Here is a 72089-nt window from a genome sequence, read left to right as displayed (position 1 = left end):
AAGGAAGAAAGAAAGGGTTCATGACAAGTATTAAAACATTTATGAAAGACAGTGATTATCTCTAGTATGGCAGATATTCCAGAAGAAAAGTCATATATAATGAAAGTCATTTCAGGTTTCAATTGGGGTTATTTACTTATGTCAGGAGAATATATGGTGCACCTTGATTTGAGCAACATATGTGACTAGAACTCATATTTTATTCTTGTGAGAAGAAGGAGTTGGACTGAGTGCAGGTCCTACCAAATGGATTTGTCACTGGCAAAACAAGCAAATTAAAATAATTTTGATGATTAGATCATTGATCCCTGGAAAGAGGTTTGTAGTAGCATGTGAAGTAGCATGTGGAGTTTGGTTTTGGTTTTGAGTTCATCATTATTTTAAATCAATTTGTCATTAAGAATAGCAATAATAGTATTTTAAATGTTGAGAGTTTACTATAAACTTTTCATGCATTAACTCATTCAATACTTAGAAGAGCCCTTTGAATTAGATATTATTATCATCCCCATTTTATAGAGGAGGAACTGGGTTGCAATGTGCCTAATGACATGCTGATTAAATCTTGAGATTACATAAAGATGAAATAAGGAGTTATCTATTGGATCATAAAAGCAGGCTCTCAACAGAGCTCAGTAGACTGGAATAATAGATGAAAAATGCAATTACTATGGTAAGAGGAGTCTTTGACAGAAGTCTGTTTGTAAAAAAAAAAAAAAGAGCTTTATTAAAGGCTTACAAAAGATTGCAAATAATGGTGTTTTTCAACAGTAGGGAAATTTTCATAAGCTTATTTATTGACTCTTCTTAAGTCCCTATCACTGCCAGTAAGAGCCAGGTAAATTTTCAATATCACTCCCTCTTGGAGATGGAACTCAATAATTTGACACCAGATGCATCAGAAATTTCTGCACACAGAATTACTGAAGCCAATCCAAGTATTATTACAACATTTCATTACCATATTCCAGGATAACCTGCCAATTTCACCTCTTGTCCTTCAACTTTGTCATTTATCATCCTTAATGATGCAGTTTCCCAGTCTTGGAAAGAGCAGCTGGTAGGTACCTATAGGACACCCTCCTCAGTTAATTCTTCTCAGGTGGTGTCTCCTCACTCAAAGTGTTAGGGAACTGAGGCAATTTACAGATATCCAGGTTCAATACCACTTCAGTGTCATCATTTAGATCATTTAGACAGGAGTATTTGGAACTTTTAGGCACATTTTGTATGGAAAATTGTAGCAATTCTCTAATTCATTTCTCATGAGTAGAAACAGTCTATAAAATAAGCAATTTAGAATAAACTGTACATGTATAACCAGTTATTTCTTAGAATGTGATCCTTTTCACATATCCCTCCATAACATTGACTGAAGCCTCCAGTCTTATAACAACAAAAAAAAGAAGTAAATTTATAACTCACAACTAATTTAGGGATTAGGTACGTCTTAAAGTAATGCTCTTGAGGTAGGGGTCTCAAGGGTAAGTGGTCAAACAGGAAAAACATAAAATAGCTCTCTTGGAACTACTCTTCAAGTCTATTTGAAGAAATATGATAAAATGATAAATTTTTGCTTTGGTTGTAAAATTATTTTACATTTAATAATTTAATAAAAAATTAAAAATTATTTATTATTTATAAAATATGTCTGTGATATTTTTTAATGCAAGTCATTGTTATATTTCTAAATTTAAAAGATTGACTAAGTCTTTAAATTATTTTAGAAATAGTACTCCATATTTTTAAAAATCTTCTCAACTGATTAAGGCTATAGTAAAATTGCTCCACTAAGAATTAAATGAAACATCCAACTAAATGAACAATATTGTTCTCTTTCCATCCCCTGCCCCAATATTTATCAATAGGGATTCAAATATCTGTTGTAAGCTGTAACATATCAATTATAATATCAAAATAATATTTAATTTAGATATTAGAATAGCCATAATATCTAAAGGAAATACATCTATATAGATTCATATTTATAGATATAAATATACCTAAAGGATTTTTGTTTTTGTATTTTTTTCATAAGTTGTGATTTTCAAGGAATTTATCCATTTTGTCTAAGTTGATTAATTTATTAGCATGAAGTTATTCATAATACCTCAATATAAAAATTTCACATCTGTAAAGATAGTACTTCTAGAATGAGTCTGTGAGGAGTTTGACCAACCTTTTTCCTCAGTGAAACAATTTAATTGGTGAAAATTTTATTTTTTTAAATATACAAAGTGTCTGGAAATTGACCTAAGAACATACAGCAAACAGAAACATTATTCAAGAAAATCTGCTATAGCTCAGTAAAAACAAGAGTCTAGAGCATTTGAGTCATGAACTGCTTTTACCCTCCTGTCACCCAGCTCTCTTTTGGAAGCTTTCCTTAGCTTTCAGCTTATATGGCTTTGGTTTCACCCTGAGAGGAGCAGAGCATCAGTGTTTCTCATCCCTTGCACATACCTTACAGCTCTGTGTTGCAAAAACTCTATTCTGAGTGGGCATAGTGCAGAGCTCTGGGGTCCCTCTCCTCATCTAGCTCTTAGGACAGAGTCTCCATGCTAGCTTCAGCATGCTAGTCAGTTACTGGGACCTTATTGCCTCCTACCCCATATTCCCTATCCCAGCATGCTTGTAGGCCAGAGAGTCCATGCTGAGAAGGGCAAGCCTAGAAGACTGGAAGCTAACATTCCCCTCCCCTAAAGAGGTTCTCTCCAGGAGAAGTAGGCAATTTTCCCACCCCTAGCTGTGGTGTAGTGACCCTGGTTCTGCTCAGGAAGGAGAGGTAGACTGGCAAGCTCCAGAGCTCCATCTTGAAGGGACTGACTTTATTTGGAAATAAAATGTCAAAAACTCCATGCCTAAGGGCATTGTCAAAGACAATGGAGATCTTGGTGGAGACTAATTAAGAAGAGTCTGCTAACTCAATGAAATAAGCAAAATCAAAGTGCAGACAGAAATTTAGAAGAGAAATAATGAAAAATAATCCTCCAGGGATCACAGTCAACTCTGTGCTCTGGAAACCTATGCACATGTTCTAGGCTATACCCATATAAGACCAATGAGAGAAGCACATGGGACAGGCTTGAAAGCATTCCCTAAAGCACACATGAATTCATTAACAAAGGGCAAAAGCTTACAGACTCAAGAGACTTTCATCTCTTGACTGAACAATAAGCTACTCTAACCCAGGAACATTAGAAACTCAGGCTTAAAAATAAAGCACACTCATCCCTAGTGGTCTGAAAAATTGTATGCATGCCTAAGGCTGTACTCTCTCAGCAGTGACCAGAGAGAGCACCTCTGAGCTATTAGTTTCTGGATGAACTCAGAGCACAATCATGAACTCCCTGAATTGTCAAAGTAGTCTGCTAGACACACACATCCAATGGCTAAAGACAAAAATATAACTGGCTAAGGGGACAAAAGCATAAACTTTGACTAATAATGACTTATGCTGACCTGAGGTGTCTCCTAGAATATGAAAAAATAAAACAAAGGGAAAAAAATCTGAGTAAAGACATCATAGGAACTGTACACTGTAGGGAAAATAGACTTCACACAAGTAGTCCAACCATCACTAAACAAATAAACAGAGTCAAGCAAACAATAATCAGCCCCAGAAAGATAGAATCAGTATCTAGAATTGCTACAATATATTATATAAAATGTTCATTTTCAACAAAAAAACTGTGAGACATGCAAAGAAACAGGAAAGTATGATTCACAACAACATTGGTTTAATGATTGTAACAAATGTACCTTACAAATGTTATGTAAGTAATAAAGGAAATTCACTGCACTGTCTTTGCAATTTTTCTGTAAATCTTAAACTGTTCTAAAATAAAGTTTATTTAAAAACAAATATAAACAGAATCATGGAGCTGAAAAGTACCATAACCTAAAGAAAACATTCACTGGAGGGGCTCAACAGATTTGAGTTGGTAGAAAAAAGGATCAATGAGCTTGTAGACAAATAGTGACTATACATCTGAAATAGAAACAAAAAAGGTAGAGAGAAATGAATAGAGCCTCACTAGGAATTGTCATATACCATTAAGTGCACAAATACATACATAACAGAAGTACCAGAAGAAGGGAGGAAAAAAAGAGACTTAAAAAACATCTAAAAAAATAATGGTTGAAAACTTCCCAAATTTGATGAAACAACTAATCTACATGTTCAAGAAGCTTATCAAACTCTAAGTAGGATAAACTCAAAAAGAAAAAAAAAATCCACATGTGGATACCTCATAGCCAACGTGTTGAAAGACAAAGACAGAGAGACAATCTTAAAAGCAGCAAGGGAAAAGTGACTTATCAAAGAAACTGCAGTAAGATTAACAACTGACTTCTCATCAGAAACAATAGCAGCCAAAAGGGAGTGAGACAACACATTTAATGTGTTGAAAGGAAAGAAAAACCTGTCAACCTAGAATACTATATCCAGCAAAACTATCTTTCAAAAGGTGAAATAAAGACACGCCCAGAAAATAAAAACTGAAAGGATTCATTGATAGGATAGGTGCCATAAAAGAAATACTGAAGGAAGTTCTTCAGGCTGAAAGGAAGTGACACCAGACAGTAATGCAAATCCACATGAAAAAGGAACAACAACAAAGAATGCTGATAAGGATAGTCATGTGGGTAATGAGAACAGTATAATTGCATATTTACTCTTTTTCGTCACTTAACTTATTGTACATATATACTTGAGATTTCCTTTATTCTCCTAGCATGTTTAAAAGATAGAAAAATCATATAAAACAAAAATGATAACAATATATTGTTGGGTGTATAGCATATATTTATTATATAAATATATATACAGCACATGTATGCAATTGTATAACATATATATTAATATATTAATAACATATATATTACACACATACATATGCAATGCATTTAAAAATAATAAACAAACAAACAAAAAGAAAGTGGTTTCTCTTTCATTCCCAATAATGGCAATTCATGTTCTATTTTCTGTTTACTTGAACACTCTGGCTAGAGGTTTATTAATTTTTTTAAATAATCAACTTCTTACTGTTGATTTTCTCATCTTCAATTTTATTGATCTGCATTCTTATCTTTATTATTTTCTTTTTTCTACTTACTTTGGGTTTGAATTGAACTTCTTTTCCTAGCTTTTTCAAGTAGCAGCTAAGATAGCTGATTTTATAACTTTTCTCAGATCTAATAGAAGCACTTCAAAGTAATACATTTCCACTAAGCGTTTCTTAAGCTGTTACCATAAATTTTGATATGTTGTGGTTTTATTTTTGTTCAGTAAGATATTTTTTAATTTCTCTTGTGATTTCTTCTTTGTTCTGTTGGTTATTTAGAACTGCTGTGTGTTAATTTTTGGTGACAGGATTACCATGGTTAAAAGCTACTTCACATTATGTGAACCTGAAACTTTTACAGTTCTCTTAAAATTTATTATTTTTTTTATTCTTATGTTAATCCCCATACATTACATCATTAGTTTTAGATGAAGTGTTCCATGATTCATTGTTTGTGCACAACACCCAGTGCTCCATGCAGAATGTGCCCTCCTCAATACCCACCACCAGGCTAACCCATCCTCCCACCCCCCTCCCCTCTAGAACCCTCAGTTTGTTTTCAGAGTCCATCGTCTCTCATGGTTCATCTACCCCTCCGATTTCCCCCGCTTCATTCTTCCCCTCCCGCTACCTTCTTCTTCTTCTTCTTCTTCTTCTTCTTCTTTTTTTTTTTCTTAACATATATTGCATTATTTGTTTCAGAGGTACAGATCTGAGAGTCAACAGTCTTGCACAATTTCTCTTAAAATTTATTTTAAACAGCAAAATTGTAAAACATTTTGCGATTTCATATGTGAAACCAGGATTGAGTCTTATGACATTATTAAATTGACCTAAAAAGGATACTTCATATTGAACATAGCCTCTAAAGGGGCTCAACTAAAACTTGTAAACCAGGAATAGGTCATGGCAGCCTCTTGATTGAGTGAATTTGGTCAAAGTGAATGAATTTTGAAGTGATATAGACCTAGACTGAAATTGTAACTCTAAAACTCACTAGCTGTGCAAACTTGAATAAGTTCACATTTCATAGCATCTATGTCCTAACCTGCAAAATGGAGATAATACTTACCCAATAGAAGCATACAAAATAAGTTCACGAATGTATGCAAAGTTGCTATTACAGTTATCTGATACGTGGTGTTAGTGCCCTTCCCCACCAACCAATATGGTGAGCAACAACAACAACAAACTCCTCAGAAAAAGAAGCTTCAAAGAGCTTTCATACAATTTAATTGTTAAAGACCATAGAATGCTAACCCTAAGGTTAGAAGTCATCTATTTCAACTTTCATGTTTCACTGGTGAGAAAACGGATACATAAATGCACTCTTTAAATGACTAGAAACCTTAACATAGGAATGTTCCCAAGTTCCCAAAGCCAAGTACAGTGGATCATAGGATGTTCTGGATAAGCATTTATTAAATAGCAGAATGAATGAGTGTGTGCATGTATGAATGGCCATGGATCACATTTACCATGTTTAAATGGCTCTAAAATGTCATGTATTGTAAGACATACCATTATTTTATGCATCTCTGATAAAGAAGAAACACCATCAATTAAACTATATATGCCACAGATTGCCAGATGCATCCTGATTTCACAGATATTAAAATTTGACCAAATATATATTTTAGAGTCTATGAAATAAAGGGTACATCAGTGATAGACAGAAACCCAGGTCTCCTGATTCCCAGTCTATTTTTTTAATAATAGAACACTATCTCATTCATTCAATAAAGATATTTCAAAAATCGTTCCCTTAGGCATTCGTATAAGTACAGATTTCTCTATTCAAATGAAAATACTCTTAACTTTAAACCCCTGATGAGATCACATCTAGAGAATAATTTTTTCAAATGATTTCCAGACCAAAAAGAACATAAACAAATGCAAAAATTTTGTGGATATGGAATGCAAGATAAGCACTTATAAAAACAAGAGGAATTGGAAGGATACAGTCTGGAGGTGGGTGGTGACATCAGGTAAAGGGAAATTGGGAAGCTACAAGGAAAATTATCTGCCAGCTTGATTTTTCTCCTGGTTGCTCTTGGTTACTCTAACTTTTGCTTATTGCAAATTCTAAATGTATGGGAAAATATTCTTCTCTTTTTTTTCTTTTAGTTTTTATTATGGAAAATTTCAAACATACAAAAATGAAAGTAATAATATAATAAACTCCTATGTACACATGACTCTACTTCAGTGATTATCAACTCATGGCCCACCAAGATTCACTTACAGCCTGCTCTACCCCTTTGTTCCTTTGAGACATATCTCAGACATTACATCATTTCATCTGTAAATATGTCAGTATGTACCTCTTGGGGAAAACTTTCTTGATGAAAATTATTCAGTAGACAAGAGAAATTTGTTCTGAAATTAGAATTCCTTCTTTTCTTGTTATTGATTATTATATGCCATCCATTTTCTTAACTATGGTCCTAAAATATACCCACAGTTTTACGGATGCATAAAGGAGTGTTTACAACAGCAATCATTACAAAAGGATGCCAACTAACATGAAAATATTGCCTAAATGGTAAGCCAAGAAATCAAAGTAATGTAAAAAAATATTTGAGAGGGAAAAATCTTAAGTGTACATAAGCAAATTGAATTAGGTTTATTCATTCAATCTGAAATCAACTTTTATGAAAAACTCAAAAGTGTCAGGAACAACACCAGGTAGTAGACAATTAAATGTAATTAAAACCCAGTCATTGCCTGAGAAGCTCATTCCATTAGGGGAACCAGACACGTGGACAAAGGACACATGTTCTAGGACGCATATTCCCAGAACACGAAGAGTAGACTTTGCCCCCAAAATGTTATTGAAGCAGAGAGGGAACAATTAATTCTTCATTCCTAAGAACTGGGGTGAGGATTGATAAATTCAAGGAAAGCTACAGTCAGGAGGTGATATTCTAGATGCCCCTTGGAAGATGACTAAGCATTGGTCAAATGGTCTGGTTTTCAGTCTAAAGTCTGCAACTAGAAACATGGAAAGTAGCTCATCTGTTTTGTAATACATACTTGACAATTTTTCCTTCGTTTTTACTCTCTTGCTATTTGTAGGATTCCTTCCTCTTCCTAGAAAATGTTAAAGTGCTTTGTAAAAGCTCCTTGCTCTTCTACTAAGTGCTCAGAGTGTAACTATTTTTCTGTACTTCATCTGGGTCTTTGGACTCACTGACCTTCTATAAAATAAGACTGCCAAGACATTCTAATATCTACTGTCATCATCACACGGCTCCTCTTGCTTGTATCTCAGTCTCTAGAATCTTGTCTCATATGAACCATTAACTCGATCTGCACCTGAAGTGTTCAAGGACATACTGTTGACACAGTGACGTCTAGAAGCACGATAGACGGCTTCAGGCCAGAGAGCTGCTGTGGAAAACTGTCCACATCTACCTAAATGAGAACTGACAACCAGCCCTGGATTTATGACATACGATTCTTCAGTTTGGAACATCAGAACCTAGCTGGAAAAAGCAACAGCACAAACTGAGTTTTTCTGTTTCTTTGTTTTGCTTTGGGGCACCTCCTTTATAAAAATGTCTCTTTATTTTAAAGGAAAATATCTCTGATGTTCAAATGATTAATCAAAAGTCGTTATTCCATTGCAATGTCCAAAGTGACCTGAATGTAGCCCATGGTTAGTGTTTGTGCTGAAGAAATAGAAGGGTGCGAAGACTCTTGAAATATGTTACCCTCCCACTGATACCATGTGTGGCTTCTGCTATAGAGAAGTTATGTTGTGGAAAAAGTTGGCTATTGCTAATATGTAGGACACATTTTTGAATCTTATCTCTTAGTTGATGCTAATGGTTGGCTATTTTAGCAATAGCTACTGACAGAACTGTAATCAGTCCCCAAAATAGGGTACCTGCATCCAAAGGGTTTGTGAGAATCCCTTAGATGTGGCAAATAACAGTAATACAAGTTTTATTTATATATATTTTATGTACAAATTTTAGAAAGGCAATGAAGCTCTACTGATCTTTAAGATAAGGATAGACACTGCTCACACCTTGGGTCCTTATGTGACATATAAAACCTGAGGTAGCCTGAGACAGAGGGGAAGAGCTATAAAATGGAAGAGTTGATGGTGTAGCCCCTATATCTCCACTTACCAGCTACAGAATGTTGCAGTTTACATGCTATAGGATATTATCAATTGTGGTTAATTTTATAAAAATCAGCCCTCTTAATAACAAAAAATAAAATTAAATGCTGTATTTGTACGTTTTATATTGTACAAAATCCAAAACACTTAGGAGCATAAAGTATGAAATGTCATCCTGCCACTCATGAGTCTAACCTTCAGTACTTGTCTTAGAGCTGATCAGAGGTACCAACCTGTTATGGACCCTTCCAGACACACACATATATATATATATATATATATATATATATATATATATATATGCATCAAGCTGGTGTAACTCCATCACCATCACCCCTTCTACAGAAGTGGTGTCAGCCCACATATATTTTAAACCTTAATTTTTTTTCACTGGCTATGTCATGGAGACAGGTCCATATCAGTACATAGAGTTTTCAGGTTCTTTTTTATGGCTGCACAGTATTTCCTTTTATAGCTATACCATAATTGATTTATCAGTCCATAAATAATAGATATTTATGCTGTATCAGTCTTTTGCTATTGCAAATAAAGCTGCACTGCATAACTTTGTTGGTGTGCCATTTTAAACGCCATGATAGTATAGCTGTTAGATAAATTCTGAAGAGGTTGAATATCTGGATCAAAAAGTATGTGCATTTGCAATTTTGAAAGATACTGCCAAATTAACTTCATAAATGTTGTACCAATTTACACTCCCACCAGCAATATACGAGCGTGTCTGTTCCCCATAGTCTTGCCAACAATAAATATCTTTGCATAATTGGAGTTTGGGATTGAAAAATGAGTATCATGATTTAGTAAGATGAGCCAAGAATGAACTTCTTCCATTTGGATCTATCTTTCTTTGTAAGGTACCCCTTTTCCAGCAATGACATTCCTTAAAACTCTGGGCTAAAATAAAGACCTTAAAAACACACTTTCAAATACCACAGTACAAAGTATTAAACAAAAAATTTTAAAACTAATGAAGCATATTCAACCACAGTTTATATTATACTGTACTTTTTATGGCATGAATAAATAAAATAAAATTATATTTAAATATTGTTGATTTCATCTTTATCTTAACCCTTGTAAAATTCTATTTTATGTAGGTTTTATATGCACACACACACATACACTATACATATGTTTTATGATAAACATACTATTAGCATATTAGAGTATTATATAATTTTTGAGTAAAAATTTTTATGTATATATTTTTGCTGATGGAGTCCAGGATGAAAACATTTTAAAGACCACTGGTCTATATCATGTAAATTATCTGGTGCTCATAAAAATAAAGGATGTTTATTTAAAACATGTAACATTTTCCTCTGTTTAACTTCTTTCCATGGGCAACACAATTCTGTCTGGGAATCCGGTCACCAGTCTATTGCTTCTGATCTGTAAGGCTCCACCCCGAGTGAGCTTCAAGTATCACCAGATTGCCAGAAGAAAAATATTTTTTGTCCTTCCTCAGAGAGGATTATAATGAAAAGTCTACAGTCTTCACACTTCCCTAAGAAGACAAGTCGAGTAGAGGAAAGAAGGCTGACCCTTTTCATTTGCATGATACCATTCATGAAGAGGATGGGGGACAGGGTTGGTGATCTCTCTGCTTTAAGACTTCATGCATTGCTCCCACCGCAGGCATTTCCCTGAAATGATAAGGAAGTCTTCCAACAGCTGCTCCTGGAGTCTGGCTCTGGCCGGGGCTTCCTTCCCCAGCAGCAAATACTACCCCACTTGGCAGAAGTTCCTGACCACAGCTCCTACCAGAAACTAGTCTTTCTTCTCCTTGAACAGCTTATGGATTCCTCAGTTCCTGGACTCTTGCTGAGGAGCATCTCTGCGAACGGACTGCTAAAAGCAACTCTTTGGGGTCATAGCAATTCTAAAAGATTTTTCCTGATTTTTTTAAACTTGGAAAAGACAGAAAATGATTTTAAAAAATTAAATTAACCACAATAAAACATTTTAAATTAAGTATAACATTACAATTCAGAGATAACTTCTATTAACCTTTTACCACAACTCCTTCCTGTCTTTTCTCAGTATAAAACATAGCATTTTGGGCGCCTGAGTGGCTCAGTTGGTTAAGCGACTGCCTTCGGCTCAGGTCATGATCCCAGGGTCCTGGGATCGAGTCCGCATCGGGCTCCCTGCTCTGCGGGGAGCCTGCTTCTCCCTCTCCCACCCCCCCTGCTTGTGTTCCCTCTCTCGCTGTGTCTCTCTCTGTCAAATAAATAAATAAAATCTTTAAAAAAAAAATAAAATAAAATAAAACATAGCATTTTGTATAGAGGGATTGTAGAGCACATATAGTTTCGAATTCTAATTTTTGCTCTTTGTGGAACGCCATGAAAATTTCCTGTGCCATTAAAAGCACTTTCAGGGGTGCCTGGGTGGCTCACTCGTTAAACGTCTGCCTTCGGCTCAGGTCCATGATCCCAGGGTCCTGGGATAGAGCCCCACATTGGGCTCCCTGCTCGGCGGAGAGCCTGCTTCTCTCTCTCCCACTCCCCCTGCTTATGTTCCCTCTCTTGCTGTGTCTCTCTCTGTCAAAATAAAATAAAATAAAATCTTTAAAAAAATAAAAAAATTAAAAAAATAATAAAAGCACTTTCAAAGTACCTTTAAAATAACTATTTAATAGATCATTTTATGGTTGAATCCCATTTAACTGTCCCACCACTGTTGGAAGTTTGGGTGGTTTTCAGTCTTGTACTCTAATTGTATCTATTGAACAACTTGGTATAATGAATCTTTACTAACAATCCTAAATTCAAACTTCAGATTCTGTCCTTCAAATGAATTCCTGAAAGTAACCATACTCTATGGATATCTCTTGAACCACGGTCAATCTCCAAGTTTCCACCAAGAGTTCTGTCCCACCATACCACATACCCACTGCAGAGTCACGGCTATTTTAATAGGGAAAAAATGGCAAGTTGATGCTGCTATAATTTGTATTTCTTTAATCACTAGTTAGATTAAAAAGCTTTTGTATATTTTTCCTAAATAATTTTTGTCTAATAGAAGCAGCACAAACTCACCATAGGACATTTGCAAAACAGAAGAGTCTAAATAAAAATCATTGTAATTGCACAACTGAGAGAGATCTTACTCAGTATTTTGCTTTTTATTAAAATATTCCACTAAGAATATAAATTTATATGTATTTACATAATTGGATCAAATAGTATATATAATTTAGGACCCTGTTTTGTATTTACAACATTTTTCCTGTTCTTTTTTTTTTTAAAGATTTTATTTATTTATTTGAGACAGAGAGAATGAGAGAGAGAGCACATGAGAGGGGGGAGGGTCAGAGGGAGAAGCAGACTCCCTGCAGAGCAGGGAGCCCGATGCAGGACTCGATCCCAGGACTCCAGGATCATGACCTGAGCCGAAGGCAGTCGCTTAACCAACTGAGCCACCCAGGCGCCCCATTTTTCCTGTTCTTAAAAATAATTCGAAAATATAACTTTAAAGGTTTTATTTATTTATTTGAGAGAGAGCACAAGAGAAAGCAGGCAAGCATGGGGTGAGGAGGGAAGGGCAAAGGGAGAAAGAGAAGCAGACTCCCTGCTGAGCAGGGAGCCTGAGGAGGGGCTGGATCCCAGGACCCCCGGATCATGACCTGAGCCGAAGGCAGTCGCTTAACCAACTGAGCCACCCAGGCACCCCTGTAAAAGCTTTTTAGATTTTAAAAGTATTAACCCCTTCCCAGTTCTATTTATAAAGAATAGTTTTCCCGGGCACCTGGGTGGCTCAGTTGGTTGGGCGACTGCCTTCAGCTCAGGTCATGATCCTGGAGTCCCAGGATCGAGTCCCGCATCGGGCTCCCTGCTCAGCAGGGAGTCTGCTTCTCCCTCTGACCCTCCCCCCTCTCATGTGCTCTCTCTCTCTCTCAAATAAATAAATAAAATCTTAAAAAAAAAAATGAATAGTTTTCCCACTGGTTGTTTGACTTTTATTTCCATTTATTTGACATGGAAAAGCTTTAAATTTTTATTCAAATTCATCCATGCTTCCTTTTGAAGCTTTGTCTATTGCTTTTATGCATTAAACATATATAATATTTATATATAACATATATAATTATATACAATTATATATATAATCTAACCCAGGCTCAGTTAAATATTCAACTGAATATTCAATATATATTCAAAATATATATTCAAATATATATTTATATTTTTATATATATGTAATCTAATCCAAAATTAGTTAAATATTCAACTGTGTCCTTCAATTCATTTGCTTTTTCATTGAGCTATTTAATTTATATAGAACTTGCTTGGGAATATGGTAACTATTTTTTAAGTAACCAAATTTCAACATTTTTCTTTAGTTTGAGAACTTCTTTCTTTCATAGAGGGAAGTCATTATATAGGTGAGGCTTATATATAGTCAAAATTACCCTTGAAAAATCCTTTAGATGGCACCCAAAATACTATATGCAGATATATAATCTCCCTAGAAGTTCAACACAGCTACTGTCTTCTTAAGTGTTAGTATAATTGATATTTTTAAATATATGGCACAAGACAAAGAAGTTAGTTTGAGTCAGTGTTCTTTAGGTTCTAGAATAGCATGCAGTATGAGAAATTCTCATACTGTGGGAGGCTCAAAGGAACTAAGACTGAAGAAACAAAAGGTCCCTAGGCCTCTTTTAAACTCACTCACTCTGAAGGACTTGGTCAAAGAGTAGAAGGGAAGACATGTGGAGAATCACCTGTTCTACTTAAATTCTCCAGTTCAGTCTGTGTCTTTCTGTTTCTCCCCTCCTTTAATACAAGCTAAAGACGTGAATGATGTGATGCTACTGTATCTTCTCAGAAACTTGTTCAGACCCCTTTAACTGTGAGCAGGCTAACCCTTCATGATATCACACTTTTCTGCCCTCTTTTGCTCTTCCTGAGCTTCATCTCACTCTCCCCTTTCTCAAAAGTAAAAGCTCATGGTCTCTACAATTATCTTCCAAGCCACAGAGTTCCCTCCTAGAATCTATTACTTCCTGAGTGTCATTTTCAATTATCTAGAGAAGCACTAGCCAATAGAAATATCATACAAGCCATATAGTCAATTTTAAATTTCCTACTAGGCATCTTTTAAAAGTAAAAAGAAACAGGTTAGATTAATACTAATAATATATCTTATTTAATCCAATAAATCAATCATGTCAACATGTACTCATCATCAAAATTATTGAGGTATTTTACAACCTTTTTAAAACACTAAGTCTTCAAAATCTGATGTGTACTTGACAACGTGCAGCATATCTTAATTTGGACTATCAAAATTCAAGTGTTCAAAAGCTACATATGGGTAATGGCTACTGTATTAAATGGTGCAGATCTAGGGGGCTTACTAACAATCCTAAATTCATCATGAAACTCATGTGCGGCTATATTTTCATGTAAGTACTCTGGTTATCCTGGATTCCAATCCAGATTGAAAAACTATCTCCTCAGTGACCCCATGCTACACCATTTAAAAAGCAAATCAGTAAGTTTTAGTAAGAATTAGATGCTGCTTTTTTTTTTTTTCTCATCTCCTCTTCTGTGCAAGCATTTTTTTTCTCTGCATCTAAATCTTTTAAATTCCATGTTTCCATATGCTATTACTTTGTATTGGTAACTGGCAGTCCTGGGTCAGGGGAAGTGAATTAGTCACTGAGACTCAAGGAAGAGAACCCTCGGTGAAAAACATGGGACAGAAACAAAACATTTTCCTTCCTTGGGGGCTTAAAACCTACTTCCCCCCAATATGTACCCTTTTTTGCAATTCCAAAAGTATAACAGATATAATATTTTTTTAACTGATATTTGTGGAAAACCCTACAGTTTCTGGTTGGTATTTATTTTAGGGTTTTAAGCATTAGTAAACACAGAATATATATACCTCCCATATAGCTAAGGTTATATGCATTTGAAAAGGAGCATGCAAATGTGGCTTTTGCTGGCATTGTTTTAAAATGAATAGAAAGCTCTTAGTAAACTTTTACATTACTCTGCAACATGTTTTGTTAGAAAAGCCTGTGGTAGTATCTAAAATTGTGTAAATCATCAGTTTTTAATCTGGCAGGAAGTAGATAGTGGCCCATTAAACTTTCGTAATTAAATTTTCCCTGTACTCCCCCATAGAACCATTATCTGAGTTTTCTAATTAACACAAGAGGAGGGAGTCAATTCAGATTGATGGGATCTAGAGCCATCCCCTTTCATTTTAATGACCTTTAATAAACTTTTATTACTATTGATATTGATAATTATAATACACCCTTTAATTCTGCAATGTGATTCTAAGGACCTTTTCAAAAATTGCAAAATTCACCTTTAAAGCTAGAGTAGACAGAATTATTATATTCCCACATGCTGTGCATTTAAGGCAGTGACTTTAAATGAGCTGAAGGGTAGATAGGCATCACATAAATGTCTTTTCCTTTCCTTGATCCACAGTACAGGACCTTAGTCCTGACATAGCCTCCTAATTTCAGAACAGAGCTCCCCTCCAAGAATGGCAATCAGGCAGAATTGGAAGTTATTTCATGATAAATAATCCACAGGGAATGAGGAGGAGTTTGCTAAATTTGTTTTATTTTCAACTGGAAAAGCATTGAGCCCAAGAAGTCAGAGGCCCAAGAGGATCGGTCATTAGGCAAGCTAGGCTGGTTTCCCAGAATGTTTTCAAGATGTTTTGCCAGAATTTTACATAATTCTACATCCTCTTAGAACTGCCATTCCTGTCATTGAAACTGGCCCTTCCACGTGAGAAAATGAATTAGCCGACATGAACATAAAAGCACTGAGAAGAACACTTCCATTATTACTTATCATTTGCTTCGGAAGCTAGAGGACTGAAAGGATAAGCTCCTGGGGTCATATGTATAGTACATGATGGAGGTAGGATTAGGTAATGCTGTCATTCATCCAGCTTTGCTGTCCACAAAATCACAGCGGGTGAGCCATGTTGGACTCCCAGTGCCTTGTTTAATGAAACCAGAAGTTGTAAAGTTGAGATCTACCAAGCTTATAGTGTTTAGGGAAGACTGAATGCAAGAGTTTCCTAATCTCCTCATGTATAAAGTCAAGATTAAAATATTTTATGCCATAAGAATGTTGTGAGGATTACATGAGATAAAGTGCATAACATGCTTAGCAGAGTGTCTGTTTCAACAAATGCTTCCTCTCATTTTTATTATAAATACTGTTTTCACAGTCCCTCACTTGCTCATTTTTTTTCTTTTTTGTATCTTACCTGGTTTCTCCTTTTCAAAGTTCAGGTGTTTGGTATTTTGGTATTCTAGTATATGAGAAAAAAAGTATATATTAAAACTAAAAGTCTATGGGGCGCCTGGGTGGCTCAGTTGGTTAAGCGACTGCCTTCAGCTCAGGTCATGATCCTGGAGTGTGGGATTGAGTCCCGCATTGGGCTCCCTGCTCGGTGGGGAACCTGCTTCTCCCTCTGACCCTCCCCCATCTCGTGCTCTCTCTCTGTCTCATTCTCTCTCTCAAATAAATAAATAAAATCTTTTAAAAAAAATAAAAATAAATAAAAAAAATAAAAGTCTGGATTTACCTGAAAGAAGAGATAGAAGGGCACACTCAAGATCACAAATATAATTATTGTATTCAAAGATTTTATAATCTAGCTATTGCAGTAACTTGAGGACGTTGTACCATCCTATTCTTGTATAATAGCAGAAGAAATATAAGAGAAAGGAAAAATGTGAAAGACATTTAAACAGCAATAATCATGATTTATATTTCTTTCTAAGTTTAGTTTTCAAGAACAATAGACATGTTTTAAAAATACTTGTTGGGGAGAAGCTCCATTTCATAACATGTTGGACTACCTGGAACCAAACATACCCTCCCACTGAACACAACTAGAAAAGTGGAGGGGGGGGCGGCGGGAGGAATAAGAAAAGCATTTTTTTTTTTTTAAGATTTTATTTATTTGTTTAACTGACAGAGAGAGAGAGACAGCTAGAGAAAGAACACAAGCAGGGAGAGTGGGAGAGGGAGAAGCAGGCTTCCCGCGGAGCAGGGAGCCCGATGCGGGACTCGATCCCAGGACCCTGGGATCATGACCTGAGCGGAAGGCAGACACTTAATGACTGAGCCACCCAGGTGCCCCAAGCAATTGTTTTTGGAGAGTGCAGAGCTCCATTAGAGAAGGGAAATGAATGAAATGAGCCACCTCACTGCCTGAGGTTTCTGTCTGGATACCCTTGTGGGGCAGTGAGGAGGTCCCAAAGAGAGCATGGCAATTTCACTCAGCTGAGAAGATATGGATTAGAGTTTTGGAAGATTGAGGTGACTAGAGAGGGAAAAGAGGCTACCTGGAGAACAAGCTCCAGAAATGTTCCTGGGGGTCCCATGAATCTGTTGTTGAATACTAACTACACATGCATAAGGTGAAAGTCCATGAGGCCAGGCAAACAACAACTCAAGAGCTGTATGCTGAGCTGTTCCTACAGCTCATGCAGGGCCGAGAGATACCTTCATTGGAGACCACAGAGACGTTGCATTTTATTAGTGATGCTAAACAAGTCCTAGAGTAAAGGATACTCTACATCAGGGATTGACAAGAATGGTCTAAGGGCCAAATCCAGTCCACGACCTTTTCTCACATGGACCCCAAGCTAAGGATAGTTTTTACCTTTTTAAAAAGCTGTAAAAAGAAGAAAAGAGAGGAGGAGAAGGAGGCTATAGCATATATATATATGTATATATATATATAAACAAGTATTGGATGTGATATACAAAGCTTAAAATATTTATTACCTAGCTCTTCATAAGAAAAGTGTACTGACCCTGCTCTAGACCTACCATAAAAAGTCTAAAACATAGCCCATAGTAATAATCAAAATGATCCTCAGTTAATTTATTTTATTTTTTTAAGATTTTATTGTTAAATAATCTCTACACTCAATGTGGGGCTTGAATTTACAACCCCGAGATCAAGAGTTGCATGCTCTACCCGCTGAGCTAACCAGATGCTCCAAGAAATAGTTGGCTGATCCTCAGTTAATTTAACTTCCTACCAGAACAGAATCCAACATACTTTAAATAGGTACACTAAAATCTAGCACTTAAGATACAATTCACAAATCCCCAGCATCCAATAAAGAAGTTATTAGACATACAAGGAAGCGATAATTCTGCCCATAACCAGAGGAAAAATTGCTCAATGGAAATAGACTCAAAAATGACAAAAATGATAGAACAAACAGACAAGAACTTTAAGCAGTTCTTGTAAATATGCTCAATGATTTAAAAGAGAACACTGTGGTAATGAGAAGAGAAAAAAAAGGATATATAAATGAACCAAATAGAATTTCCAAAAATGAAACATAAAGTATCCTATATGAGATGTTTGTTGTGTGGGATTAATAGTAGATCAGATTCTGCAGAAAAAAAGGATTGGTGAATTTGTATACATATCAATAGGAATTATCCAAACTGAAGCACAGAAGAAAAGAAGTTTGAAAAAGTAAACAGAGCTTCAGTGACTTATAAACAGTATAAAATGGATTTACATATGTATACTTAGAATCCGAGAAAAGAAGGATAAAGAGAAAAATTAGGTAAGAAAATAATCTTTAGAATGTTCTAAATTTGATGAAAACTATAAACTTGCTGATTCAAGAACCTCAATAACCTCAAGCAAGTTAAACACAAAGAAACCACACCAAGACAACTTATAATAATTGTAGATACAAGATGTTGCGCATTTGTCAAAAGCCATTGAACTTTCCAGCCCAAAGAGCAAACATTAACATAACACATACATTTGAAAAAAAATCACTTAGGAGGTTTAGAAAATATCAGGATCAAATGCACAATGTGACAGAACTCTAGTTGATAAAGTTGTAACTCACAAGAGTATAGATTAATAATTCTGGTACTTCTATATTTGTATAATGGTGTTGAATTCCAGTAAATGGAGAATAGAGGGTAAGAGTCAGGTTTCTCATGATTGGAATGAAACTTTACAAAACAGAAAGATGAGGAGGCTACAATAATCCATGTGGTAATGGATTAGAGTTGGAGATACCAGAATGAACTTATAATTAGCTTAATATGGATGCAAATATTTACATATAAAATATAGCTACATATTTATACATGGGTTAATATACACACATACACATTTCTTTGTTCTGTCAGCTGAAAGGGCTTAAAAGCAATGATACCCCCATAGCAACGATCATATCTAGCACCCAGACCTTGATTTCTAATGTTATTCTTCAGTAAAAGCACCCAGTGTTTCTTTGGAGAAATAGCTAAATCTAGGACTGGGGCAGAAATACACAAAATGAACCTGGGGCATCTTGTAGTGCCAGGAAGTAAGCAGGTGTTTGAAAGAAATAAACCAATACTCACAATGATGGGGTTGCATCAAAGGACGCAGAAGAATGATGTGGGCAATAACATAAACTAGTGCCGTATTAAACCCATCAGTAAATAAGCTCTTCAAAAAATAGAGGAGGAACTCTTTCTAAATTATTTTGTCAGACAGTATTATTCCAAAACCAAAAGCAGACAGAGATATCACAAGAAAAGGAAATTACAGACCAAATCCTTCATGAGTACAGATGCAAAAATTCTTAGCAAAATAGTATGAAGTATCAAGCAATATGTAAGAGGGAGTTGTGGTTGGTTTGTATTGCATTGCTTCAACTTACCTAAGTTGGAACTACATTTTCCAGAATTCTTGTCCTTCCATAACTTTAAATGAGTATTGGCTCAGAGAAACCTTTTGCATGAGATTTGGAAGGGAAGCAGAGCTGCAGCCATTTTGCTGTTATGCATGGAGGGCAGATAAGGGCTCACTGGGCACTGCTGTTGACCTGCTAGCTCACTTTGTTGGCATGGGGCAGTTGCTATTCCCTCAGCCCCTTTCACCCCCATGGAATTACCTCTCATAACTTTTTTTTAATCTAGGGCCAGAGTATGCAGCTCCAGAAGCAGCAGCTGAGCCCAAAGCTTTTCCAGGTCCCTCCAGATCTCCTCCTTCAGGTTGTTTGAGTCTTTGGCCAGCACGTGCAAATTCTGGGACCGTTGCCAAACCCATGACTCTTCCAGCTCACACTGAATCTCTTCCTTCAGGTTCTCCAACACTTGGGCCAGTCCCAGCACCAAAGGTAGAAGCAGTAACTATACAGAAAATGTTTAACTAGTCCCTCAAAATGGCATAAAGTTAAACTCTTATAATAAATTTCATAATCTATATGATTTACAGTGGTTCTTTTCCTCTGATCACACCCTGAATGATATAATAATATATCCCGACTAATTTGAATTTATCCCAGGAATGCAAGGTTTGTTTAAGATTTTAATATCTACAATGTAATTCACCATGTTCATAGGTAAGTGTGAAACTGTATGATTATCTCAATAAACACAGAAAGAGATTTGATAAAACTTAATAGTCTTTTATAATAAAAATTACAAAAGAAACTAGTTATTTTATTTATTTATTTTTTTATTTGAGAGAGAGAGAATGAGAGAGAGCAAGCACATGAGAGGGGGGAGGGTCAGAGGGAGCCCGATGCGGGACTCAATCCAGGGACTCCAGGATCATGACCTGAGCCGAAGGCAGTCGCTTAACCAACTGAGCCACCCAGGTGCCCAAGAAACTAGTTATTTAAGAGGAAACTTCCTCAACCTGATAAACAGCGTCTATGAAAAATTTATAGCTAACATCATATTTAAATGGTGAAAGGGTGAATGTTTTTTCTCTATTAGGAAGAAAGCAACAATATCCAATTTGACCACTTTTATTTAACATTGCACTGGGAGTCCTATCCAGCACAATCAAGCAAGAGAAAGATAAAAAAGCATGTAATATGAAAAAGGAAGTAAAAATAGTCTTTACTCAGAGATGATATGATCATGTAAATAGAAAATCATAAAGAATACACAAAACAGATTCTACAACTAATAAGTAAATTTAACAAGGTTGTAGAATTTAAGATCAATGAATAAAACTCAAGAGTAGCATCAAACCATGAAATAAATAGGGATTAATTTAATAAATTACATGCAAGACTTACACATTGAAAATTCTCTCAAAATATTGCTGAGATAAGTTAAAAAAAGGATCTAAGTAAGTGGAAAGACTTCCTATGTTCCTTGACAAAGACCATGTTCATTGTTCATTTTTCAAAGGCTTCCAATGATTGGAAGATTCAACATTGTGAATATATTAATTCTTCCTAAATTAATCTACAGACCTAAGGCTATCTCAGACAAATTCTCCATAGGATTTTGTGAAAATTGACACAGTAATCTAAAATGTATGATAAAAATGCAAAAGACCTAGAGTAGTCATGCAATTTTAAAAATAAAAGAACAAAGTTGGAGGACTTACCCACCCTGATTTCAAGACTTATTATAAAGTTGCAGTAATCAAGATAGTGTGGTATTTGTGTAAGAATGAATGAAAAGAATAGAATCCAGGAATAGATCCACATATATATGGGAAATTGATGTATAACAAAGGTACCAAGATGATTCAATGGGAATGGACAGTCTTTTCAACAAATGGTGCCGCCTATCCATTTGAAAAAAAATCATCACAATCTTTTCTTTACACCATACACTGAAATGAACTTGAAATGTGTCATATACATAAATATAAAATGTCTAAAAGAAAACATAGCAGAAACATTTTTTAACCTTTAAGTAGGCTACATTTTTTGATAGGATACAAAAAGTAAAAATCATTAAAAAAAATGATAAAATGGATTTCATCAAAATTGAAATTTAGCTGGTCAAACACCCCATTAAAAAAATAGAAAACCTCTAATTGCAAGAAAATATTCTGACAAAAGACTGAAATCCAGATTTTGTATTAACCTATATCTGAGTAGTCACTGGTATCTGGAATTTATGAAGAACTCATAACTCAATACTAGGAAGACAAAAACCTAGTTCTGAAAAAATTAACTCAATGATGGGAAGGCTGTGCATGTGTGGGGGTGGGGTATACTAGAAATCTCTGTATCTTCCTCTCAATTTTGCTGTGAACCTAAACTGCACTAAAAAAATAAAATCTATTAAAAAATAATAATAACTAAGTACTATAAAAATTAACAGAAGATTCCAACAGAGTCTTCACAGAAGAAGATAGATGAAATGCCCATAATCCCATGAAAAGATGTTCAGTATTATTGGCCATCATTAGTCATCAGACATGTTCAGAGCAGCTCAAGCTTTAATAGCCCCAAACTGGAAATGACCGAAATGTCGATCAACAGGTGAAAGTATAAGGAAATTATGGAACATCCATACAAAGAAATATTACTCAGCAAGAATAGACCTGAATGATCAATACACAAAACTTCATGGATGAATATAAAAATGTTACACTGAACAGAGGAAGCCTGACACAAGACTACGTACTGTGTGATTTTATTTACATAAAGTTCTAGAAAATGAAAATGCAATACGTAACAGCAAAAGATAGAACTGTGGTTGCCTGGGACCAGGGATGGTAGAGGAGACTGACTGCGAAAGGAAACCAGCATGATCTTGGGGTTATTCAATATCTTGACTACAATAGTGGTTACAGGTGTGGATACTTTTGTCACAATGAGTCAAACTGCACACTATACCTCAATAAAGTTGATTTTTTTTTAAAGTTTTTTTTTTTATTTATTTATTCATGAGAGACAGAGAGAGAGAGGCAGAGGGAGAAGCGGGCTCCCAAGGAGCAGGGAGCCCGATGTGGGACTCGATCCCAGGACCCTGGGATCATGACCTGAGCCGAAGGCAGACGCTTAACCATCTGAGCCACCCAGGCGCCCAATAAAGTTGATTTTTAAGAATTATTATTTTGCATTTGAGGAGTAAGGCATTAAAGTGCTTGCTTGAATGGTTTTCTTCTGCCATTACACTAGTACAAATCTCCACCATCTCACCCAAAGCTACAATATCTCAGTTTAACATGTCTGATAGGGAATGATGCATTCTTGATTGTAAATACATCTTCAAATCTAGAATATTGATAAAATGCCATTGCTGGAGCTGGTCATCTCAATCGACCTGAGTAGTACAGTTTCCCCAACTGCAAAACAGGTGTACCTGGACAAACTTGGCACATATTGTAGAGATATTAATTTTACTGGGAAGTAAGTAATTTAAAATAATATTTTTTGGATGAACCACTAACAACTCATGAATTTGAATGCAAAGTAAACTTGATTTTTTAGATAGAAAAAGAAACCTCTAGTTCATCGTTGTCTAGGTCTAGATTATTATATTTAAGGCATAGATGCCAAAGGAGATGGTTAAAAAGGTGAAGTTTCCAGGTTTAGATGTAGAATTTGAAAGTGAGAGGGACAGTCCTAAGAAAGAAATATAAAACTAGGATAAGATAATGCTACAGAATAGAAATATAAAAAGCTCTAAAAGTGGAGTATTTACTAGAGTAGAATTTTAGAGAGAAATATATAAGAATTGTTCAATGAATTTTTGTTGTTGTGGTAATGATGTTTAGATTTTGTTTTGTGCCAAAATTTTTAATCTATTATTTGATACATACAAAAGAATACATGTCAGAATATAGCATGTCAGAATATAGCTATATCTCTTACAGCTAAGAGATAAAATACCATAAACACCCATAAATCTACTACCCAATTCAAAAACTGCACTATTATATTTACATACCACCCTCAACTCCCATGGCTACCATTGCCCAAAGTAAATTTTGCATGTATAATTCTTCTAATTCTGTTTTTCAATACTTGGGAATTATTCCTTTACATTTTTGTGTTTGTATTTCCATCACTTACGTATGTCTCTAGACAATTCATTGCTAAAGGTTTACTTGTCTTCATGTTTCCTGGAAATATCATCAAACTGTATGAATCTTCTAAGAAATTATTTTTTTCTGCACTATATTATGTTTCTAAAATTCATTCACATCACTGCATCAAGAAACTTTTATTAACATTTCCCTCAGTGGGAATAACAGTACAGTAATTCTTTTTCTTTTTAAAGTAGGCTCCAACGCAGCATGGAGCCCAATGGGCTTGAACTTATGGCCCTGATATGAAGGCTTGAGCTGAAACCAAGAGTTGGACACTTAACCAACTGAGCCACTCAGGTCCTCTTACAGAACAGTAATTCTAGTGATGGCAAAGTGAAGAAATGAACAAATTCTCTCCCTGCAAAAGCAATTATAAAGCTGAACAAATTTGCCCCAAACTACCATTTTGAGGTTCTGGAAATTGACAATGAATTTAGAAGTATTTATTCATGAAAAATGCTGAACTTAAGGTAAGATTAGTGGGAGTATAGGAGATTCTTGCCTGGGGATGCTCCCAGCTCCATTGGTGCTCTCATGCTACCAGGGAAGCACTGGCTGTGAAGTCACCTGCTTTGTTGATTGGTGGGGAGAGGAATCTTATCTAGAGCAGAAGGAGGGGAGTCTACATCCCATAGTGTTGTCAATAAAAATGCAAAACTGAATTGGAAATAAGGACTACAGCTTTGTTGGACTGAGGTTGAACTCTGATCTGGGGTAAGCAAAAGACTGGTGGACCAGCCCTAAATTTGACAGCAAATCTTGCAATGAGAGGACCATAGTGTGGCTTAATATGCTATCCATACATCTCTGGCTAAAAAAGAGGCTGTATATTCATTCAAAGAAGACCTGAGTGGTCCTAATCCCTCCATATCTCTCTGGCTGACTGTGAGCCTGTGTCCACATCCAGGCAGATCCACAAGGACCTGGCAGAAAGTAAAAGCTGGGGAAGACTTAAAAACTTCTTGAGCTTTGCATTCACTTCCCAACCCACACATAAATCTATCAGCAAAAGGGGGAGACTTTCCAGAGAGGTGTACTTGAAGACAACATCTGATGAATTATTTGCTGATCATTATGTTATGGAAACACAGGACAACCCTTAGGAAGTCAGGCTTAAAATTAAATATTAAAAAAAAAAAAGAAATTAGTAGAGAAATCAGCATCCACACACTATGGAGAGAGAGGTTCTGTAGAGGAGACAAGTCTAGGCAAGTTATAAAAATCTAACCAAAATTGGGGTGCCTGGGTGGCACAGTCTGTTAAGTGTCCAATTCTTGGTTTTGGCTCAGGTCATGACCTCAGCATTGTGAGATCAAACCCTGCCTTGGGCTCTGTGCTCAGCAGGGGGTCTGCTGGAGACTCTCTCTCCCTCCCTCTCCCTCTGCTCCCACTCCCTGCTCTCTCTCTCTCTAAAATAAATAAAATAAATCTTAAAAAAAAAACTAACCAAACTAAATAGAAAACAGCAACAACAGAAATCCTCATGGAAATCAGAATCCAAAAGTGTTACAATATATTATCTAAAATGTCCAGGCTTTAACAAAAATTATGACAGAATATGACAGTGACTCATCTCATCAAAGAAATTTCAGTTAAGAAATACGGCCTAAAAAAAATGAAATGGAGATTCTACCATTGAAAATTATGACTGAAAAGAAAACCTCACTATATAGGATATATATAGAATATATATCCATATATATCTATATAGAGAGTATATATCTATATCTATATATAGAATAAACAATCAGTAAACTTGAAAGCAAAGCAAGAGAAATGACACAATCTAAAGAACAGAGAGAAAAAAAGATTGAAGAAAATTGAACAGAGCAAGAAAGACCAATTGGAGCAATATCAACATACCAAAATGCATATAATAGAAGACTAAGAAATAGTGGAGGAAGAGACAGAAAAGAGGGAGGGGACTTATCTAAAAAAAAAAAAGAGGGCTAAAATCTTCCCCAATTTTATGAAAATATTAATCTATCAATTCAAGAGAGTCAGTGAAACATTACATGGAATAAAAACAATAGATCTACGCTTAAAAGCATCATAGCCAAAAACTATTCAAACACAAAGAGAAAATTAGAGTGGAGAGGGAAGATTATTGCTCCATGTAAAAGGGAACAACACTTTAATAGTTGATTGCTTTTCAGAAAGAGCAGGGCCCAGAAATAAGTGAAATGATATATTCAAAATGCTGTAAGAAAAACCATTGCCAACCAAGAATTCGATATCCAACAAAACCATCCTTCAAATGGTAAAGAAGAGACATTCCCACATTAATAAAGACAGAATCCACTGTTAGCAGACCTGTCTTACAAAGAGCTCTAAAGGAAGTTCTTCATGCTGAAAGAAAATTATACTGGATGGAAATAGGTCAAGAAAAAGAAAGAAATGATAAAAGGATGATGAAGAAATAAGTTGCCATAACTTGTAGATGAACTGATCGTGTACACAGAAAAACTTTAAAAAGTGAACACACAAATTATCAGAATTATTAAATAAACTTAGCAAGGTAATTATATAAAATGTCAATAACAAAAAATCAATTGTATATTATAGTGTAGCAAGTATTTAGAAAAATGAAATTTTAAAAATACACTATTTATAATGACACAAAAACTAAACACCTATTAATAAATCTAATGAAAATGTGCAGTATCTCAGAGAAAACCACAGAACATTTCTGAGAGAAATTAAGTAAGATCTAAATAAATGGAGGAACATACCATATTCATAGTTTGAAAGATTCGATATTGTAAAAATGTTGGTTCTCCTCCAAATTAGTATATGGAAAATGCAACTAAAATTTGAAAAATGCAGATTTTTTTGTGGAAATGAACAATAGATTCTAAAACTTCTAAAAAATAAGAAGGATCGCTATCAGCCACAATCTCAAAAAACAATAAAAAAATTAAGAATTTACACAACCAAAAGATTTATAAAGCTACAGTGACTGTGACAGTGTGGTATTGGTATAAGAACAGGCAAACTGACCAATGAAACAAAGCAGAATACAAAAAACACATTTACATATAGAAGGACAGGTAACATTCAATGCTATAGAGAAAGGACAGTCAGATTAATGTCCATACAGAAAAAAATCTTGACCCTTCACCTTTAGAAAACATGAAAATCAACTCCAGAAGAATTTCTTAAATGTAAAAGGCAAAAACAATAAATCTCCTAGAATTTAACATAGAAAAACATTTACAGCACCTGAGGATAGGCAAAGACTTCTCAAACAGGATACAGAAAAGCAATAACTGAAAAGGAAAAAATTGAAAAATTAGGCCTTATTGATTTTAAGAACTGATATTCATCAAGGTATCATTAAGCAAATGAATGAAAAAGGCACACAATGGAAGAACTTAAATCCAGAATATAAATCAATCCTTACAAATCAAGAAAAATGTAGACATATCAATAACAAAAGATTTAAGCAAGGCATTTCATAGTATATTCAATGGCCAATAAATGTGTGAAAAGATATTCAAAATTATTAGTCATCAGAGAAATGCAAATTAAACTTCAATCAGATATTACTTTATACACTCCAGAGTCATTAATTTTAAAAACAAACAAACCAAAAACAGAACCAAGTATTAAGAAGAATGTGAGCAATAAGCTCTCAGACATACTGGTGAGAATTTAAATTAGTGTAATCACTTAGCAAAACTGTTAGGCATTATCCCCTATAGCTAAACACATGTATACCCAAAAGCAGAGTCCACTTTTAGCTGTATACCCATCGGAAATATGTACATATGTTCACAAGAAGACATATTCATAGCAGTACTCTCCATAATAGCGCCAAACAGGAAACTACCCAAGTATCTATCAACAAAAGTATAAATAAATTAATTACATTAGGGGCGCCTGGATGGCTCAGTCATTAAGCGTCTGCCTTCGGCTCAGGTCATGATCCCAGGGTCCTGGGATTGAGCCCTGCATCGGGCTCCCTGCTCCGCGGGAAGCCTGCTTCTCCCTCTCCCACTCCCCCTGCTTGTGTTCCCTCTCTCACTATCTTTCTCTCTGTCAAATAAATAAATAAAATCTTTAAAAAAAATTAATTACATTATACTCAGAGAGTAGAATATTATATATCAATGAAAATGAAAGACTGCTACACATAAAACATGGGTCAATCTCAAAAACATAATGTTAAGCAGAAGAAACAGGATGAAAAAATATATACTGTATGATTCCATTTATACGAAGTGCATAAAAGGCAAAATAGGAAGAAAGAGGTAATAATGGCAGTTTTCTTTGGAGAGGATAATGATTGAGAAAGGTTCAAGGAGGGCTTCTGGGATGCTGGTTATTCCATTTTTTTATTTAGGTAGTGGCTAGACAAGTGAATTCACTTTCCCAAACATTCATTAAAGATGTCACCTAAGAAAAGTTCACTTTTCTGTCCTATTTTATATTTTAATTAACTTTTTTTAGCTTTCATTATGATATTATTTAACAGCTCATTAAAAATACATTAGAACAAGAGGAATGGGACTTAAGAAAGGGAAATATCTAAGAGAAATTTTTAAACTTTTAGCTCAATGTAATTCTTACGTCATTTTCTGTCAAGAAACATAAGCACCGCCAAGAAGCAGTCCCAAGTGTCCATGGTACTTTGAAAACTGTTCAAGGTAAATTCATGGATTTGAAATCTAAAGCATTATAAATATTTTTTCTTTTATCTTTTGATTTAAAAAAGAGACATGGTAAACCATTATAACAACCAAAGAGGGACTCTAGTTACATTTTTGATGTCTTCAAACTTCATGAAGTCATCTGCTCCCTGAAATTTGGAAAGGATTTTAGTTAGACTATTGGCTATCTTTATTTTATATGATCTATGAAGTTCTACCTCTGTATTAGTTTCCTAAAGCAACTCAAAGTTTTTATCTATAAATATGGAGCTTTGAAGTCTCACTGGGTTAAAATCAAAGTATTGATAGGTCTACATTCCAAGGAGTGCAAGGGAATGAAGGAACACAAGGAAGAATTCATTTCCTTACCTTTTCTAGCTTCTAGAGGCCCACATTCCTTGGCTTGTGGTCCACTTTCATCTTCAAAGCCTATAATGCATCACTCTGATCTCTGCTTCCATCTGCATGTTTTGTCCTCTGACTCTCTTATTTCCCTCTTTCCTTTATTAGTATACTTGTTGTTACATTGGTCCTACATTGATAATCCAAGATAATCTCCCCATTTCACAATCTTTAATTGCATCTGCAATGTCCCCTTTGCCTTGTAAGATCACATATTCACAAATTTCAGGGATTAGGAAGGACATAGACACTTTTGGGGGCAATTATTCTGTTTACCACAGTGTCTATAGTCACATAGACTACATTCAAAGTTTGGAGACATTTCACCCAATTTAATTGTTTCTATTATTTGATCTTTTTTTTTTTCAAGTGTGCCTCAACATGAAAAAATAATTAATGCAAATTATCCAGTAATGTGGTCTTAAAAAAACACAACTCTTGACCTAAAGTATGCTGCATTGATAAAATCATTACATTTATTCAACCCTGCATTCACCATAAGCACTCAACTTTGCATTTCATTTTGCATAGAGATGTGTATTATGAATGTGTGTGTGTGTGTGTGTGTGTGTGAGAGAGAGAGAGACAGAGATTCTCCACTTTAACTCAATGCAAAAAACAAAAATGTAAATTTTAAAATATAAATTAATTTTCTGATTGTTAGGAAAAGCCCCCTATTATTCTACACCTATACTTTAAATTTTATTAATTTAATTGTAAAATATAACTATTTTCCATATGTCACCAGAAATACTTACATGAGATTAAAATAGCTATCACGATCAAGTAGAGGCCTTTTAAGATTGCAGTTTTTACCTTTTGCTTTTAGTGACTGACATTTGAATTTTTGTTAAAACTTTTTTCATTAAAATAGAGAACAGAAACACAAAAAACATACCTGGTTTTTAAGAAGCCTCATTCTAATGTTCCTATTCTTTGAACCTCTTTCTTCAACCCAAATTATGATTTGTACCTCATAGATTAAATAAAACCTATTTCACATGTATATTTTTGAATCCATTTATTTGGCATACTTTAATACTTTAGTACTTTCTATGTTCAAAAATAATCTTCAGCAAACATAAATGAGATAACACACCATTTTTACTCAATCCTCCAATCTAAAATTAGCCATCCACATGAATTATTTTATCTCATAACATTTCCTTTCTAGCACTCATTGCAACTCAGAATTACTGTTTTCCCATCTTTATTTGTATCCATCTTCCCCAATGTAAACTCTATGAGGACAGGAATTACTATATTCAACTCCTATAAACATGGCACACTTGGAATATAGTAGGATCTTAAGAGTTTCAGAATGAATTAGTGAATAAACTATGTGTGTGTATATATGTGCGTGTTGTGCTTTGAAGGTGGCTTAACCCTAACTGTGAATTTGTATCTTTGGCAGAGAAAATGTTAAGGTTCTTTTCACTTTCTGTCATCAATTCTAATCATTTGGCTTTTTGAGCTTATCAATCCTTCCTAAAATCATTAGTGTCTGTGAATAAATGATAATGTACTTGCATTTTCCCAGTTTAGTAAGTTACAAAAGCTTATGCATTTTGAATGGATTCTATTCGTATTTCTCCAAATGTTCATGTATGGAGAAAGGTACAGAAATTGGCCTAAAATAATATTTGCAAGGTACGTTTCCTTTATACTTACTTTGCTGAGCGTTTTTATCATAAATAGATGTTGAATTTTGTCAGAATGCTTTTTCTGCATCTACTGAGATGATTATATGATTTTTATCCTTCACTTTGTTACTGTGGTACATCACGCTGACTGATTTGTGGATGTTGAACCATCCTTGCATCCCTGGAAGAAATCCCACTTAATCATGGGGTATGATCCTTTTAATGTATTGTTGAATTCAGTGTGCTAATATTTTTTGAGGATTTTTGAATATTCCTCAAGGATATTGCCCTGTAATTCTCTTTTCTTGTGATGTCCTTGTCTGGAAGAGTTTGAGAAAAATTGGTATTCATTCATTAAATGTTTGGTAGAATGCACCAGTGAAGCCATCTGGTCCTGGACTGTTGTTTGTTGGGAGGTTTTTGATTACTGATTCTATCTCCTTACTAGTAACCCACTGTTAACCCCAATCATTTTATACATATATGTGTGTTATATATATTTTCTTTATATGTGTGTATATATAATCTATGACATTTACATAGTTATGTTATATATATGTGTATATATATATATGTATATATATATATATAATCCATGAGATTGAAAGGTAAACAGAAAGTCAGCTCTTGAATATCCTCTATTTAACTTTTTGCATGATGTTTGTGCTTTCATTTTGGGTTTTGTGTCTGAGGCCAAATAGTTTTAAATTTTTATTTATCCTAATATATTCCTTATAGAAATTTTTGATTTTTCATTTATGATTCTTGTATCTTCTCTTTAGGAGAACTCCCCAATTAAATGCAGTAATCAAAGGTGGGTAACTTTTGCTATCGTTGACTTGGAGACTGCCTTCCATCAAATGTATGTCTACCATGCAACCACTGAGTACAATACCTATGCCCAACTCAGCCCACTCACTGTTCATTTCTTTTTTTTTTTTTAAAGATTTTATTTATTTATTTGACAGAGACACAGCGAGAGAAGAAACACAAGCAGGGGGAGTGGGAGAGGGAGAAGCAGGCTTCCCGCTGAGCAGGGAGCCGGATGCGGGGCTCGATCCCAGGACCCTGAGATCATGACCTGAGCCGAAGGCAGACGCTTAATGACTGAGCCACCCAGGCGCCCCTCACTGTTCATTTCTAAGTAACATTACTTCTGCTTTCCTAGTAGGAACTTGAGGAGTCCCATCCCTCATAGGAAAAGCTGAGAAACTGAGAGAATCATACTAGTTCTCCATCACAAGCAATCCATCTAGAATAGCCCTTTACAATAGCCCCTTTAAAAATTTAGGGCCTTCTCCCCACTTTTTGGTAGGTCCTTTCAAATCCTTTTGACAGGCATATTCTTGAAGGAAGGAGACATATGTGCAGACTTATGCAATTTTCCCTTTTAGTATAATTTCACTAGGTATGTGGTCCCCTTTTCATTTCACATGATACTTACCTTCTTGCTTCTGTAGATAATTGCCTATTTCTATAATGATTTTGCTTTTATTTCTGTTGATGACTTTCAGACATTATGGGTTGATGCCTTCTTTAATGGGCACAATGATTATAAACCTCTATTAAAGCAAAGATTTGTATGCCTTATACTGACAGTAGAGTTAATTGCTTTTACAATTATGATTTTATGTGAAATACATTTTTTTAAAAATTTGTTGGTACCCTACGTTGGTTTCTTCCACAGAAGAAGAGGAATCCTTTCCAAGGCTGCTGCTGAGTTACTCTTCTCTGTTTCAGCATCATGTCCACATTTCTCAGCACATCTCTCTTTTTTTTTTTTTAAGATTTTATTTATTTATTTGAGAGAGAGAGAATGAGAGAGAGAGCGCACATGAGAGGGGGGAGGGTCAGAGGGAGAAGCAGACTCCCCGCCGAGCAGGGAGCTCGATGCGGGACTCAATCCAGGGACTCCAGGATCATGACCTGAGCTGAAGGCAGACGCTTAACCGACTGAGCCACCCAGGCGTCCCTGCATTTTTTTTTTAAGATTTTATTTATTTATTTGAGACAGAATGAGAGAGAGAGAGAGCATGGTGGGGGGACGGTCAGAGGGAGAAGCAGACTCCCCGCCGAGCAGGGAGCTCGATGCGGGACTCGATCCAGGGACTCCAGGATCATGACCAGAGCCGAAGGCAGTCGCCCAACCAACTGAGCCACCCAGGCGCCCTCTCAGCACATCTCTTTAGGAGGTGGGGCCTGCCCACTGATACAGACTCATCTCTCACCTGTACTTTGCAGGCAATCTATACTGGCCTTATTGCACTCCTTTGGGATTGTGGACAGGGAGGCTGGCTTTTTCCGCATCTCTGCCTCTTCTCATGCTGCTCCTTTTGCCTCCTTCTCTGGATAGCTGTCTCCTACTTTAAAGTATTAACTCCTTCACAAAGCCCTTCCTGATATGTGCTGAAAGTACAGCTCCCTGACTCCAACTCTCAGCGCACCCGGTGTGTACCCAGGAGGCTTCACTTACCACATAATCCTGGCTTGATCTCGTTACTTCTCAAGTTACTGCTTTAGACCCTGAGCTTCTGGAGCTGTGTTTTTAAATCCCCAGTCATCACAGACAGCCTGCAGACAGCCCCCGTCGTGTTTGTTGAATGAAGCAAGCAAGAAAGTAAAACATCAAGAACATGGCAAAACCAAGTACATTTATTTGGTGTTTTAGTAGACGTAATTTCCTGCAACTTGTCTACTCTAGTGAGATGAATTGCAAGAGCCTGAACTTACAGGTTCCTGCTGTTCATGTTTAGCCTTCTTAATGCATCATGGCTGATTGGACACACAGAAACTCTCAATTAGTCTTGTTTTGTCATGGTGCACACAGCTCTATCCAGAAATGATAACAGAAACACCACACACAGCTGCCTGATATTGTAGAGAGAAAGGTACCATATCTGACCACAGAATCTCAACATGTATGAGGTTGTTACCATTTGAAGGACTCTACTCCTGGCATAACATGTATCAGGAAGCCTCCAGGAGGTACAATCGGGGCGGGGGTGGAGGGGAGGGGGGCCTAGGCCTCTGTGTGTTGACAACTTGTAATTGTGCTTCACTAGGTAGAAACAGGAAGGAGCATCCAAGCTATGGTGGCCAGAAGTTAAAGAGCCAAAATGGAAAACCCAAGACAAAGCCCTTCAGAAATAACCAGGTTCGCCTCTTTATTAGCATCAACCAAAAAACTTTGAAAATCCTGTCCTCTATAACACTGAGCTATCCACCTGCAATGCCTCTGTAAGCACATTTCTAGCCCTGATGGAAATTTAAAACCACACAAACCAAACCAAAAATCTTGTCTCCCTACCACTCTTAGTCCCCACCCCAGAACTTCATCCTTGCCTAGATATAAATCCATTTCTCTTTCTCTCAGAAGAAATAGTGCTTGTTTTATTGTACCTAGGGACATATGTAAAATTGTATTACAGAGAAGAAATTGGGACTCAAAATAACCAGATTAGAATGGTCTAAACTATGCAACAGTCATCATTAAATCTCATGCTGATTGCATCATGAACCTGGATAATGTACTAAATATGAGAAAGGGGGTGGACCTTCGTTAAGACAAAGGCTTTCAAGGCTTACTTACTTGCTTTGTTGTATTGACCTTACAGTGTTTAAAGGGAATGACCCAGCCAAAAACAAATGTGGAAGCAGACTAAAATGGTCACTGTCATTAAGTGACTCTCAGGGTTTGCGATGCATTCCCACAAGCACATTTGATCTGAGATGAGTGGAATTCCATAGAAAAGACTTCTGAATTAACAATTCCATGTGGAATGAGTGGTAAATGCCATAATAGAATCTCTAAAGTATTTAATGGACTCTCCTACAATATTTCCACTGAGAATTAGATTTATGTAAGATGCAGTTGAAGGGTTTTTGAAAATTATCTAATTTCTAAGAGGCACACGACTGAGGCCCAAAAAAACAAAAAACAAAAAAGATGCACACACGTGCACGCACATGCGCATGCGCACCTGCAGGAAAGTTTACAATATCCTTAAATAGGGACAAACGTCTCTAGGCTAGTGTGATTAGAAGAACAATTTTATTAAATTAAAAATGAAATGCTATTATTTAAATAGTATTTGGATATTTACTAATGCTTGAAAATAATTTTATGAACAATATCAAAAATGCCATGAAAATACTCTTTAAAGCCACCTATATTTTCATTTATACATATATATATTTTTCATTTATGCCCTTCTAAATTTGAGTTTAAGTCATTAGTTAAATCAATAGGCAAAGAAAGAGAATGGATAATGGAAAGAATGCTTTGTATTTCCATCATCTTCCTTTCAAGAGTCTAGGCATTTTTGTTGTTAGAGCTGATGCTTAGATGTGAGATTGTTTTTACTGAGTTATTGATGACTGTATCTATACAGAGCCTAAGTCAAGTTATAGTGTATTATGGAAGCAATAGCTTCCTTCAATTTTTTTGCATTATTGTGCTATAAGAGCCGCCTAAGCCCATTACCAAGCTGCCATGAATATTGTGTCTAGACTATAAGTCATCCAGGTTTTAACCAAATTAAGTCTCTACTGCATGACTCAGATTTAGTATCTTCTGAACATAGCAATGTAATCTGTAACCATGGAATTGTTGTAAGAAAAAACTGAAACACAGTGCCTTACACACAATGGACATTCAATAAATATTTGTTGAATTGCAGATATGACCTGGGCCTACTACAACTCTCTTCTATTTTTCTCCTATAAATGAATTAAAAGCTACAAATCTATAACATTTTATCATGCCATCAGCCTTGATATATGAAATGATGTTCCTGAGGAGAATTTGGAACTCATATTAGACAGAATAGAATAGACTAACACACATCTTCTGAATGAACAATGCATGCTTTTAATCTACCTCAGTAGGCAATCAGTTTCTTAGTGATAATCAATACATGTTAAATGTTCTTCTTCAAACTGACTTCATGGCAAGGACCATTTGAAGAATATTCACAAATAGACTAAAGAATAAACATTTTTAAGCAATAATGTCAGGAGTGAATTCCATTAGTATTCAGGAAATATATCCTACATTTAAAAGGAGAAACATTAATACATTTTGGAAGTCTAAACAATGAGTTCAACTTTCTCTAAATGTCTAAATTTTTACTTGGCAAGAATTCTCAGATTTATCAAGCCAGTGGTATGTTTTGTACCATGAGCATCAAGGGGAGTTAACTTCTATCCATGAATACTTAACTTGAGATAAACCTAACCATTTAACTTAAATGTTGTTCTATGTGGAGATAAATGCCCACCTGCAATCCATCTCCACGAAGAAGATAAAGAAGGAAGGAGGAAAGGAAATGTATTTGAATAAAAGAATAAAGAAAAATAGAGCAGGCAACTGAAGTTTCTATATGGATTATTCTATTTAGTGTGATTAATCAAGATTTCTGGAAGGATTTAAAAAGGAAATCTGTCCTCTCTTCCTGGACAGTCACAGGGGGCCTTGCCTAAAGGTGGAAGTGAGAACAAACTTTATTTTCATAGTAATGAAAATTTTGGAAGTTAGATGGAGTTTGAGTTCAGATTTGTAATTTTCTCCACAATTAGTTAATCAATTAGGTTATACAATCAAACTCTCATGGTTTTTAGTAAGGCAGAGATCACCAATGTGTCTATTTTTAATCATATATATATATATAATTTGATGGATATAAACTTACAACCATAGTTCCTGAAAGAATCCCAGGGACTCAAGTCAGGAAGGATGGATTATATTTGGAAAGTACTGCTTCTTTTTTGGAATAAGCACTCATATTTGTGGGTGTTCTTTTTCATTTTTTAAAAGTTCCCATACGTACTAGGATCTTCTCTTTCTAACTCACCAGCTAAGAAAACTGAATAGGTTTTTCCCATGAGATTTCTGTTCAATTTTCTAAATTCTAACGACTATAACATTTACCAGTCTCAATTACACTGTAACAAAGTCAAGATCTTTTCTGGAAGGCGAGTCTGCAGTACCACTGAGTAATTTGTTGGCCTAGGTGTGTGAAGAGTTAAATGCAAAACAGGAGAATTAAAGCCGAACACTAAAAGCAGTAAGTGTTTTACTTCTATCTCATTTGGGACCTCCTAAGGGAAGAAACTAGTGAGCTATGCAGACTTGAGGGGAAATAAAAAAAGAAATTGTCCCAATGCTATTCAGTAATCAATTGGAGAAAAAAAAATCAGTCAGTATCAGGTAATAAAATATGGAATTAGGGTAGAGCACTTGCCTGAGGATATATCCTGTAGTAAAGGTTATTTTTCATGATTTATAAGGGTTTTTAAAGAAGCTTGCGGAATGCCACAGGAGAAATGAAGACTTCAGAAAGCTATACATTGTTCTGCAAGTGCTTTCATAATACTTGTTTATATTTAAGGTGGGGGGGTGGGGGCGGCATCGTACAGTGAGATGGAACGGTTATTGACCAGATTGATCATGGGAACAAATCTGCCGGTGGTAACCTTGTTTAATGATATGTTGCTGGGCTCAGCACCTTGCTGAGGCTGTGATTCTTCACCGGCTGGGGCCGCATGATGGATCGCGGCAGGAAGCTGATGGTGCAATCACTCACCCGCAGTCACTTGCCACGGCTCCGCCTGACACCTGTCCCTGCGGCCAGGCGGCCCCGCCCACTGGGAGACACGAGGGCTCCACCGAAGAGCACACGGGGGCTCTCTCTCGGCCCTGCACCCTCCTTTGTAGGGCATTTCTTTCCACTTTGGGTTTATGACTTTTTGTTCTCCCCAAATAACTCGAGTCGCCCCACCCCTGAGGCTTCTCATTTCCTTCCTTACCCCCAAAACTCATTAGGGTGTATTTTACCGTGGCCAAATAGAAGACCAAGCAAGGCCTTTAAATCGGAATGTTGATTTCCTGAAGACCTGAAGATCCGGGAAATAGGATTCTTTTCTAGAAAAAGAGAAAATCATATTTTATCATATTTTCCTATTTTTAATAAGTGCATTCGTGGGGGTAAAATTATGCTGAGGTCGTTTGGAAATGGTGTCACATGGACCTAGATTATGATGCTGGGAACTCTCTGAGCACAGGATCTGTCCTTTTCATCTTTGTATATCCATCATCTCACACAGAATTGCTCAAAAAAAAAATGGGTATGTAAAATTTGTTTCAGAAAAAAACAAAACACTATAAGTGAACACTTTTACCCTGAGACTCGTTCACTCAACCAATCTATAGTTCCCTACTGCTTATCTCGTGAAATCTAAACTGGTCTCTCCTGCACAAGGTAACCCCAAACCCCAAACTTAATTCCTGCACTCTCCAACATGAATGCTTGGTTTAGTCGGAAACGCTTCGTTGTTCCCATTACCCATGCTTATTCTTGACTTTGTGCTGGATTTTCCTTTCCCACCTGCTTGGAAAATTCTCTCCTTTCCCCTCCATTTAGCAGCCCTTCTAGAGCCAGTCCAGTGCCAGCTCTTACAAGAAGTAAGCCTCAGTACTCCGGCCCTTAGTCACTCCTAATATTAGATGTTTGTTGTCTGCCTCCTCATCCTTCGTTCCCTCCGTCTTAAGTCCCACTTTCTGTCTGGCAAAGCTTGTTTGGCAGGCTCCGTCCTCAGCTCTGAAAGTGGGATCTGAACCTTGGGCTCAACCAACCAGCACACTGGATTGTCCTGAGGGCAAATTTGTTTCGGGGAGAGGCATACAGAACTTAAAGTTTTGTTAAAATGCTGGGACAAAGATGTACTCTTTTCCTATGCGCACACAAACATGCAGGCATAGGGCACGTCTGGAAAACATCTTGGGACTGCGAGCAAGCTAGGCTTAGGATGAAGCTGACCTTGCTGAAGGTAAGGAAGAGAAGCAGGACACTGGATGATCACTGAGATACTCAGGCTTTTCTCATGCCAGTCCAAAGACTATGCAGCTGAGTATTCTTCCGTGGGTTTCAGTCCATTCCTCAAGGATTCTGTTACTTGCAACTGAACACCATCTTCTTTGAGCTCAATTTGCATTTATGGTAAATAGAACCCTGCTTGGTTTTGGCTTTCCCATTCTTTGAATCAGCAACTATCCTCTCTTCAACAAAGTCAAAAGAGTCTTGAGGGTAGACTCCTTTGAGTCTTCTGTGTTTCTTCCTGACACCTTGCACCATGCTGGTATAAAGTTGACGCTTAATACACACTCATGATTTAATTCTCGAATGACAAACTAATCATCTCTTCAGGAGGGGGTACCGCTTGTTTTCTAGCTTGCTAGCTCCATGGGCAGGGAGTGATCCACTGGACTGCAGGACAGAAGTCACTGTCATCTCCTCTATCAAGAAGGAGAGTTAGAGGCAAAGGAAGTGATTTGGAGCTCTCTAAGTGGTTTTGCACCATACTTCTACGTGACATACATGTGTTGACCAAATCTAAGTTATACTGCCCATGCTCTCTCTCATGGGCATCTCAATCTTGACTCAATAGCTAAGGTGTTTCCCCAAAATGCCACTTGTTCTTTTTGTCAAACAACCATCACTGCTCAGACAATTTTATTTCTCCAGTGTTTCTCCTGCTCTCCCACCTCTTTTGTGATCCAGGGTGAGAAGTGATCTACACAAGAGAAACAGGCTGGTAAAGACCCTCACAAACTATGGCTGGCCAGAGACTTTAGGGCTACCCATATAGTCATTAAAAACAGCACTCCCCAAAAGCCACTGCATTTAGATATAACGACTTAACACATTTATGCTTCATGCTAGTAAAACTAATATAGGAAAGTTTATACATTATGCATACAAGAAAGTTTGTACATTATCTCAACCTCAAAGACTTCAACTTAATTACATTATATAGAGAGTCTATAAACTTAATTCAGACACAGGTTTCAAATTTCTAAGACTTTCTAATCAGTCTCATTTCTTATATAAGACATATCTTCTGATATAAACATATTTAAAGTATACACTATTTTGGGGAAATGCATTCCTGAGAAAGACGGAAACAGCTTGTGACACTCCAAGATAGAGTTCTCAAACTTTAATGTACCTAAGATTTACCTGCACATTTGTTAAAACAGAGGTACCTGGGCCCCACCATTGAAGAATCTGGTTCCAGAGGTCTGGAGGGGGCTTCCAGCTGATGAGACATGGGGTGATGCTAGAAAACCCATATTAACAGGTTTCCAGTTTTTCTGCCATCTAAGGCAAGTAAGTTGCAATGATAAAACTGAAAAATTTCATTCCCACCTACATGCCTTTGATTTTATTCAATTTCTCTACACAATTTAGAATTGTAGCTCTAGTAATTTTTCTACATTACTCTTTAGCTGAAAAGAAAATAATAAGACTAATATTCTGAGTTTTTGCATTGAGTTGCATGGACACCTATATCCTGACTTGGTTACATGTTGGCATTTTTCTCAGACAGGCACTTGAGCCCCATATTTTTTGTACTCTATATTACTGATTATATTGCTTTCACTTGAGAAATATTCCTATGTATGTTAACCCTAGTACTAACACATCTATATGCCAGTCTTCATAAATTTACATGAGCAAGCGAGGGGCGCAATACCTCATACCTTGTAAGTCATGAAGAATCAGAAGCTCTAAGATATTAAACAAAAAGTAGCTGCATTTAGATCAGCTGGGAGTAAAAGGGATGTGGAAAAGTAACAACTGTGTCTTTCCAGTAGAGAACTCAGTTGGGGTATGGTTTTCTTAGCTAGCTTACTCAACTCGCTTCGAGATTTATTCTTAAAGTTATTATCCTAGCTTGCAACTAAAAGGTGCTGCAGGAGGACGAATCTGATAACTGCATTCTGCATCGCACAAGAAGCAAAAATGGAAACAAAAAAAAAAATGGAGCTACATTATTCAAGCTCATCAAAATCAGTTTTTAAGCTCCAGATTTTTATAGAACATTTTTTTCTTCCTTCAGTCCCACCATTATGGCATGATGGTATTATTCTTGAAAGAATGCCAGTGTGTGTGTGTGTGTGTGTGTGTGTGTGTGTTGAGAGAAAAACAGAAATGTATAGACACTTTTATTCATTGAGCGGTATCTCCTATTATTCAGAAGAAAACTCGCCACTTTTCCTTCTCAGGTGGCCTCACCACAGTCTGCAGGGAAGACGCTGAAAATGTCTCTGGCTCTTTGGCTGACTCACTTAGTGGCCACTGGGGTCTGCTTCGGGTCTGCTTTTGAGCATATCGTATATTTATAAAGGCAAAAGAGGGGAATTTGTCAACTGTGTGGTATCTCATTTTGGCTTCTCAATGTTTGGGTCTAAGTCTAGACTTAAATAAGGTCGTCAAAAACTCAGTGTGAAAAGGACAGACATATTCATATCCAATGCCAAAGTTTCCTTCACCCTCTCACGAAGTTTCTGTTTCATTGAATTGTAACCATCTTTCAATCGCATCCATTTTATTTGTAAGTCATACATGGATTTCAAAAAAGAATTGAGGGGCGCCCGGGTGGCTCAGTTGTTAAGCGTCTGCCTTCGGCTCAGGTCATGATCCCAGGGTCCTGGGATCGAGCCCCACGTCAGGCTCCCTGCTCGGCAGGAAGCCTGCTTCTCCCTCTCCCACTCCCCCTTCTTGTGTTCCCTCTCTCGCTGTCTCTCTCTGTCAAATAAACAAAATCTTAAAAAAAAAAAAAAAGAATTGAAACTCACTGGTATTTAAGAAAATGGCACATTTCTATGTATACATACAAGTTATTTCTTCTTGAATAAGAACCTTAACATAGTGATATTGTAATTTAGGGAGAGAATATTTTTCATTTTAAAATAATAAATGACCTACTAACGGCACATTGTGCATCATGAACACTTTATAACTACCGGTCTTGCGTGATGATTAACATAAAACATATGAATAGAATTAACTCTGAATCTAGTACAGCCTCGTGTTAATTACAATAAAGTGATATGCATTTTAAAGTTGCTTCTTTATATTTTAGCATCTTAAAATGGACTATCCTCATAGGTACAATATTAAAGCTCCTCCAAATAATACTTAAAATCCCTGGGGCAGGGGGGCAGAGGGGGTTCTGTTTTTCAACCTTGCTCCAAATGAAACTAATGTACAATTTTTTAAGACAGTAGTTGACATTGTAGTTACTTACATTATATCCATAAATACAGCAATCTACACATTTACTCAGCATTATGTTTATTTAAATAATGTCCATTAATTTTCTAGTCTAGTCTAGAAAACATTTAAGATTTTATGCCCCTTTTCATTCCAATTTTTACAAAAAAGAGAAAATGGCAATATAAATTACCCTTTATCAATATATCTTCATAAATGTTGTTATATAAACATTTACCCCAAATGATTGATATTTAGGCCATCAGATTTTTAAACTGTTGTATTATGTCAGATTGTTGTTGCTATAATAAGAGAAATACAAAAACAAAAGTTCTTTATAGGTGCAGCCTTCTTTTCTAGAAAGAAATTTTTCTGCTAAGTGTCGCCAGTTTAAGAAAAATACACTAAGCATGAATTGATGTGTGAGAACATAATTTAGTTGGCAAATTTCTAGGAGAAATTTAATATTGTTTGCTACAATTATGAAATTCAGATGTATTGATCTAAATGAATATTATGGTGTCCAAAAAAGGGAACATTTTAAAGGCCATTGTATTCCCCACTCCTATTCTATCATTTTAATCCGTCTATCAGGCTGTGTATAAAAATCACAAGGAAAAATATGAAAGCATTGTGGTGGGTGCATGAACATCTGTGGACATCATTGAAAGCCACTTAATAATCCCAATGAAAGAAGTTTTACATTTTAAAATCTGAGACCTCCTTATGCAAATCATTTTGCCTTCAGCCATTTCAAAAAGAAATGAAGGACCTAGAGGATTGTACAGTTTTACATAACACTGGTGAGATGGTTGTCAACTCTGATCTTACATTAATTAGTTAAGATCTTGACTGATCATAGCAAAAGCAAACTAAAAAATCTGGTCCCCAGTTAAAATGAAGTACAGCTACAATCTATAATGATGAAAATTTCTGCTTAACTGTGATATTCTCTATGTTTGGCATATTATGGAAGGGCATATAATAACATAATTCATTGTCCAGTAAAGTGATTCACATGATATGAAGTACATTTTTAAACCTTATTATATAGACATCAATCTCAATATTAGGTTGTTGTATACTTAAGCCATTGGGGGTATAAATCAAACATGTTTGGGGTTTTGTGTGTGTGTGTAAAGAGTAAGATTTGAGGGAAATAACTTTATACACTCTAACACAATTATGGGAAATTAGGTTGTGGCTTACTTCTATAATGTGTCAACTTTAAATGAAATGAAGTCTATTGTGTCACTACTCGCTGTTTTGTTTTGTTTTGTTTTCCCCCAGCATAAAGTTTAAGCTAAGATAAAGCTTAAACCTATATTTAACTTTTAGAAAATATGACCTTTCTAGCATATATGAAGAACTAAAATTTGAAACTCACTCAACAGCCAATCGCTGCAAAGAATTTCCTTTTCCCTACAGGTAGCATGAAATGGAGCCCAAATGACAGGACCCCATCTGAGCCTCCCCGGCTCCCCCAGTCTGCACAAACCCACTCTATCAATCATGGCAGGATAATGCATAGTGGTTGCACCTGTGACAGGAAATGATTGAGTGCTGAACACAGGCCCGGCTTCGCCTGTCGCTTTGTGCATTTGTATTTCTCCAGGGCCGGTTTGAGAATTTTCAGAACTTGGGGGCGGGGAAGGAGGGATTCCCATTGTATTTTGAAAAGGAAATAATAATGCATTTTGATGATGAAGACATAACACAAAGGAGAAATTAGGCAGCAAAATGGCCCGGTCCGCTCAGGTGGGCAAGAGCCCTGGTGCAGCGCACGATGCAATATTATTAAGCTGTAATTTAGTTCAGATAAGTAGAGGATGCTGACCATGGCCATTCTTTTGGAGATGTCTTACTCACCCAGTCGCAAAACAGACGTTTGTTCCTTTACAATCTCATAAAAGAAAAAGAACAAAAGGCCAAGTCTCACCTATTGTCCAAAAAAGACTGTATAATATAAGCTAATTTAGGATAGCAGAGAAAAAAAAAATGTTTTCATCTTTCAAGCTCTTCTGCAGTTTTTTGGAAAACTCCGATTTGATGTCATAATCTTGTTATTTAAACGGTTTGGGTAAGTGCAGTAATGCTAAGAAACTGAAATTACAGTATGTACAGTTTAGATAATTTTCTGCTAATTCAACCATTTTTTGAAAAAAATATATATGGTTGAAATATAAAGTGCCTATTTTACAACATTTAATATTTGAGTTGATCCTTCTGTGTAGAACCCTAAGTATTTTCTACTATACAGGAATAAAATATTGATAATATATTTTATTGTGTCCATTGTTCACATAATTCCAGTTTGGGTTTCTTAAGTGACTAAATGAATACTTTTGTTAAAATAGTAGGAGTTCCTGTTAAAGAATGTTGGAGGGCAGGGAATAACCAAAAAGTAAAACAAAACAAAACAAAACACCACACTAATTGAAAACTCTCCCCACCAAAGGACGGAGAACAGTAACAATAAAACCCACAAATCTGGACGTGTAAACTCGGTTTCTCCTGTTAGAATTTCCATTTTTGTCCGAAGGACCATTCCCTCTGTAGCACAGGACATCGCCACATGCTGACACTTAGAAAACATTTTGTGGGAAAGAGTAGACTGCCGAGTGCTCTTTTCTTTTCTCCTATTCGGTATTATTACCTTCTACCTTCCCTAAATGTAGGCCAATAAAATTACAGAGAAGTCAAATGACTGCAGCCTTTGGAGGGCTGGCTCCTTCCAGGACAATCGGATTTCACCGGGTAACGTGTATGCAAACACACAGGTCGCGTCTACTTCATTGTTTGCAGGGCGTTCGGAGAATCTTGTCCGCCGCTCTCGCTGCCTTTGTGGACCCTTCGCGAGCAAAGTTGCGTGGCTATAAACAGCCAGAGGCGGCTGATTAGGGAAGGGGGCGGGGGGAGTGACTTTCTCTGGGGGCCCACGGATCGATCGATCGCTGCCAAGGGGGTAGAGAGGGGGTGGAATAAAGTAAACTACGGGGCACTTCGGCTCAGTGAAACGCAATTCGCCCCAGAGCTGTTGGGGCCAGATGTGCGCCGGTCTTCCAGCCCCGCAGCCCCTTTCGTCAGCATCGGGTCACCAACCCCCCCGGCGGGAGGTCTGGCGGGTCCGAAGTGGGGGAGAAAAGCGGGCCGGTCCCCGAACCGGCGGCGGAGGCCCGCGGAGGCAGCCCGCCCTCGCCCGGCCCGGCGGCGCGGCGCTCGCTCCTCCCCGCCCGTCGCGCACTGTCCCCGGCAGGGGGCTGGGGTCGAGCCGGGACGGTTCCCCGCGCTCCGGGCCGGCCCCCTCCCCCGCCGCCCTTGGCGCGACAGCTTCCACCCGCCCAAACTGGGGGGGGGGGGGTCTCCTCCATAACCCCCGCCCAGCTCGGCAGCGGAGTTGGTCTGCGGGCCGAGCGAGGCTGGCCTCCCGGCTGCCGGGGCCTGGAGGTGCCGGCGCGCCCCGGGGCGGGGGTGTTGGGGGACAGGGGTCGCGGAGCCGCCGCTCGGCTGCGCGCCCTCCCCTCCTCCTTCGGGGAGGCTCCCCGCTCTCGGCGGCGCGGGGCCCCCAGCCCGCGGGGTCACGGTAGGCGAAGGCGTCCTGGGACGGCGCCTCGCGGGGGGCCTGCGCTGTCCCGCCGCACCCTGTGCCCGCGCAGCACCCGCCACCTCCGCCCGCCTCTCGGGGCCCCTCCGCCGCACCCCACATCGTGTACACTGACCAGGAGACTTACTTTAATTGCAGAGTTAAACAGAAATCATTGGGTTCAAAGAAACCTCGCCTGCCTCCCACTAATCAGCTAGAGAGGGAGGCCGGGGAACAAAAGACGTAAAGGAAAATTAAGCTACTTCTCACTCGGCGCTGACCTTGGAGGCGGGGGAGCTGCGCGGGGCGCGCGGAGAAGGCCGCCGCGAGCCGGGTTTCCAACGAACCCCGAGAAGGGGGAGGTGGGGGAACGGAGGAGGAGGAAAGACAAACATCTGGGGATTGGACCATATGCTGAAGCTTTGCCTTGTCCTTCAAAGTTCGGCTGCCCTTGAAGTGATTTGTCAGGCGGCCCACGGGTGACAGGGAGGATGTGCGGCGGGGGGCGGGGGGCGGGGGGCGCCGGGGGGGGGAGGGCGGGCGGGGAGGGGGAGAGGGAGGGCGGGGAGGAGAGGGGGGACGCCGACGAGAGGGGGAGCAAAGTGACCCCACCGCCCGAGGAAAAGAAGAAACCAGGATCCGCGGAGGTGCGCAGCCAGAGACGGGGGGAAGCGGGCTGGTGGTTCCAGGGGAAACGCCAAGACGGCGAAAAGGAAGCAGGAGGGAAATAGAGGTTAAGGGAGAGGAAAGCCGAGTAGAAAGAGAAAAACGTGAGGGTGGAAAAAGAGGAAAACAGACGGGCGGAATAAACGGAAGACAGTATTGAGGTGTCTTAGGAGAAGGTGCATATCTCCTAGTTTAAGAAAAGTGGCTTTGAACTGCCCCCCCCTTCTTTCTTTTTTTTGCCCGCCAACCGCTGAACTGATTAGACTGTAATTAAGGCCATAAAGCCCTCAGATTATCCACCTGTTTATTCACTAAAGTCGGGGTCTCATCAAGCAAATTAGCTGCTTCCAGGCTACACATTGGGCCTCGAGCTTGCCTGATTAATGAAGTTTATTGGGAGCTGTTAAAAGCATTAACTGGAGAAAATCTCAGCAATTCGTCATATTTAAGGGATGGAAATTAAATCTTGCTATGCAAATGAGAAAAAAATTTTTAAACCATCTTTAGGGGTTACTATCTGCATATTATTTTTCTCTAAAACTCTGGTCAGGAACTAGGCATTAGAACACAAAGCATTATTTGGACTTAAAGTTATGGGAAAAATACACTGCCACCTTATTTGGCATTATGATGGGGAGTGAAACAGAAAACATAAAAACACAACTGTTCCCAAGGCAAAGAGATTTTGAAGAGACCCAATCGCAAAGCCAAGCTCAGGAGAAACCCAATTCTTAAATTAAAGTTAATGTATCCATCTACAGAAGGAGATTTGGGAGTAGTCTTCAAGGGGCTTAATGTTTGATTTGTGGGAAATCAACAGATAACTGAGAGAAGAGAGGAGGTAGGTAAGTGCCCTAAGAAGCGAATGTGAGGAAAATGGTGGAATGACCTGTAAAAGCACCCAAAATAAATCAGTATTCTTATAAACTGGCTACAGAAAATGTTTCTGTACCCAGTATTTGTAATCATAACCAGCGTGGTTCTTTGGATGTGTCTGGGAAGATGTGATTAAGAAAATAAACCAGGGAGGTGGGAGAAATATAACCAAGTGGAAAGAGGAAACGTAGTGCAAATTGAGAACATAATCCAGAATTTGTAAAGTATGGGTTTACTTTAGGTGGTGCTTGGTGATATGTATTGCCACACAAATGTTTATTAATGGTTGTAATCACAGAAATGAAGGGAGAGTGATTTCTGGATATTAGTTATTCTTGAAAAGGGGGAAATCTTTTTTACAAGAGTAACAAAAGTCCATGTATAGATGTCTTCTATTTCAACAAAATATTAAAAATAAAAATGTGTAATGAATACATTTTTTAGTCAATGTAAGCTTATTGTAATGCAAATCTTTCAAGATTTAACTTTAATTTTTTTCTATTTTTTTTTTCCAGAAACATCTTAAGTATTGGTGCAGTTTGAAATGTTTGCTTGACTAGTACATTATGTATTTGTTTAAGGACAATGTTGTGTGTTTTATAATCTCAGAAAAACATGTATTAGAGTATATAAAATTTGAAAATATGAGACAAAAGGGACAGCCAAAGCTAATGGAAAATTAGGTAATTTTTAATAATATTTATCCCATCATAATAGTCACCTCTTAGATTCAGTTCTAAAATGATAGATTTTTAAAGTTATTCTTACTAATATTGTCCTTCAAGATTGATTTTCTAGATAATTCTTTTTTATTTTAAAAACTTAAAATGTTGAGGTTTATTATTTTCTTGCTCCTTAATGAAGTCACATAGTCAGCTAAGGAAAGTAACAGTAATCATTTATATTAGTATTTCTGTTTTAAAGGTTTAAAAAATTCCAATGTATGTATCCCTCCTCTTTGGTGGATAGAATATATATAGCTTTGTGAAACCAAAAAAATATAAAGGTAAATTTGAAGTCTAGAAAATTCAATAATGCTCAAAAGCATAAGTAAACTTGAAATATAGTCTTCATTTGTCTTAATCTTTAAAAATCTTTAAATTATTTGTTTACTGTCTTCCCAAAATTCCAATATATTCTAAATATGAATCATAAAAACTCCTTTTGTTTTTGTTAATACTATATATTACATCATTTGGCTTATAACATGATTATTTTATAATAAATTAACTAAATCTTATTTAATATTGAAAATAAAATAATCATTTAAAATACCTTTGGTTAATGACTAAAACTTCTTGATAAATGTATCTGATACTGTCCATTGAATTATTTAGAATGCATTTTTACTTATATACTAATTTTTAAGGGATTATTTGGGGGAAAAAAGCATATACGTAATTCATTTTTGCTTATGCAAGTACAGGTTTAAAAAAGACTTAGTTCCCTAGAATTCTGAAGTAACTTGAAGAAAAACAATTATCCTTTGTACTGAAAATTGGTCATTTATTAAGATTTGGCTTTGTTTTTAATATTTGACTTAAATATATGAATGAGAGAAGAGAGACAAGTAAATTCTCTGAGGGTAATTAAAAATACATTTTGCAACCAACAAAATTTTAGAAAATATTTTATCTCACATTTTTAAAATCAAAACATTTTTAAATGATATTATATTCATCCCAGAGTACTTGTCATCATGGTATCACGTGTATAACAGTTCATTTAAAATATGCATAGTTTTGTACAAGGATAATTTGCCTTTAGAGTGTACAGTCATAGAGAGTGGGCTTCTGAGCTACTAACTAACGGGTATCAATTATTATCATTTGTATTTCTGATCTCTAGAGTGGTATGGATAAAGAAGGTCAAAATGGTCCCTGATGAAAAGAAACTTTTAAAACGTTTGGAAAAGTTAATGAATTAGATTTCCCTGCACTTGAAGATATTAGGATTGGGAGATCAAGACTCCCATCAGCCAAATCAAGAATATTCACAGTTGACAGGAAAACTCAAAGTTTCTTTTTTTCCCCACCAGAGAAATGCCCTCCCACAGCTAGTGGTGGTAATTCACAGGAGCAATTATATTGGCTTAAAGAGTTTGTTTCAGAAGCAATAAACTTTAAGTACACTCAGCCTAATTTCTGTTGTATTTATTTTATGTAGTTCCTTGTAAGTGCTTGAGAATGCTTCTTGTAAAAATATCCCCTTCATTTTATAAAACATGCTTTCTGCTGTGGATAAAATTACAATGTTAATAAACCATAATTATTGTTTTTTCTTTGCAACAATAATGAAAGTTCAATGAAATGAACAAAACTAGAAGACATGTGCAACACTCCCCTTTTTCCCTTAATAGCCTTTAAATGATTTATGAAATAAAAATGCTACTTCAGTTTGCCTTTAATAACCAACACTTCCTTCACCAATTAGTCTCTATCCTCGTAAATATTCAAACTGTTAGGATATAAAAGAAGCTCTTTTCGTGTGTTCTTTAAGACCTAATGCATTTTTATCAAGGCCTCCAAAAAATGGACAGTATTCTGATGCATAGGTAATACTATCAGTTGGTTTTAAATATATATATTTATTTGTTTTTATAGAATAGTATATGAGATAAATATGGAATATACCTTTAAAGAGAAGCCAGCATGTCCATAATATTCAGCAAGTACACTTAAAATGCTACATTTCATATTTTGAAGTTCTTAGAACTGAGAGCTTCCCTGTAGACACTGACTTAAATGTTAGAATTGACAGTTGAAAACTGTTTCAGTTCCTTCAGTCTTGTAAAATTATTAATGGAAAAATAAGTACATGACGATAATAAAGTTGATAATATTTTCATTCTCAACTATGCAAATGTTGCTCAAATGAAATATGTTTCATTATTTTATATTTCTAGGGCAACGTTTTGAGTCTAGAAATGTCAGTACCGGGATTTTATTTTGATACATGATATGACCTAATTCTTTCATTTGTTGCAGGAATCCAAAAGGGGTAGAGGGTGCCTTTCTCTCCCTTTCCTTTCCTTTCCTTTCTCTTTCTTTTTCTCTTTCTTTCTTTTTCTTTCTTTCTTGCTCTTTCTTTCTTTCTTCTTTTTCTTTCTCTTTTTCTTTTCCTTCCTTCCTTCCTTCCCTTCCTTCCTTCCTTCCTTCCTTCCTTCCTTCCTTCCTTCCTTCTTCTTTCTTCTTTGCTGTAAGTCTAAATTGCAACCGCTAAAATGCCTTCCCATAATTGTAATGAGATCAGTGGGTTTTAAGTATGGAATGAATCAATTATTGTAAGCAGAGCCCCTGCGTAAATCACTGAATGCCAAACTAACCTCAGGATTATAAAATGAATCTTTGACAAGTATTCAAGGTTTCAGCATAGTCTCAATAATGAAGATTAAGTACTTACTATCAAGTGAAAGCAAAGTTTTATTCACTTACTAAGGAATATGTGCATATTCATTAAAAGAGGTCAGATTGAATGAGGCTTTAAAAAAAGAGGGCATCCAGTAGCAGCATTAAAGGTAAAAATTGATAAATATGTCTAGTTTGTGGTAAAGAGGGAAAGATTCCCAAAGCGTATTTCGTGAAATGGCAATATGTTTTGTGATTGAGAAATAACTACATTAACAGTGAAAAATAACAAGTAGCTTTTATATTTTCATTTCTATCAAACGTTTTAAAAAAATTTTTTTTAATCCAGGGATTATTATAAAAGAAATCAGGACTACCCATTGTCAGTTTTTGCAGTTCTTGGAACATGATATTTTTGACTGGCAAGAACAATAGAAAGTAAAGTTGTAACAGAGCTGAAGACAGAAACATTAACTTCATTATTTTTGATACACTGTCAAGAGCTATGTATTCTAACACATAGGGAGATTGTTTAAATAAGATAGTTCTCTTGTGCACACAGTCCAACAGTCTCTTTTCTTTTCTTTTCCTTTCCTTTCTTTTCAGATAACTGTCTTTTGTTAATTTGCTGTAACTAGTTGTGTAGTAACTTTATAATTTACCGTTGTAAATGGCAAGCCAGAAACAAACTATAGTGGCATATTTACGCGTCCTTACCAATTTACTAATATACTTTAATCCTTATGCTTATGATAGGGTTTATGTGTCTTGAAAAAAAACATTTTGAACGATCCAAACAGAATATACTTTTTCCTGGCTTATCCTGTTCCAGTTACACACTTTTTGAAATTAGTTAGTTTCTGCATCACATAAAATCAGATATTAATTACATTTAAATTCTAAATTACACATAAAAGTTATAATACTGAAGTTTTGATTATTTTTACATATTGTCCCTTATATTTCTATTTAGGCATTTCTGGCATTATACAGAGAAAAGACATGGTTTTTTTTAAAAACATGGAATAAAGTTTTATACTAAATTACTTCAATATCACAGCACTTTATAACTCACTGACAGGATAAATTTATATTGTAGTAACTTTCATTCATTTGGGACATCGTATATACAACATACAAGGAAAGTATAGTACTCTGATGTTCAATTTTTTTCCCGTTAAAATGTTAGGTATGCTAAATTATGCTTATTTCTCTAATGAGAAAATTAGGAATTTTGGCATAGATGTTGTAGATATTTGTGAGAAAATAACATTTTTGTAATAGTTACAAAGTCATTTTATATGAAAAAATATAGTACTTAAATTTTCCCACTAAGTTTCTTTTAATCAAAAACAAACTGTATTTTGATATTTTTAATTTTCCATTTTTTTTAATAGTTTGTTTCAAGTATAGTCCTATTGCTTTGGCATTTATGTGTGTCACTGTAATTTTAAAGCTAAGAGATCTATTACTGATGTGCATGTATAAACGTAGATATCACAAAATAAATACAAAACTCACAAGAGTGAATTGAAAGAGGAATACTTACATAGAAACTGCAAAAGTATGCCTGAAACAGCTATAATCAATGTCTGCAAATTCATATTAAAGACAAGTTTTTAAGTTGTGTGCAGAAGTTGAAAGAGCGATGATTTTGGAATAGTGAACATTTACAGATAAAAAGAGAACAGTGTCTCCTGTGCAATGAGGGAATTTAAATTTGCAGTGAAAGTCTGACATCTGGTGGCAAGAAGGAGGAGCATCAGAAAAGAAGAAACCTATTGTGAAGCACCTCCGGGCTTTTACTGGACCAAAAAAGCAAATTAAAAACTGAAAGAAGTTCTTTTTTCTTTTAGACATTTTATATAACAGCTCACCTCCTCCTAACAATTTTACCATGATTCCTATTTTTATATTTCCTAAAAGCTGTTTGTATTAAAGATATTTTTCCAAGAGTATCAAAATATAGCTCAGCAGTTGTTTCTAAAACAATGATTATGTATTTAGAAATAGTTTCATACTTGTAAAATTGATTTATAGAAAGTTAACTTTACATTACAGCTTCAGAATCAAAATGAAACTTTCCTAAATTTTCCCAATAAACAAATGAAAAAATTAAATGTTCACAAAGAAATTTGGTTATTTTAAACAAAGATCAAGAGTGCTAACAAAAGGATACTAAGCTTTCAATTGGAAGGTAATCCTAGTTCCTAATACACATTAAAAAATTATTCATAGGACAAAATATTGATAAGTAATATCTTTTGAACCCAGAATACCATTTTTTAATTAAAATAGTCCAAAAGAATCACCAAGTTGATACAAGAAACTAGCACCTACTACAATAGAATATGTTTATACTATATGAAATTAATTTTTCTTAAATTATGCAAAGTGAATTACAATAACAATTTAAAAATAGAATTAGCAATACTGATACTTCATAAAGTAGATTTTTCTAAGGTATTTCATCTTATCATTTTAATATGTCCTTCAAATAATTTTTAAAAACAGCACCATATGAGAATAACACAAAGCTTTTATTTTTACTGTTAAATTTCAACAACCCAAACTAGGAATTAATGCAGCATTTGGTATCTGCTGCTGTACATTTAAAGTGGAATGAAGTAGCCAGAGAGGAAAACTTTTGCGTAATTTATATTCCTTAAAATATTTGACTGAATAGTGAGAAAATTGTTAGTGGTTTTCAAGCCATATCCTGGTAATAGTTTCAAACCCCCATTTTGCTCAGAGTACATGAGCAAAGTTTCAGCACTACACTGACTATTTTAATGCCTTTTTGTTGTCTTCATCCAAGAGGCTGTGGGACACTCAGACTAGAGAATACTGCTGACACATCAAAAGATCCCCATCAGTGTAGCATTTCATAAATCCTTCTGGAGTGGCAAATAAGCAACAGTATCATGAGATCAGCCTGTGGTGGTTCCGGGTCTCCCCAGAGCTTCATTTTTATTTTTTTATTTTTTATTTTAAAGATTTTATTTATTTATTTATTTGACAGAGAGAGAGAGAGAGAGACACCGAGAGAGGGAACACAAGCAGGGGGAGTGGGAGAGGGAGAAGCAGGCTTCCCGCGGAGCAGGGAGCCCAACACGGGGCTCGATCCCAGGACCCTGGGATCATGACCTGAGCTGAAGGCAGACGCTTAATGACTGAGCCATCCAGGCATCCCTCCCCAGATCTTTGAATTAGCATATAGGGTAGATGGTCGTGCTGGGTTGGTTATTGGTCTTCCTCATTTGTGCCATTTGCCCAGTGCAGCAGGTTGAATTCATAGTTGATTGTGAATTTGCCACATGAACTTCCAGGAAGGCATTTGCGATACTCAGGAACCCCCAGTAGTGTTGACAGGAAGGATTCCCCCATGCCATTGCAATCAAAGACACAAAATCATCTCTATCAATTTATTCATGAAAAGTTGAAATTCCCCCAAATTGAAGAGAATCTGGAAAGAATTTTTAAAAGTGAGAAAGATTTTTACCAATAACACAAAACATTACTCAGTTCTTATAGCACAGGTCATTTTAGGAATGCTTATCAAATAATTGAAACCAGAGCATTTTTTTTTCCTTTAGAGACATTTCTTTTTATTCCATATTAAATAATTACTGTTTCAATTATGTTATGTATCAACACTCTCTCTCCAAGTGTTCTGAAGATAGAAATTCCTTCTTAGCAGAGAATTGGGAATAAGTAATCCAATTAATTTCAACGCATTTTAGAATAAAAATAACTCAGTATGTCCAGTAATAAAAAATAACTCGGTATGTCCTCATAAAAACACCTAAATTTTCTGTTTCATAAAAATTAATAATTTTGTTCTAGAATGTACTTTTTAAAAAAGATTTATTTATTTTAGAGAGAGGGAGAGAGAGAGAGCAAGCACATGAGCGAGGGGAAGGCGCAGAGAGGGAGAGAGAGAATCTCGAGCAGACTCCCTGCTGAGCGTGGAGGCTGACACGGGGCTCAATCTCAGGGCCTTGAGATCGTGACCTGAGCCGAAACCTAGTCAGAGGCTTAACTTACTGAGCCACCCAGGTGCAGCACCCGCAGAATATACTCTTTGAGGGCTCTTCAAATGAGAAGCCCATCATCTTCACTTATAACACCCTACCTACCTATGATTTAAGCTCTCTCCTTATTTGCCCAGGTCCGAGGAAGAAGGATGATATCAATTTTTTCTGGTCTTTAATTTCTCAGTGTCCAGCACACAGTAGGATTTCAATGATTACTTTTTTGAACGAATAATAAGTAATGAATGAATGCAAAATACTTTTCTTTCTTCCCCCCAGTATCAGTTATTTCCTCCTGAAAGAGAACATAAAATTCCAATACGCAGCTATCCATGTTTGAGAGAAAACAGTAAGATAAATTATTACAACAAACACACAGTCGCATTAGGCATGAAGTCTTTGAAGATTCCTTTCTTTGGACAAAAAAAAAAGAAAAAGAAAGAAAGAAAGAGATGAGAATCGTATATCACAAACCTTCACAATTAAGCAATCCTCCAGGTCCATGTTATAGAAGTAGGTACATGAAAGAGATAACGTTTTAGCTGCTAATATCTGCATTGATAATGTTTGTACATTGAGATACCATCTGCTACATGAACATTTGCACATATTAATGGGCCCTGAGCTTGCAATAATATATTTTACATGCAGAAGAAGGTCAGAAATTTGTAACAGATCAAATATGTGGGCCTGTAATAGGCATCCCATTATCATGTTAACCATAATTTGAACATTTGGTTTTCTGATGATTTTACTGTAAAATTATATATTTTTAGAGCCTCTTAATTTCCACATCTTTCCAAATCACTCCTGACTACATTATTTTTCCCTTTGATTATATCCTATAATATTTACTCCCAATGCTTATCATTTACTACTGACTACCTTATTTTACTATTTAACTATTTCCTTAGTGACATAGTTGTCTTTCCTAAATGATTGTAAGTTATGCAGATCAGGGTATGTGTCTCTTCTCTTCGGCATCCACATAATACAGAAAACTAGGGTTTTCAGAGACAGTGTTAACTTTTGAATATCCTGGATATTTTTTATAGAAAAGCTACTAAAATATAATCAGATTATATGAGACATAAATGTTTTCTTGTTTGCTGGTTCATCTAATTTTATTTGGCCCCAGCCCTAGTCACTCTTTGTACACTAGCCTAGCTTTTTTTTTTTTCAAAGTATTAACCACTGTCTAAAACTAAATTATCAGGATTTTTTTTTTACTTGTTTGTTAAGCATCTCCATCAGTAGATTCTAAGTTCCATGAGGACAGGGATTTTTCTGCCTTGATTCAAGCTGTATCCTCAAAGGCTAGAGCTATGTCTGTCTATAGTAGGTGCTTAATAAATGTTATTTTCCCTATCCACTCTATTTAGAATTGATGCCGCACTAGGATTAGATTCATCGTGTTAGAAGGGATTTAGAGTTTGTTCAATCTCACTGTCCACCCAGGACAAGAATTCATTCTGTCATATCCCTGAGAGTTACTCATGTGGTTTCTGCTTATATTTTCAATACCAGAGGCTCATCATATATTAAGGCAACCTGGGCCATGTTGGCTAAGCTTGTGTTTTTAAAAAGATCTTTCTTGTAATGATTTGAAAGCTGTTTTGCTGATACATCCACACCAGGTCTAGATTTGCACTATAGAACTGTAAAAACAGGTCAATTTCTACATAACTAGTCTTCCAATGAGTCACACACACACACACACACACTTATTTTCCTGTGAATAAAACGTGACTAACATTGTTAGTTCATTCTGCGAACAACCCCCCTGCTTTCATGTCCACATAGTCAAATGGGAGAGACGGATAATTAAACACATTATGTTCATAACACATGTTAAGCACAATGCTTGACTAAGAACTACAAATTCAAAAAGAACCAAAGTAAAATCTGGTCCCAAAGAGAGGCATCCCCAAGTTGTGTTGATTCAAACAGATGTACAATGTAACACCCTCTTGCATCTCCCCATAAGAGGTATATTACTTAGAAACACTTCTGAAACTGGATGTGTGTTTTTTTCTAGATATGGTAACATTGCAAGTGTGGCCTCCACAGAGTCACAGGGCAAGAGGAAATTCCACCAGAAAGAGCACATTATTTTTGGTTTAGTTGCATACAAGATGGGTTGTTACCATCACCTTCTAGAATTTCATTTTCTTCTAATTTTTCTGTGGTATCTTGAAAGATTGAATTAGTTTTCTAAATATGGTTTCATATTTTTCCTAATAAAATAATGTGTGATTCTCATGAAGAATCTTGTGTGTCTCTATAACTTCCTTATTTCTTTTTTTTTTTTTAAAGATTATTTATTTGAGAGAGAGAGAGTGAGTAGGGGGAGGGACAAAGGGAGAGAATTTCCAGCAGACTCTGAGCTGAGCATGGGGACCAATGGGGGGCTCTATCTCATGACCCATAAGATCGTGACCTGAGCTGAAACTAAGAGTCCAACGCTCAATCAGCTGAGCCACCCAGGCACCCCTAGAACTTGTTTCTTTCTTTTTTTTTTTTTTAAAGATTTTTTTTTTTATTTATTTGAGAGAGAGACTGAGAGAGAGAGAGCATGAGAGGGGGGAGGGTCAGAGGGAGAAGCAGACTCCCCGCTGAGCAGGTAGCCCGATGCGGGACCTGAGCCGAAGGCAGATGCTTAACCGACTGAGCCACCCAGGCGCCCAAGAACTTGTTTATTTCTAATATATACTTCTAATTTACTGTAATGTTTTCTTTGTAAACATTTAGATCATTAATCAAATGCATAGCTTCATTAAATCATGTACGTCATCAGCCATATCACATGAAATTGTTGATCCTAAAATTTTGAATTTAGATGCTTAGATGTTATGATATATACTTATAACTAGACTTAATCAGGGTGAAAAATTTTTGCAGGTTGAAAATTAACTGCTGTTATAAATATTTGCTTTAAAAAATCTTTCCCTCACATTTGTTGCTTACTTTCAATCTCAATATTTTTGGTTTTAACAATGCCTGACACTTCTTGCCACTCATACTGAAACATGTCATTCTTTTCACAAACTCTCATTTTTTTACACCATTATTCTTATATTCGCCTTCTAATGTAGTTTGATCCTTGTTATGAAGTCCAAGTGATTCTGGAACTGCAGGGAAAGAAAGAATGACCTCCTTAATTCTGAGGAAATTAACAGCTTTGGTCATTCCACAGATTTTATATATAATAAGAAAATAGCAAAATTAACATAAAAGGAAGAAACATAAAAGAAAAAAGGAGGGCGCCTGGGTGGCTCAGTTGGTTAAGCGACTGCCTTCAGCTCAGGTCATGATCCCAGAGTCCTGGGATCGAGTCCCACATTGGGCTCCTGGCTTGGCGGGGAGCCTGCTTCTCCCTCTGACCCTATCCCCTCTCATGCTGTTTCTCTCTCTCTCTCAAATAAATAAATAAAATCTTTAAAAAAAAAAAAAGAAAAAAGGAAACAAGAAAAACAAGCCTGACAGAAAGATCTTGAATGGTTGTGGCTGATTTTATTTCCCCAAGATGGCCACCACAATCTCTCTCTAGTCAGATGCACTTCTAGAACCTTGCCAGTCACCCGTCAAAAGATGGAGTGTAATTCCCTTCCCCTTAATTTTAGGAAGGCTTGTGACTCACTTGCAAAAACAAAATAAAATGAAGCAAAAAATGATGGTCTGTGACTTCTGGGCTAAATCATAAAAGGCAATGTAGCTTCCATTTGGTTTGCTTCTCTCTTGAAATCTTTGGCTACCATGTAAGCAGTCTCACTATGCTGAGGCCACCATGTTGTGAGGAAGCCCAAACTAGTCTATGAGCAGAGATCAGATGGAGAGGCCCTGGGACCACATGGAGAGAGCAAGACGCTCCACCAGCTTCTAGCTGATTGCTGCTCTCGCCCTCCCCCAGGCACTGTTAGTACCAGCCACCATCTGACTACAGAGTCCCATAGCCAGAACCAGCCAGCTAAGCCCTTCCCAAATTCCTGACCCACAGAGCTATGAAGAACAATACAATGTGTGTTGTTGTTCTAAGCCACTGAATTTGAGGGTCGTTTGTGATGCAGCCATAGGTAAACACCATGACTTTCAGAAACTTGGTGCCGAAATTAAGATAATGAAGGATAATCTTTTCTTTGCACAACTTTAAAGACAACGTAGGATGAGATTCAGAATTCTCTGGTCCTCTAGAAAAGTTCACCAGCTGGTGATATTTGTAATACAGCAATATCTATCATTATGTTTTACCATAATTTGTTAAATGTTACTGAATTTAATAAACTATGTATCACATTAGTATAATCTCTTAAAAAGCAGCATCCACATCTTCATTAAATCTAGCAAGAGGTTTTATTATTATGTTCTATAATGGTCGATGGCCAAATAAAGGTCTCTTAAACTCTTTTAAATGCATTACTTTAAAAATGTGGTAAATCCTGATATAAAATAGCATGTTCAGCAGTAAAGGATAGAAACCCTGAATTCAAATTGGCTTAGACAAGAAGGGCATTTATTATCTCAAGAAATCCAGAAGTCAGCGATCTACAAGGATGGCTTGTGCTCTACTCCTTGCAGTCTCTTGGGTCTGCCTCCTCAGTGGGTTGACTTCATCCTTACCCTAGTAGCCAGATGGCTGCAGTGGTTCCGGCCATTACATCCAGACAGAGCAATGTCCAGAAAGAACAATTCCTTCCAGCGAATTCTTATTTTGAATGAAAAACCCTTTCATTCAACAATTATTTACTCAGCACCTGATAAATGCCAGGCAATAGCCTAAGTGTTTGAATGCTTGAAGTATTCCTAGCAAAACAGACCTCACTTTATATTTCATTGGACATAAATGGTTCACATGGCATCCGGTAGCCAGTCAATGGACAACGTTACAAGACCATTATGGTTGATTGGGATTCAATCCAACGTATCTCAGGGAAAACATCACTCTTCCCTAAATCGTGTAAGAAAGGGGTAATCACTTGAACAAATTGGGGCTTTTCTAGCAAGGTGCAGTGGAGGAAAGGATATTCAGTAAGCAATGAACAGTGTCTGTAAACAGAACTTATAAAGATATATTGTTATTCAATTTGTGAAAACTGTGATAATGTAGAAGTGTCTTGGCACATGTTAGACTAAATAATCAGGATTTCTAAACGTATATATAAAATGATCGGGAACTATACTTAAAAAAATCTTGGCATATTCAAAAAGACTAAATAGCAGTACTAAAATGCTAGCAACATATTGCCTGTAATTTGGGTGCTAGAACTATTTGTGTATTTGCATGTTCTATTTATGTTTCCACTTTTCCCCTAAATTTTCTTTAATGAGCTTGTACCTCTTTAAAATAGTTCTTTAAATAAAAAATAATTTCTTGTCAACTGTGTCCAGTTACATTATCTACTGCCTAATCTAAATCAAATAAAGCAAATTTATGGAGCCTGAAGTTTCCCAGTCTCAGGTCATGGTAATGACATCTTTTTTATTTTTTTGTGCTACTTCCAGCTCAACCAAGGGACAAGCCATTTTAAATGGAGAAAGAACTCCTTTGCCAAGAATCTTTAGGCCAATGATGAGGGATATTTTAGAGTTTAAATATTTATCAAAGATTGAGATGATTATCAATTCACTAAATATATATTCTTACAACTCTACTTGGTTTTGGTTCATGTTAACCTATCTTCTGTTTCAATTAATGAATTATTCACTGGAAAATCTGTTTTTATAGTATAAAGAGAAATAAAAACCTTTTCTTCAAGCATCACTATTATGATATGCCTGGAGCCTTCCAACATCAGGCCTAAAAATAAATCGTATACAGTTCATCTATCTGTCTTTTCCATTACTCTTTGGTTTCAGTTTTCATGGGGACTCATGTTTGAGCGGCTAATTATGACCACCCACCCAGGCTGTTGGGAGACATACATTCTCTTGGGAAGGAAGACTATGGGATGGAAAGACAGCAAGCCTGCTCTCCGTCACTGTGAGCAGGACAATTCACAAAATACACCCAATAAGAAGTGTTTGCAAGCCAAACAACAACAACAAAAGGGGTACCATAAGTTCTCAGTTGCACTAACACACCTATATTCATTAGCAGAGCTCAACTGAAGACTTTGAAAAAGTAGTTATGGAGGATGAAACATGCAGTGATTTGCTTTTTAAGGGTGAGTACTTGTGTCGCAAATTCTCATGGCAAGTAAACTGACAAGCACTTGCTTGTATCTGAAGGACAGAAGCCCACCTCTAGTTGTAGAGATGGGTTAGCTGTTGCCCTCTCAAAACTGTTTGCAGGAACACAGGGAGTACTGCTTTCTCCTATCAGTTTGACACCTAAACAGCTCAGAGCTGGTAGGATTCTTCATCAATCACCTTGATCACAATGGCTGTATGGACAGGGAATTTAGGAGAGCTGATCTGCTCTGTCACTTTGGGCTATGGGAAGAACATTGTTCTTTTTTTCTTTCTTACTTTTCTTTAGGCTATCTCATCCATCAACCGAACTGCACCACAATTGAGACCCAAAACTAAAAAAACACATATAATGACACTTGGTTAAATGATTGGGCACTGTTAAACCCACAAGGAATCAGGCTAACCATTCAGTTTGATTTAAAGAATCAGTCCCCCAGTTGTTAGATACTCATGTAAACAAATTAATGTTTGGCATCATGCATCATCTAGCTATAAGCTCTGGTACTGCAAAGACTTTAAATAGCCAGTGTAACAGTTTACATTTTCAAAATTAAGTCAAAGGCTTTGAAACCTTTGAATGAATATCATTCTGAACAAATCAAAGAGTACATTCTTAGAAAAGAAGAAGTGCATACAGTTCTGGTTAGGAGTTTGTAGCCTATAGGCTCAAGGATAAGCAGTGGGTAGACGTGTCAGCCCCAGATGTAATGATGCACCGTGAGAAACACAAGGAACAGAGCCACAGCGGTGCCCAGAGACGGCTGGGGAGACTCTGAGCTCTGATACCTTAGAGGTCACATCTCCTTCTGAATTTAAAGGTGCCTATTTTGTCTTTTACATCAGTGAATATGATTAAACTCCTGCTGTTGTGTTAAATTTCCAAGATTGTAAAAAGTCAGGGGAATTAAAAAAGGTCACTGCAGTATTTTATTTCACTAGCAAATCTGTGGAATAATGTTATAGGACGACATAGGAAATTGCTTGGAAAGAGAATCTGTATCCAAATTCTGGGAAACATAAGTGGGAAAACCTAAGTGGGATAGAGAAGACCCTTCTCGACCTGTAAGTACAAAATGAGACTCCTTGCCATGTGGTATTAGGCAGTCAAGAAAACTAGGATGCCATTTTAATAGTGAAAAGAGGCTAAATTCTGGTCACTTAACATAAAGATTTGCCAACTCTTAGTTCGAGTCTCCAACCTTCTGTGAACACCTGAAGTTGTTGATGAATTAGAAATGTTACTCTACATCTGTACCTTAAAGCCGTAGAGTAACAACATAACATAACCTTTCCTATTTCAACAAAATACTACTATGTTACACAGCTAGAAGTAAAAATTCAGATGTACATACAAAATTAAGAAACAATGAAAGCAACAAAAATAGAACATATAAATGAATGAGCAAGTCTGCATCCATTCAGGACAAAATGTAAAACACTTTGCTTAAATCGATAAGAAGAAAAAATATTCATGTGGTCTATAATAAAAATAATTGCAGTGCATGTTAATGAATGTGTGTTCTGAATTCTGTTAGGCATCCCATTAGCTTTATGATATTTTGTGAAATTTTGAAATTCAAGTTGTTTTGAGGACAAATCTTTCAAGGCATCCAAAAGAACTGCCTCAAGTTGAACCTAATTTAGTGTCTGTACAACATGAAATATCAACATGGAACATCTTCAAAATAAGCTGATACTCATGATGTTTGTTTATATAAAATATATTTTAAAAATCCTATAATTCTTCAACATTAGAATTTTGGATAGGATTTTCAGGTTCTCCAAGGGTAAATGGTATGCTTTATTAGTAAACATTTGTTGAGCTCAAAAAATATGTGAGACAAGTATGTTATAGGTATTATCTCATTTAATATTCTCAAAAATCCTATGAGGTCATAGTATTATGCCCATTTTATAGATTAAGCAACCGAGATAAAGAGAAGTTAAGCAAACTGGATGAAGTATATGGTAGAGCTGGAATATGAATCCACAGCACAAGCTCTTATTTGGTTTACTATTTTATGTAGACACAATGTAAGCCACAAAACCACAAAGTACTTCACTCAGTAAATTCTGGTAGTACCAATAACATCTTTATGAAAAGTTCGATGACTTTCATGTTAACAGTTTTTGGACCTCTTCATTTTTTTAATCTCTTATTCAATCATAACAAGCTATTGACTATTAAAGAATATATATTAATTCTATTGTTTAATATGGTTTTGGTGAACCACATGCACAGTAAACCAAGGTGAACTGAGTACTACTACAATTATGTGCACCACGTGATAACGCACTCCCAATAGACAAAGCTCTCCATATTGCCCATTTTGTCCCAGTGTCACCTCATCACCAAGGGGCAACAAAAATAAACATGAGCTATTGTTCGATTAAGATGGTAGGTAATTTTCCACTATACAAAAAAGACTCCGAGCAGGATGTTGCCTTCGGTTTTCCTGAGACTGGTCCTTGAGAGGGCTTGAGTGCAGGTGGTTTAGGTAGGAAGTGATCCTAGGAAGCATGAGTGAGGAAGCAAGGTGAGTCAGGAAAATGGAAAAGCCCATCCAGGCTATCCTATTAGTGATCGCTCCGGGCAACTGGACTCCATCCCCCTGGGACCCTCTGAAGCACCACATAGGATGGGTAGAGTGTGCCTCAGGACTGTCCCTCCCAAAGAAAGAAAGCTGGAACATTTATCCACAGATTCCTGTCCAGCCAAACTTGTGAATTTCCCAGGGATGGATAACTCTTCTGCGCTTCTATGATCTGCTTGCATATGCTAAGCAGACTTTGAAGAAAAGCTTTAAGGCAGAAAAGTGGAGAAAGCCTGCCGCAGAGACATTGTCCGGGCACACAGGAAAGGTGACTTGGGAAGTCAGAAGTGGGTTGGGAGATGTACGGTCAGCCACAGGTGTGTTCTTTGAATTATTTTTCTAGTCTATCCATAGCCTCCCCTATTGACCTTTGTTTAAGAGAAGGTAGATTCATCTGAAGACAAAGTAGGTAACTCTGAGGTCCTCTGGACTCTGCAGGGGTTTAAACCAGAATCATGACCTTATTATTCTTGCTCTCTAACCAACTGACTTAACCACTGTGTAGCTATAGGGGTTTTTTAATAGCTTTATTGAAGAATAATTGGCCTACAGTAAATTGTGCATAAAGTGCATGATTTGATATGTTTTGACTGATATATATATATATATGACATATATATTTATATATATCACCACAATCAAGACAGGGTACATACCCATTACTTTCAGTTTGTTTCTTGTTTCTAGATGTTATAATGAATTATCTTCCATTTTTATAATAACCACTGTTACTGTTATTATTATGAAGGGATGACTAGGACTATTAACTTCCTCTCCCAGTAAAACTTCATTTCATTTCCAACTATTTATGAATAGAAAAGATCATGTGGACTTTGACATCAAGTAGACCTGGTTTGAAAACTGGTTCTTTCTACCAAATACTAGTTGTGTGGCCTTGGGCCAGCCACTTAAACATGTCACATTTCTGTATCTGTAAAACATGGATAAGTAAGCCTATCTCAGAGTGTGAGGATTCATTAGAATGTCAAGTACCTAGAACTGCATCCACCACATAGTAGATGCTCAGTAAATGGTTCTGTTTTCCTACTTTCCTCTTACTTCAAGGTTTGAAATGTTTGCCATTGGAGAGTTATTCAATTTAAAATCTGATTGTGTAATGCTTTGAACTCTTTAAAGAAACAGAAATACTTCCATGTTCTAATAATAGAATATTTAATCCCATGATAATGCTTTTCTTCCCTCTTTTTTCCCTTAGCATGTGCCCAGATAGTAATGTATATCACCAAATGGTGAACTGCTCTAACAATACTATTTTGATACAATCTTTCCTTGTTAGAGTGGGATGGACCCAACTTACATTCCCATGAGCTCTGGGCACAGGATCTGATTCATCATAATTATGTTTGTCATTCAATAAGGTTCTCTACAGAGGTATTTTTGTACATGAAATATAGCAGCATACCACACTTGGCATCAGATGAATCTGGGATGCTGTTTTTTAAAAACACAGATTACTGGACTCTATTCCAGAGTAACTGAATTAGACTCTTTCAAGTAGGGAGCCAGAAATCAATATTTCTAAGAAGCTCCCAGAAGATTCAGAGGCACAGACAAACGGGAACAGCAGCATTGGAAGACATCACAATGGAAGGCTCATGGAATCCTGAAAAGTGTAGAAAGCCTGTGTTTGGTTTTGTCTGGTTTGGTTTTTGTTGTGAATGAGCTGTACACCTTAATGCAACATGGAAATTAGAGACAGGATTTTTACGCAATGCTTTTGATTGTGTAACCTAAACAATTAGCCTCATGATGCTGGCATATTCAACCTCTGTGGACTTGGGTGACCTTCCTGAGCAAGCATAAACTGTTAGTAAAAAGTTAATTTCCTTTCTTGTATTTTGGTTCCTGTTAATGACAAGCCAATGTAATTGTGAGACTGAGCTTTGTTTAATATCAGCAGATGTACTTTCTAAGTTTTTCAGTTTGATCTTTGTCTAAGTATTCGAGGATTTAGTAGTTATCTGTAGCATACTCAATCCATTTGAATGCCCATCTAATCCATACCTTAGGCAGATCTAAAAGGATGTATAATATGAACTGATGTTTTCTACCATAAGCACGCATTGGGTAAAGATGGAAAAAGACTCTTTTGACATTGAAATCCATCAAGTTCAAACACCTAGGAAAAAAGTATTGGTGGGTAACTAACAGCTTTCAGATTGCAAAACTAAGTCATTTCAGACTCAAATAATAGTCCTGGATGAGAGCTTTGGTGTTAACTGGATTTTTAAGTTAATTTGTGTAACAGAGAAGCCGATTTGTCTTTCTGGCCCCTCTACATGAGTTGGCCTCATTATGTAAACAAATAGAAAAATCACTGAGGACCTACCCAACTTTGCAGCCCAAACCCCTGGCATGCTTAACACATACTATGTGCTCATTAAGTATTTGTTGCTTATGTGAGCTAATCGATTCACTCATTCATTATTGAACATTCAATGAAGTGAACCTTAATCTCAGGCACAAACTCATAGGTATTACATTCTTTAAAAGAGGCTTCGTATATATTCAACTTTAACTTACCTCTGGTGCTTTTCTGCTTTGGTCTCACCACCCCCCTGCCACCCCTCCCCCCGCAGAGTAATCTTTCTAAAACTGTCGGAGTAATCCTTCCAAAACGCAAACCTAATCAGTGATCCTTCTTAAAGGCCTTCAAAACCATGGCTCCCGGGATAAAATAAAAAATAATAATAATTAAAAATCAAAACAAAAAACTTCCCGGGCCTGATGATAGACCAGGCCAACATACTACGGCACTTTCCCACATCTCAAATCACATGATGCACCTCTGACTTCCCGAAATCTTAGCTGGAGTCTTTACAAACCGCCCCGCTTCTCCTGCGCTCCTGGGCCTCGCCTTATCCGTTCTGTTTTCCCCCTACCCAAGTCACCTGTTACCTATCTCCTCGTCCCTCCAGGGTCTGCGCACGTCTCTCTCTTCCCCCCAGGCTTTCCCTGACTGCCTTAGCCTGGGTTCCAAGCCACCCACTGTACTCCGCGGACCCCTGACTGCAGTTCCCTCGCCGTGCAATGCGCGGGGCACGTTGCTCTGACAATTAGCTCCAGGACATGACACACTAGCAAAGAGCAGAAATGGTGTCACTTCTGTGTCTCCAGTGATGACTTACAGAGTCAGGCACTTGGTAAAGGTTCACAAAACACAGAACATTTATTGAGAGTTGGCTATGCCGCCCACAATGTGTCAGGCACTTTGCCTGGATTGTCTCATGTAATTCCTTACAGCAAGCCCAAGAGGGCGGTCTATGATTACCCCCAGTCTACAGATGAGGAAACAAAGGTATGGATAGGTAAGCAATATGCACAAAAACGCAGCTAGTAATGGAGGGAACATGATTTCTTTTCCCTCTAACGCATCACAAGTACAAGAGAGAAGCAAGGCTAGAGTTTGGTTAAAAAAAAAAAAGATAGGTATTTAAAAATAATTATGTTTTGAAACAGATTGTAGGAAGAGACCACAAAGTATACAGTTCTGGCTCTGATCTGTACTAGCCATTGGATTCTACTCAAACCATTTAAACTCTCTCGGTCTCAGTTTCTTTAAATGTAGAAGGAGGGGACGGAATACTAATATTTCTTGAATGGCTGTTGTGTGCCCCGACATGGACTATGCTTTACTTTGCATGAATTAGAGATAAGAGATAGATAAAAGTATCCCCATTTTAGAGATGGAAAAACTAAGCCTCCAACAGATTAAAGTGGAGGTACATGTTTTCTAGACACTCTCCTATTTTAAGATCTTGGACTTAGAGCTGAAAAAAACAAAACTGTGATCATGGGACAGCTTTTGCTAAAGAATTCGGGTGGTTAAAAAAAAAGTAAATCAGAAGTCACTTCTGAACTTACCTTGTTGAATACTCTATAGAAAATGCAGAATAATATTTATAGTCAGATCAAAAGTTTAAATTAAGGCATTATCTTAGTTCAGGCTGCCATAAGAGAATACGATAGACTCGGTGGCTTAAGCAACATTTATTTCTCAGAGTTCTGGAAGCTGAGAAGCCTAAGATCTAGTGTCTGGTTAGGGTCGTCTTCCTGGTTTGCTGATGGCAAACTTCTTATTGTAAGGGTAAGGGGAGCAGGGAGAGGAGAGAGAGAAAGCTCTCTCCCATCTCTTATAAGGGCAGTAATCCCATTCATGAGGGCTCTATCCTCATGACCTAATTACTTCCCAAAGGCCCTACCTCTTAATACTATCACACTGGGAGTTAGGATTTTAACATATGAATTTCAGTGGGACACAAACATTCAGTCCTTAACAGACATCAAAAGAATATCAAGTCAATAATTATTCCTGTTATTCATTCTTTCTTCCTCATATGCCTTTGTTCTGAGTTAAATTTCTGCTCTTCGCTTAATAGTCCAATGTTCAGATGTGTGAATTTATCCATACTTTTGTAAAAATATTACCAATTGCATACAGTAACCTATGCACCCATGTTAATCTCCTCCTGAGTATGATTAATAAATTAATTGAACCTGTAGGTGCCAGATAACATACCATGGTTGCCTGCTTGCCTAAGACTATACCCAAACTTTAGTCTGTGATCAGCACATATAAAATGTCTCAGTATAACTTCAAAATCTTTTTTAAAAATGTGCTTGTGTACAACAGAAAGACGGCTTAGGAGTACAGATATCTGGGCATCTTGAAAATGATCTCTTCTCCACTTATTGCCTGAGACTCTGGATTCATTAGCATGCCAACTGACTCATTAATGGTTTGGGCTGCTCTTACCACAAGGTAGTGATACCATCACTTCGTTTACTTCCATGCAACCACCATCTTTAACAAGGTCCATTTGGGGGACCTCAGTAAAAGTTTATGAATAACTGGGAAAATATTGTAGCTCGCGCCCCCTTGAGGTAAGGACATACCTAGTTGGAGGCTTGAACTCAAAGCTCTTAGAGCCCTGAAAAATGAGAAAAGGTTCTAGGTGAGCATGTTCTTACACCCTCCACCCCGTGTTTCAGACTCCTCTAATTTGTGGCTCACAAAGACAAAATACTGATTTGAGAGCCTGATGAGTACTTTCTTCCCATGTTAGGAGGCTGGATTGCTGGGACTATCCAGTGAGCCTCCTGATGTGGGGAAGAGCAATAAACACTAATATTCAAGTCCCTCGATGTCTTTCCTAAATCTCCTAACATCAGAAGAATCAGTTTACAGGTTTTGTATTTAAAACTTGGACACTCAGATGTGTCTGTTATCTTGCTTTTCCCTTAATAATCCCTCCTCATTGGTTGCATGAGCAAAGGCTGGACCATTACCTGCCCCTCCTACTGCCCCCAAATTCCTTTCCTGTGTGGCTCGCAGATTCAAATTTTGTGATTAAAGAGAGTCAAACTGAATAACAGAAGCAAAGGGTTCAGCCTAGAGGGTTGAGTTAGCCATTTAAATGATCTGTCTGTGATAGAGCAGGCAATGGAAAGGCAAAACTCCACATTCTGAAGCCAGTTTTAATAAATATTTTATATGTTTCTATTGAAATATAGTGGGGTTTCACAGAGACATATATGCTCAAGTTTATCCATTTTATCTTGAAAAAGAAATTTTCGTTTTTACCCAAAGTAAAACAGCAGATAGAAACAGAAACATAACAGCAATCATTATAAATGTTTATAGACATAACTAAAGCCTTATCTAAAGTTCATCTTGTTTAAGGACATGTTTTATGTTGTACAATTCCTCTTAGAGTATCAATCTAATAAGCACCAAGTGAGGCTGAAGACAATGCTGTTATAAAAAATGGAGAAAAATGATTAAAATATGATAATTATACTGACAGCTTATATGCTCAATCTAATCAACCAAGCTTCCAATTTGTCATAATGTACACTCACTCATACATTATTGCTTAATTATAGCAACACTTCTATTTGGAAAGGTTGTCAATCATGTGAATACCCATCATTTTTCTTTTTTTTTTTTTCCTTAAGAAGGGGCATATTTTAAGCAAGGATTTAAAGCCACTGTGCTATTAATTTAACCCTTGGAGTACTTTTTATGCAAAAACCATAAGTCCTATTCACTGTTTTTCTTTGGACACAGATTAATATAAATTTATATTATGTGATACTATTCTTTTAAGTAAGAATTGATATACCATATTCTAAAATAAAATTATATATTGGCAGAATTTGGTGATTTTAGGGTCATTAAGGTATCTATGGGTTTGCACTAAAAGACAGAAGATGTAGGTTATTTTTTTTTAAGAAAGAGAAAATTTGACTTGAGTGTTTCCCAATATGCCTGTGATCCATATTGATCAAGAAGCGAAATGTTTGAGGGTGAAATCTATATAGTTCTTTAAAAAGGACATGAATGCTTATGGCAACAGACTTTACCCATAGCAAATAAAGGTTTCTCTCACCCTTCACTCCATCCCCTATAGGGCTCCATTATTTTCCTTCCAGTTGGTAAAGACGGTGAACACATTACTGAAACAATCACGTGAGTGCATCTGCTAGGGACACCTGAGAGTTTAGCAACTTGACTGTATAACTAAGTTCACTCTAGCAAAATGAAGCAAAGTTAAAACAACTATTCGTAATATTTAAAAGACTGAAACTTTGTCTCAATCAATTATTTTGAATATAGTATTGACTTTATGAGACATATATGTATATAAATCCTATAGATAGACAAAGATTATCTACATATATGTAGATACTACTTATATAGTATATTCTCAATTTTTTTAACCTACTTTACTTAATGGACCATTTTGTCAAGATGGCCAGGTCAGATTATTAGCTAAGAATTTTTAAAATATTCTTATTGAGTGTGGGCATCTTGGGTCTTTGGGTATAGTTGGATAATTATTTCTATGAGTCCATTCAGCCACTAAGGTAGAAAAGTCCATGGGGCATACTTTTTATAGCTAGAAACAGGGAGGGAGAGAGAGAGGAGAAAGACTTTATTTCTCCTTCATTTCTCTAAATATTCTCTTCTGTAAGCATAAAATAAAGAAGCAGATGTTCACATTTGCAAGCCTCCATTATTCCTTGAAAGCTAGTTTTGTGATGATGAGATATCCCGATATATACAATTGCAAATGTGGAATCTGAGCCCATATGTCAGTGGGACCACGTTCCTATCACTTTCATGAATTACTAACTCTTAAGCAATTACGTCAAGTGTTTTATTCTTTAAGGCCTTAGATATAATACAAGCTGCATCCAAGGGCTTAAGGACATTTAGCACACACCTCACTGTTTTCAAGGAATTTATTTAAAAATTCATTACAAGTGTGAAAATATAAAAACCTAAAAGCACAATTAGAAGTGAGTAGTAGCTTCCTATCACTTGGAACTTTAATACTGTTTGCAATCCTCGGCCAAGTTCTCGATGCTGGAACTTAACAGAGGTGGGGTTTTTTGTTTTTTTATTTAAAGATTTTATTTATTGGACAGAGAGAGACCCAGCAAGAGAGGGAACACAAGCAGGGGGAGTGGGAGAGGGAGAAGCAGGCTTCCCGCTGAGCAGGGAGCCTGACACAGGGCTCGATCCCAGGACCCTGGGATCATGACCTGAGCCGAATGCAGACGCTAACGACTGAGCCACCCAGGTGCCCCTGGAACGTAACAGAGGTTTGCATCAAGGTCATGCTTCATAACCAGCTGGTTCTATTTCTTAATTAAAAAAAATTTTTTTTTTACTATTTTCCTTCCGAAACTAGAAATTCTTTTTTTTTTTAAAGATTTTATTTATTTATTTGAGAGAGAGAATGAGAGAGAGAGAGCACATGAGAGGGGGGAGGGTCAGAGGGAGAAGCAGACCCCCCGCCAAGCAGGGAGCCCGATGCGGGACTCGATCCGGGGACTCCAGGATCATGACCTGAGCCGAAGGCAGTCGCTTAACCAACTGAGCCACCCAGGCGCCCCCAAACTAGAAATTCTTAACAAATAATTACCAATCATTGGAAATTGAAACAAGTGACTGTATCAGATCGATGTGGATATTACCATTAACTTGAGCTAAAAAATGATGGTGTAACTTCTTAATGTAAATTATTTTTGATGCTCTGTCAGATACAGAGTGAACATGGGTATTGTATTCGAAAACTGGAAGGGATAATGTTTCACCTTGAGAGTATCAGCCAGCAAAATCTGAAACCTCCTTTGGGTTTCGTTCAGTTCTGGAAATAATGTTTTTATAGTTTGCTCCTGCACCGAGATGTGCATTTAAAATAAGTCCAAGAATCAGGGCATGATCTCAGGTTCCTGGGATCAAGTCCCCCCATCACATTTGGCTCCTTGCTTGGTGAGGAGTCTGCTTCTCCCTCTCTCTGCTCCTCCCCACCGCTCATGCTCTCTCTCTCTCAAATAAATAAATAAAATCTTAAAAAAAATTTTTTTAAAGAATTTCTTAAAAATTTTTTTAACTAAAAAAATAAAATAAAATAAGTCCAAGAAGACAACATGTATCAACATTAACAGCTAGCTTTGAAATGCATCTAAAGAAAAAGGCAAATATGGTGAAATATTACTTGTAGAAGGTAGGAAGTAGGTACGTGTATCTACCTATTTTTTATTATATAATTCTTTAAACTTATCTGTATGTTTGAATATGTGCAAATTATGCTTGTAATAATATTTTGAAAAAATAAAGTCAAGAATATATCATTGATTTCTTTCTCTCCTAAGTAACAAAAATCAATGTTGGAAAATAGCCAAAATCTTGGTATTGGACCTGTTTTCTCTATAAAAACTGTAATAGTGCAGCCCCCAAGTAATAAGTTCAGGCAATTCAAGACACCAAACATATCAGGGTAACAGGCCATTTGAAATCACAGGACAAACTCTGATGGTACCAATAATGTCATGAAGAAAACTTTTTCTGTTACCATATTGCAAAGTGTCCGTAGGCACCTTCCCCTCCAGAGTCCACATATATTTATATGGAAAAGGTGAGGTGTTTCTTCCCTTCTACTCATTTGGTGACTGCAATCTAACTATAGTC

The sequence above is a fragment of the Mirounga leonina genome, unplaced genomic scaffold (assembly GCF_011800145.1).
Source record: "Mirounga leonina isolate KUSES-001 unplaced genomic scaffold, KU_Mleo_1.0 Mir_154, whole genome shotgun sequence".
In the NCBI taxonomy this organism is placed as follows: domain Eukaryota; kingdom Metazoa; phylum Chordata; class Mammalia; order Carnivora; family Phocidae; genus Mirounga; species Mirounga leonina.
Note: the sequence above shows the minus strand (reverse complement) of the source record.